At 42.6% G+C, this 72089-nt stretch overlaps 1 protein-coding gene across 5 annotated transcripts; it reads right to left on the reverse strand.

Moving 5' to 3' along the window:
- Positions 1 to 948: 948 nt before the first annotated feature.
- On the reverse strand, positions 949 to 25788 carry LOC310864382 (ATP-binding cassette sub-family G member 4-like). 5 transcript variants are annotated; one of them, XM_083773064.1, is made up of 17 exons: positions 25607 to 25788; positions 25111 to 25157; positions 24020 to 24094; positions 19562 to 19774; positions 14819 to 14936; positions 11245 to 11377; positions 8746 to 8796; positions 8306 to 8451; positions 7807 to 7930; positions 7411 to 7525; positions 6389 to 6531; positions 4652 to 4750; positions 4094 to 4262; positions 2917 to 3017; positions 2597 to 2755; positions 2058 to 2176; positions 949 to 1838 (listed from the first exon to the last, which is right to left on the reverse strand). In XM_083773064.1, the coding sequence occupies exons 1-17, from the start codon at positions 25726 to 25728 to the stop codon at positions 1607 to 1609; spliced, it is 2166 nt and encodes a 721-aa protein (XP_083629190.1). In that variant the 5' UTR covers positions 25729 to 25788; the 3' UTR covers positions 949 to 1606. The 5 variants fall into 5 exon arrangements, with proteins under 5 accessions (XP_083629190.1, XP_083629193.1, XP_083629191.1 ...); XM_083773067.1 differs by having other exon boundaries at positions 25111 to 25161; XM_083773065.1 differs by lacking the exon at positions 24020 to 24094.
- Between the last annotated feature and the right edge of the window lie 46301 nt (positions 25789 to 72089).

Below are 72089 nucleotides of genomic sequence, written 5' to 3' on the forward strand. Positions count from 1 at the left end.
TATTTGTGGGGAACGTACATGCAGTCCAGATGTATGAGGTGTCCAGCAATTCAAAATAACATCAGCTCTTTTGATTGTTGCAGCGTGAAGGCACAGTTGGACTAGTGACATAACAGCATTGATAGCAACACAGTTGGCTGTGGTTCATATCTCATATGCTATGCAGTCTGTTATGTATATTCTCTGTTCTGTGACACAAAAGTAATCAATCTGACTGTGCTAATATGCATACAGTACCATAAATAAAATAATACAGGAAGTAGGCTGTATAAAACATTATCAAGACAGTATTTCAACTAAGTAAAAATGTGGGTAAGCATTACAATTTGATCATAGAAGTAGAAAACATACCCATCTGAAGGTAATCACCAACCAGGGAAAAGCTTACTTTATAAATATAAACATACGGTAAACATAAAAAAAAGGCTTTCAAAGTTATACGTATATACAATATAATGCTTCTGTGATTATCAGTAGTCATTCTCTCATCATTCTCTCAAGCACAGTATACCTTCTCTACCAAAACAGCATCATGTCCTCAATAATGATCACGGAAATAGATAAGTGGGATTCAATTGAATCCAGTGGATGCGTAAAGAGACAGATGCTCTGTCTATGGAATAAACATGCATGCCTCCATGAGTCATATTTGGAAGTCAGAATGGTGGGCCGCAAGGTAAACACCTTTGAGCTATTCAAGTGGGCCCTGATCCTGAAAAGGTTGGGAACCACTGGATAAACTATGGCCTACCTGAAAGCCTGTCGGCCCACAAGTTGCCACAACTGTTAGTAATGAAGTCTAGTTGTCTGAGGTAAGAAACGGTGTTCATAAGATGGCTGCACAGCAAGATACATTTACATGCCCACCAATAATCTAATCTGTAATCATGTTTACAACTTGATTCAGTTAAAAGCATAACTCTGTTAACTCCTAGATATCAGATGACAGTTTTGAGGTGAAATTTAAGGACATGTTTGTTCAATCTGATAACAGTGTAGAGACAAATGCTATTTGAAAAACCCCCCCTCTGGTTCTCAACAGATTTAGAACGCCAATCTACTTCTTGGTCTAACTGCTGTCAGTTTCCCATAGGTTTTAATTAAAGCTCAGATTGGCTGATAGTATGCATAGTTTAATCAGGCACAGTCTGTCAGACAGTAGCAAGTCAGCCAAAGCTCTGCCTCTAAAAATCTTGCAGTCATCTAATTCCTCCTACTGAACCCTGTTACATCAACATTCTTGACAAAGAATATCAAAAGAATTGGGAGAACATTTCAGCACTTTTCATATGATATCCAAGTCTCAAAATCACCCATCTCTATCATTACTGTGACATACATCCATGTAAACCTGTGTAACCGGGGGATATGAAGTTAGTAATCAAACTATTACCTGAATCTGGTTATACAGCTAAACCAGATAGATTCCATGGTCCATGGTCCTTGGCTGTGGAGCAAGTCAGATTGTTGCTAGATTCCTTTAGCACCACTGCATAGTAGTATGACACTGAACAAACAGGATGAACTTGAACATGAAAAGAGCTTGTTTTCTGTGCACAGAAAAGAGTCCCAATGAATGAAGTGAGGGAGAGCCTTGTGTTTTAACCTATCTTTCAGCCTTGATCTTGTAGCGGAGGACGAGGTAGGTAGCCAGACGCAGAATGACAAAGAAGATTCCCAGAACAATAAAATCCATGTAGATTACGCCATCCTCTACATCCAGAAGCTGAAGAACCTCCACAGGCTGTTGGAACCTGCACACCTTGTCCGGCTCCGGACAGTCCAACTCAGTGCGGTTCATCCCATATATGGACAGGATCACTCCTTCAAAGCTATACCTGAATACAATAGACTCTTGTAAGTTTCTTTTAGATTCATAGAGGAAGATATAAAATGGAAAAAAAAAGAAGACAATAAATGCACCAATCAAAAGAAAGGATAGCATTTGGAAACTTGTATGCCACCTTCTGCAAACCTGTACCAATATGCACAGATCCTATTAGTAATGTTGTCTCACTTCTGAGAGACAAGGAGGTCAGACAAGGAGAGAAACTAACCTGACATAGGACACATAGGAGATCCATTGCAGGTAACCGGGGATGGTGTCAAAGTTGACAAAGAATCCAGAGAAGAGAAGAACTGGGATAGCAGTGACGGGACCCACAAAGGTCGCCACCTGTGAGCAGACACAACATATCTGATGTTATCTGTTCTTTATACTAACATATAAGCAATAGGCAACATTTCTATTTTATTTTACGGGAGCACAATCATTTAAAAAGGGGAGTTTACAAGATGGAAAGGGGGGAAAAAAACAATCACTTGGACCAAAATTCTCCACTATGACAGATATGTTTTAATATGAAAATGTGATATCAAAAACTTGCTTATTGTCACATTCAATCGCGTAAGGAAAAATTATTCATCCAAATCCTCTATCATTCCATTTTAACTTGCGTTACACTGTTTAACTTCGTAATTAAGGATGTCAAGAGAAAATATGACAATATCAAGTAGTACATGTATTGAATGTTGAAGTGAACACTTCTACGTGTTCTAGACCAGGCTGATAGTCACATGGAGCACAGTGCAGTACCTGTAGCGAGGTGGAGGCTGCCCCAACCAGCAGCCCCAGGGACTGGGCTACGAGGGCAGTGCAGGTGGAGAGAGCTACGAAGAGCAAGAAGCGGTTAGCTTCAGGAGGCTGCTCACTCATCCAGTACACTATGCTGCAGTACATGATGGGACAGATCACCTGGAAAACACAACGCTCCTTTACTATATTATACAAACGTTTTCAGTTCAAGGCCCAAAAGATACATTTGGCCTAAACTTACACACAATATATCATGAATGAATGGGTTTGCGACAAAGTATAACACTGTAAATATCATGTTCTGTTGTTCTCAGACTGACCTGGAATGGAATATCAGCCATGGTCTTGGCCAGGTAGTAAGCCTTCAGGCTGTACCAGTAGTTGAGATGTTCCCTCAGGAACACAGACATCTCCAGAGGAACTAAGGGTGGATCGAACATGGAATATGGTTTCCAAGATACTTCAATAAATTGCAAGTGGTTTGTTTAATGTATACTGCCGTGCACTTGTCTGTCAGACTCCCTTATCTTCGATAGTCTCATTAGTCTGTGAGAATAGCACTACTACAGTCATCAATATAACAATTTACTGAGTGACTCTGAAAGAGTGCCAGTAGTCTAACTTAGTACCTCCACTCCCCCGCCCCACCACTTTTTATACTTTTTAAAATATTTAACTTTCAAAAAACATAATTGCAGTTATGGCCAAATGTATGACATAGTTGATAGTTAATTAGTTATTGATGTTTTCATGTCAAGCATACACAGTCAAACAGACTAGCCGAGCTCAGTTATGAGAAATCATGCAAAGTGCAGAAAAATAGATGCAAAAAGGAACTTCTTGCATGACAGAAACAGAAGACGCAGATCTTTGGCCACAGTTAGCCAGGCAAACCATGGTGGAGTGCAGCGTGCAACAAAGACATTACACCATAGAGGAACAGTCAAACAGATGAAACATATGGGGCACAGGCAGTGAGAAACGCAATAGGCCATGCAGGCACAAATTATAACGTCGCTGTCCGGCAGAAACCAGCTATGTTTTAGTTTTTTCTTAAATCAATGTTATTGAACACCCTTTATGTCTGTGTGTTGGTTAAAAAAATATTGAACCAATGAAAAGTATTAAAAGGTGCTTCTGACAAAACCAGATAACTCCATTGGACCCTCAAGGCCTCAAACTATTTTATAGAGCAGCTAACTCAACCCTCTCCCGCTCTCTTTATATATTTGACAATATATAAAGTCACACTCACAATAGTGACAATACCAACTTTTATGAGGCAGTATTGATTTGCTTGAAAAATAAAAGGTTTTCTTTGATTTCCTGAAAAATCTATATTTTTCATTTCCTGAAAAATGTCAGTCAGTCAGTCAATTAGTCAAACATGCCTAAAGAAAATCTAATATACCAAAGCAGGTATTGGGTTAACATCAAATGTAGAAGGTGTTCTAATATTAGAAGGATTATTGTATTGTCTGGGTTGAAAAGACTCACAAGTCAGCACAGTTGGCATGAGCGCTCCAAACATGATGAAGAGAGATGAGAAGAAAAGAAAGCCAGTGTTGTTGAAGACCTTGCTGGCATCATTGCCGATGTTCAGGTAAAGCAGTCCTATCAACACACCTATGGAGATGTGTGACATTAGTCTGAGATGTGTCAATACCTGAGAATGTAAAGGAAAAAGACAAGATTACTCATGAGTTAAAGTTACCAGTATTCCAGGACAGGATGGGACTGCACGGGGGTTAACGTAAAATTCATGCATGTGTACGGGTTAAGACCAATTTGTCTCTTTTTTGCCTACTGAGTGGAAAAGAAATACTTTCTGGCCTTGACAGCCCATACATCCAAACAGAAAAATCTGATTGCTTTAAACAACGTGAAACGACATTAAACTCACTTTGCCACTCGATTTTCCATTCACTTTATGCATGCGCATACATACGCTCTATTATTATTATTAGGGCATGCCTCCTACATGCTTGGCATTAAAGCTTGTTTTATGAAGTGATTATTATGAATCCCACAATTGTCCAAGTGATTTAGTCACACCTGATCTCGGCATATTGTTATGAGTGTTCTCTTGAAGAGGATACAGAACTGTGTCCCGGTGCTTGTGGCAAATGTATGTCTCTCTACATGGCCGGAGTCCTGGAGAAATGGAAAGAGGTTAAATTAATGTCAGTCAAAGATTAGAAGAGATAAGTTAAAGATATGATACGACACGACACGACATGACAACACAAAACTGTATTGCTCCCTGAGGGGAACCCTGGTGGTTTGGCAGACAAGCAAGTTATACTGTAGTAGCTAAAGATAAAGTATGATCAAAGAAATAATTAGACCGCCTCCCCTAAGTGAATTCATAACAAGGAAGCCTGATCAGCACTAGGGCAACCGCTAGAGGGGACTGCGAAGTGCCGTACCGGCAAACCGCTTTTGGTTAAAACATTGTTTCAGTTCAGGGCTGTTTCCATCCTTTAAGTACAATCTAAAAAAATGGTTACTCGACAACCAAACCCTGTATTGTCCTACATATTACTTGAATCCTGTATTATTTGAAAGCAATACTGCACCTTATGCACAGTTACTTTAGCTATAAATCCACATCACTCTTAAAAAACACTGCTAAATTATATAGATGCACTTTACACCTTTGTACCTTTGTGTGTGTATGTATGTTTTTAATGCTTTGTTTCCTAATGTAAGGTACTGTTTGCTTGTTTTGTTTTATGTTTTTATGTGGGGACTGCGGATGAGATTTATTTTGCTAAATTCGGTTTATTACTTGCGCAAGCAGAGCGCGCAAGTAATATTTTCGCCCGGTCTGTATGCACCGTCCCAGCCAACCCGCCACTTTTGATGCGTATGCAAATAAAACAGCAAATTGTGCCTGATTTGCTGGGACCAGATTACATTCATGACCATATGTCTTACGTCATCATTGAGAGCTAGTCATACATATACTATGTAATTTGTAAAATAAAATAGCAAATTGTGCCTGATTTGCTGGGACCAGAGTACATGGTGTGTATATGTATAACTAGCTCTCAATGATGATGTAAGAAATATGGTCATGTATGTAATCTGGTCCCAGCAAATCAGGCACAATTTGCTGTTTTATTTGCATACGCATCAAAAGTGGCGGGTTGGCTGGGACGGTTTTTGGCGCAAAGTAACCACAGTATACCACTAATCAACTTACAAATTACATAATACATATGTATGACTAGCTCTCAATGATGATGTAAGAAATATGGTCATGTATGTAATCTGGTCCCAGCAAATCAGGCACAATTTGCTGTTTTATTTGCATACGCATCAAAAGTGGCGGGTTGGCTGGGACGGTTTTGGGCGCAAAGTAACCACAGTATACCGCTAATCAACTTACAAATTACATATACATAACATATGTATGACTAGCTCTCAATGATGACGTAAGAAATATGGTCATGTATGTAATCTGGTCCCAGCAAATTAGGCACAATTTGCTGTTTTATTTTCATACGCATCAGTTACATTGCATTTATTTATTTTTGTCCATTAATATGCATAGTCCTGTCTAAATAAACAAATAAAGTAATGTAAAGACACAGCAGGTACAGTAGTGATAACGATAATACATTAGGTATAGTACTTTTGAAGATGTCATATTTAAAGCAGCAATGAATAATCTATAGAAAATCTACATATCCAGTTATTGTAACGTTAGATACCACAGGTGTTTGTACACACGTCACCTGTACATATCCACGGTGTGTATTGATGAGTGTATTGATGAGGACCCACCTTCGGGCTGTTTATCACACAGACTGAATCGTCTTTCTGCTCGCAGAGCTTCTTCTTCTCATCCAAGCCACACATTCCTCCCTGGACCGCCTCAAACAGCACTGGGTTCATGTCGCCATACTCTCCTGATGCCACCTCGATGACTGAAGAGATGGATACACCACAGATATGAGAAGTGTGTGAGAACACTTTTTTGTTGTCAGCCCTCCTCAACACTCTTTTTGTTGTAATGTAGTGCAGTGTAAAACGATATGAGTCGGTTACCTGAAGCTCAGGGGCTAATAATGAACAATATCCAGTGCATCTTCTTTAGTTTAAACCCCTACTATTTTAGCCCATTTACCTTGCATTACATTAATGTATAGTTGCGAACGCAGTGAGCCACTTACTATGACAGCAAGGGCTGAATGTCTGTGTGTGTGTGTGTGTGTGTGTGTGTGTGTGTCACGCTGTTACACCACCCGCCCGCCACCAGAGGGCGCAGCTGTAGCACACACACACACACACACACACAGGGCGCAGCTGTAGCACACACACACACACACACAACCACACACACACGAGCTGCGTTCGCTTCCCGCGTTTGCGCGTCTTACTTGTCTATAGTGAATACTATTACCATATCATAGTTTTTAGATTTGTATTGCCTTTCTCCTACTACTGTACATTTTCCAGCCCTTAATCTTCCCCAATTTAGTCCCCTCACATAACTTTCAATGGCAAAACATTGTGTGTTGAGATTAATTCTATCAGTCAGATCCTCTCCCAGCTGAACATGCACCCCAATCAACCAGCAGTTGTCACTAGTGCAGCAACAAGGATCCAATCCCATATAGACATTCCCCCCCTGAACACTGGAAACTGTATTTGTTGGGAGTACCCAACCCGTGTTTTATCTCTACACCATTTCAGCATAATATTAAAATCTTAGGCTGCCTATAATGATTGTCAAAGTTTGTCATTGTGTTTTAATGCAGTTGATTTGAAAAGTCTAGAGAAAAGATAGATTTGTATTGACATACTGAAGTCTGCTGGGTTGTGGTATGTAGGACAGTGCAGACCCAGGGTCTTCAGGTAGGGGATGAGGTATGGCACTGAGCCTTTGTAGATGCACTGACCCTGGCTCAGGATGTACAGCTGTGGAAAGACAATAATCAAAGTGAAGAGAAACCTTATTGTCTGTCTGACTAAATAAACAAATGAAAGAGCTTCCAACACATATTCCCACCATATTTACTATACTGTAAATGCATGCATGCACTTCCATTCTGAATTATGCTTAGTTGCACACCAGTGTCATGCACCAAACATAGCATTTTGCTTTTTGAGTATAGCTCAGCCTTTTGGTTAGATTGGCAATGGTTACAGACTTTTACATGGCACATTGACTGAATTTACAGCAGCATTGAGGTGTGTACCTTGTTAAACATCTCAAACAGCCTGGCACTGGGTTGGTGGATGGTGCAGATGATCGTTCTTCCTCCCAGAGCCAGAGATCGCATGAGAGAGACCACTTGACAAGATGATGCGCTATCCAGACCACTGGACGGACGGACGGATGGGCAGACAGACGGACAGACAGACAGACAGACAGACAGACAGACAGACAGACAGATATTTTCTTGTTTAGCCTAATGACCTGACATCTACCTGAGCATTGTTTGTTTGACAGTCATATATGTGTACAAGTCACGAGACTATGTTAAAAACACCTCATGTGAATGAAATAAATAAGTCTTTTGAGTGGAAAATATATAAATGACTTAAATTCAATGCCCAACAAGTAAGATTAAAGGACAGCCACCCCTTCCCGAGCAGTGGCACACCCCACAGCCAACAGTAGTGTTGTAACAAACTTTCTTTTTTCCATCACTGCAATTTATATATATTTTCTAATCTCAGTAACATGAGGCTCACCTGGTGGGCTCGTCAAAGAACATGACTGGAGGGTTGTTAACCAGTTCCAGAGCGATGGCCAGCCGTTTACACTGTCCTCCTGACAGGGATCCGGTGCGGGTATGAGCACAATCCAGGAGCCCCAGAGCAGTCAGAATCTCATCCACCTACAAGGAAAACACATTCATTTGGCTTTTTTATTTTTTGCAAAGGAACGTACATCTTAAAGGACGACTTCGCCAATTTTCAACCAATCTTCATATAATTGGTCCTCACTAAGGCAGATGATAATATGGTACCATTGTCTTCCTGTTGAGGCTTTGAAATACTGATTGCTAAAATCTTGAACAGCAATAGCAAAAGACAAAGACATTTAGCATCATCCATTGACTGCAGAGCAGGTATTATTGCAGTGCTTTCAAAGAAATATACAAACGTACAGTAAATGTCTTAAAGCTCACCAGTTTTTTCTTCACTTCCATCGTTTCATTGAGCTTCAAGTTGGCTGAAACCTGCAGCAATGAAAAATGGTATCATATTACAATCTTGTGTATGAAAGTGTTTTCAGAAACTGCTGCAACCACTAGGTGTCAGTCTTCCCCAAATAATGGCTTCTATCCTGAAGCAAGCAATTGCTCAACTTCAGTACTTCACATAAGGTCACATGAGGTTAGAGTTTGCGCATAGGCTATAGCTGTGTGCTTATAGATTGTCTATGTTTGCAGCACAAAACTATGGCTTATTAATGGGTTGTGCTTCAGTTGAACCTACATTATATCAACTGAACTTCACTGACTGTGATGTGGAGGTAGGGTGACCATATTTTGAAACACCCAAACTGTCTGGGACCCTTAACAGGTCACTTCCGCCCGCCCCGGAAGTCAAGATGTAACTAGTCCAATTAATTAAGCAATATTACACAAGAAGGGATGGCTTAACATCATTAATGGACACCTGCGATGCTGCAGGAACTCGCCCGCAGTTCCAAAAGGCAGCGCAGAAGTGCATTAGCGACATTAAAGCACCCCCTCGTGTGTAATATTGCAATTATACACAGTTACTCTTAAAACTAAGATAATCGCTAATCATATTTTTTTTATGACAGATGTAGCCACAACAACCACAAATGTCCCAAGAAACTCGCTAGCCTATAGCAACCCAGTCTGCTGCGCTCTGGGAGAACAGAGCAGCTGAATTCTTTGTTTTGATTAGGTGTGTCATGCTCGTTTGAAGCACGCCTAGAAGGCTGTTTCAACCAATCAGATTGCTTCCTCGAAACAATGTGGTATAACAACATAGAACGCTTCATCGCGCCGTTGATTAGAAAGGAATAATCCAATCCTTTTAGCACATAAACAGACACAAACAAGTTGATTCTGACAATATATAATAACTAGAACTGCACTCTGTCGAGTGCATACTGTACTTGCTTGTTGCACACTAGTAGGCCATAAATGGCCAACTAGTGCGCAAGCAGAGCGCGCAAGTCCTTTCGACCGCTGTAAACTGTCAAATCTCAGTATCTCTGTGAAGGATACTGTCCCGCCATTTGATGTTTATGCAAGAAAACAGCAAATCTGTGCCTGGTTTGCTGGGACCAAATGACCACAAATGACCATATTTCTTACGTCATTAAGAGCTAGTCATACATATACACACCACGTACTCTGGTCCCAGCAGATCAGGCTATTTTATTTTTACTGATTATGTATATAGTATATGTATGACTAGCTCTAAATGATGACGTAAGAAATATATATAGTATATATATAGTATATAGGCATATACTATATACGTATACATATACTCTATACTCTATACTGTATAAAGTGTGTAGTTGTAAGTTGATTAGCGGTATACTGTGGTTACTTTGCGCCAAAAACCGTGACAGCTGTTCCGCCATTTGATGTTTATGCAAGAAAACAGCTAATCTGTGCCTGGTTTGCTGGGACCAAATGACCACAAATGACCATATTTCTTACGTCATCATTAAGAGCTAGTCATACATATACACACCACGTACTCTGGTCCCAGCAGATCAGGCACAATTTGCTATTTTATTTTTACTGATTATGTATATAGTATACGTATGACTAGCTCTAAATGATGACGTAAGAGATATGGTCATTTGTGGTCATTTGGTCCCAGCAAAACAGGCACAGATTTGATGTTTTTCTGCATAAACATTGAATGGCGGAACAGCTGTCACGACGGAGGAGACCGGGCGAAAACATTACTTGCGCGCTCTGCTTGCGCAAGTAATAATACACTACAAAAACATCCACAGGAGTAGTTTCAAAGTAAAATGTAGGTAGATTTTAGTATTTGAAGATCCGGATCCGCGGATCCAGTCGGTGACTTCTTCCTCCTTCCTTCTTCCAGAGAAAATGCCTAAATCTACATGCCTAACTCTACAGGACGTTTACATTGAACTCTAAGCTAGTACTGACTGCACCTTTCAATGGAACAGAACATGATAAACATCTATGTAAACACTCAAAACAAGGACAAGGTCCCCAGCTAAATGATGGAAGCAAATGGACCATTATAGATTTACGCTCTCAAGAGTTACATTATTGCTAAACATCTGCATTATTTAATTTACATGAACAATTACTATTTACAATTAGAGAATGAAGAAGAATTGTTATTTTGATCAATGTTTGCCTGTTATCTCTCCTAATGGAGACATCAATACAGCATGGAATTGTGTACAAAATCTTATGCAATGATAACAAAATTATTCTAAATTTTGGCTAAATCTCATCAAATGGTGGTCCGTGGCTCAATTGCCAAATAAATAGGGAACCTTGATATGAAAAAGGTTGAAAACCATTGATTTAAGTCGTTAAGAGATATTTGTGGGGGTTGGAGACATACAGCATGAAATAGGGGCAATCCTGGTTAACCTGGGGTTCAGGCCATGTATGTGGACGACGTGGATGAAAGCTTGAGCTCACCATCATGGCCTCCCGTGCAGTGAAGTGTGGTAGCAGCATGTCCTCCTGCATGATGTAACAAGACATCTTCCTGAAGGTCCTAAGGTCTCTGGGCTTCCCGTTCACAAGGACTTGGCCCTTCATTCCTGTTTCCCTGTAGAGAACACACACACGCACGCACACACACACACACACACACACACACACACACACACAAGAATGCTAATTTAAATAAGGGTTTATTTTGGAGTTCTTGTATTAATAAGAGAGCTCAGAAATGAGCAAATGAGCAAATCTATCATGAACGTAAAACAGAAATAATGCATATTAAATATAGCGTGATCACCCCCGAAACTAGGACCCATAACCACTTACGCCAGCATCCATATTCTGGGAAAAAACAGAAGACACTACTAGTATATAGCCCTGAGTGACCCCTCCATCTCAAGGCTGCATGCTCCCCTACAAACAAAGGGAGAGTTGTTTTTTTCACCTTGCGCTCAGGTGTTCAAATGGGGATTAGTGAGCATGAAACATATTTGATTACTATTCTTGTTCTAGGGATCTAGGCAGAGCAGCTGTTATATTTTAAAGTTTCACACAGATTTAGACATAAGATTGTTGGGGAAGAATTTAGATTAAAAAAAAAAAATGGAAGCCAATTGTTGCTATTCGGAATGGAATATGAGCTATCTGATACGTCTTGTTCACATGACAACAGTGATAATGTGCACCGATTTGTGTGAGGTTTGGACAAAATCTGTAGGAGTGGTAGGCAACAATGTGAGATGGTGGCGCTATCTCAGGCCAATTTGACTTCTGGGAGTCTGTGTGCAAAGTTTCAGGCTGATTAGTCCGTGAGATTAGCTGTTTACAGACAGACGGACGGATGTCGGACGAATAGACAGACAGATGGACGGACGGACAAATAGACAGACATCCCTCAAAGTAAACACACATGTATGCATGCATGCATACAGTACACTCACTCATGTGCGCACTCAATCATGCGCAAACACTCGACTCACACAGACACACACACACACACACACACACACACACACACACACACACACACACACACACACACACACTCGAGTTTTAGCTGCGTTTTCCACCGTTTCACCGAAAACGCGTCCAGTCTGCAAGGACCTTTTCATTTTTCGTGCAGACGAAATGAAAGCCTGGGTATTGAGGCTAGCAAGGACCTAACAGGGGCTAGAACTATGTGGCCAGACCTTTCGGTAGGCGGAGATCTCTGATCATCTTGTTACACAACACTAGGCTCAGTGTAACCCTATAACCTTAATCACAACCACACCTAACAACCCTAATCCAATTCAGGTTTTCTAACATACACCTTGCACTGGTCTGTTTCAGCATGGGTATGTCTGTCCGTCCAATATTTTCTGTGTGTGTGTGTGTGTGTGTGTGTGTGTGTGTGTGTGTGTGTGTGTGTGTGTGTGTGTGTGTGTGTGTGTGTGTGTGTGTGTGTGTGTGTGTGTGTGTGATCTGATGTTCTATACTTCTGTAAGATGCCTGTAACGATATCCCAGCTGCATGTCAACTTAATATTTTAATGTCCCTTTATAGTTGCAGTATGACACTCACTGAGTCTACCTACGTGATCGTTTATTGTTCTCTAATTTAGCCTACACAATTATAAAGGACTGAGCTAAACCAAACATGTGTATGGTGCTGAATATTGGTTCCGTTCGCTCCCCTCTCTCTCTCTCTCTCTCTCTCTCTCTCAAATTGCTGTCATTGAGGAGGCTAGATAGATACTATTATAGTGACACCAGACAGCTGACTATGCTTAATGGTTGATCAGAGTGGATGTCGGTGAGACTGTTCATGTTCATAACACTGATAAAAAAAATTGCCGCAGAACGACAAGCGTAGGGGACGATCCTTGATAATTTCATTGTAGATTTATAAGCAACCTAAATCCTACCATTGACTAAAGCCTACTACACTATGGCTTGGCAAGAGTTGGCATTGAACATGAACTTGGATTTTAGACCTGCAATGCTTCTGGGAGGACCGTGGCGTGAGTAATAATGGGCCACAGAACATTATGCCTGAAATGTTGCACAGAAGTATATAATATTGTTAGAGTATATTCTCTCTCTTTCTCTCTGTTGAAAAGCTGGCCGGTAAGCCGGGCCGGGCCGGGTGGCCGGGTCGGGTCGTGTAGTTGTTGGCGTGGCGGGTGGCGGCGGGTTGGGCTACCGTGGCTAATGTAATGTATACGATGTACAGTATACTGTATACATTGTTCTGTGTCATGTGGCATAGAAATGAGCTATGAATAAACCTGCACTGTGAAGTGTGAATAGCCATAATGAACAATGTGAGTCATTCTCTCCACAACATCCTGGCAGGCCGGAAAAGCAGTCGCAAGGATCTGTTCCGTTCGATGCCCTGCAAGATCAAACGCTTTAACAACACTTTTCTCCCAACAGCAATTAGGCTCTTCAACTCCATGTGCAGCCATTAGGCCTATGAACTGGACTAATCCTTCTACCAGTAAGACGCCTGAGGGCACGCATCCGCCTGGGTGACAGCAGACTGCTGGGCGAGCGCTGGCGTTTTGGAATCAGATCTTAATTTTCTGACCTGTTAAGAACTCTAGTTTTTGCTGGCTGCCGGGCACGGCTGCACTAATAACTTTGGGTCAGGCCTGTCAAATGAAGGATCAACATTATGGTCAGAACAGTTCAGCTCCATATATGGAGATCTAAGGGTTTGAAGTTTGAGGTCAGATGTAGAGTTCCTGGCCAATATTGATGACATCAGGGATCTCCATATATGGGCTTAATATTGATGACATATGGATCTCCATCTCTGATGATGTCACGTGCTTCATCCCTGATGATGTCACTTGATGTCACGTGCTTCATCCCTGATGATGTCACGTGATGTCACATGCTCCATCCCTGATAATGTCACATGATGTCACGTGCTCTCTCACCCTGAACAACCAACCAACCAACACACACACACTGACGGGAAATGCACGATTCCATAGTTTACTGCGACATTCGGTCGCAATAAACCAATCAACCTCTGTCTGTCTGTCCCTCCTTCTGTCTGAACGCCTTTTCTCCTCTGGGTTCAGGTATATTGATCTGAAGTTGTACATGCCCATTACATCATACCATGTGCAGACACTGAGGTATTATATTTTTCACTTTCCCACAATGTAAGCTGCTTATTAACGTTTTTATGTCAACCCCGGAGAATCGGTCGCCATGGTTACACCCCGCAAGCTATGGGACGATCAGGGTTTACTGCTGCTGGCCACGCAGCAGGACACTCGATGCGCTACTTGACTGGTGTGTGCGTGCGTGCGTGCGTGCGTGCGTGCGTGCGTGCGTGCGTGTGTGCATGCGTGCGTGTGTGTAATTGTGTATATTTGTTTAAACAAGAATTAAATATTAATGAAAACGTCCATAACCAGTTGACATCATCATGGTTTACAAACTATTACATGACATGAATATGAAAGCCAAGTTACAATACACGTTGCCCTGTGTCTGGCCGGAACAACAAGACTTCATCATGGTGAACCAGCAGAGATCTTAGCTCTTACCTGTACCCAGCCAGTATGTTCATCAAGGTGGACTTCCCTGCCCCAGAAGGGCCCATGATTCCAACAAGCTCCCTGTTGCAGAACTTTCCAGAAAGACACTTCAGCAAGGCTTTGTAACCTGAAATCATAATCATATAATAATTTTAAACTCCAAAAGTGAGACACAGCAGGAGCTATGCATCATTGTCGAAACAATTCACACTTCAATTTAGCATTTAGCACATGCTCTCCAGACTTACAGTGCAAGATCATGAACTCTAGTCAACCAGCAGGGCAAGTGGTAAAGTAAATAGAGTAACAGATTAGAGTACATACTGTACAATGGATCGAGCTCCAAAAGTTTAAAATGTATTCTCCACCATAGTATGTGACGTTTCAAGCAAAAATAGATCTTCCTCAGACAATGAAAATAGCAAAATATCGTTTCTGTCGGGTTGCTGGCAGCATTTCTAACTTATTTTGTAAATTAATGACCAAGTGCAATATTGATCATACTACAGCGTAACACGAGAGCATCAAAAATTGCAGATCCACAAGCTCAAAACGTGGCACGAAGTAACGCATTTCGAGGTTGTAGATCTGCTACTTTTGCTACTTTTGAATTTTAATCCTGAAAAGTGACAGTCTTGAGGTTTCCACCCAACAAGGCAGTATACTGTACATGCTGTGCTGAGTCAGCTGAGCAGTGACCTAGCTGGCACCAATGACACCATCAATGAACTAATTTGCCTATGATGATTTGACAATATTCTATACCAGTATTTAAAGCACAAAACCCCATATACCATCCATAAAATTAATACAAAATGTCTCATGTTTATGCAAATATAAAGTGACAAAGTGAGTGTGGACTATATTAAATGAATTATTAAATTAAACCCTGACTTCCCATCGCAGACACTAACCACAAAGCCACAGCTGAGCTGATTGTTCCCGAGTAGGCTGATAATAATGTCTCACAGGCCACTCATGTGTCACAAATTACAATCCACTTGTGGTGAAACGTCTGGACAGCACTATTGTATGAAAGCAGGCATCATCACTTCCATTTTAAAAACATTTTAAAGCATGTTTATTTTCTTTCTCCCAACCATTTACTGCGTCAATACTGATATACGGTACTGTGTGAAACCTTAGCTTAAGTCGTGTCCTGAAGGGATATTGTCTGTATCGATGATTCGATAGACTGGGGTGTTGATGCTTTCAGACATAGCTTGTTGACAAGCATCATGCACACCAGGCTCTGACTTGCCCTGTGCACTTTGTTGCTGTTACGCTCAGTAAGAAGATGACTTTAAAGTGTGCTGGTGTAACACTGTGACAACTGACAGGCATGATGTAAATCTCTCACCATGCAATCTCACACTGTTCATCATCATCATCAACAATCCAATTCACTTTCTCCTTCTTGAAAGAAACAGAGAATGCAACAGTGCAGAGAGAGTTGCAACACAGACAACTAAAGTTCGGAAGGAAGAGAACCATGTCTGTCAAGATTACTCCTCCCCACGCAGCAATCACGGGTTCTATTTAAACCCAAATCCAAATACCCAGAAGCTTAATTACTTGACAAGCTTTTGGCAAACAGCATAAAGGCCAAAGATCTCAAGTGAAGAATGACCTGATTGGACATAATATCTAAAACGGTTCGTTTTCACAGGGTTACAGACGAAGAGCAGTTCAGATCAGGACGCAGGACGGTTTGTATGATACAGTGTTAGATTAGATTAGAACTATGATTAGACCAAGGAACATCGGAAACATTCTAAGACAATCCCTCTTTTTAAGAAGGGAAATAGGTCTGACCCCGGAAACTACAAACCCATCTCCATACTCAGTGTCACTTCCAAGGTACTGGAAAAAGTAATCCACAAACAACTTTATGGGCACATCAGTGACTACAAACTACTGTATTATACTTTTTTTTAACAAACATTTAGCCTTAGGCCTAAACTCTTCCAGCTTAAATCGGTTAATCTCATATCTTTCGGATAGGGAACAAATCACAGACTTTCAAGCCATGCAGGCCATCTCTCAAAGGCTCTGCCTGCGTCTTGTGGCGTCCCGCAAGCTAGTGTCTTAGCCCTGCTGTTGTTTTAAAATTTTATAAACGAATTCCAAGCTGCTTGTTCTGTTAATTTGTTCCTGTATGCGGACCACTCAGACATCCTAGATTGTCAATGAATTCAACACTGCATTATTCTAAGCCAGGAAAGTGCACTTTCTTAATTCAGCTAGTCTTCGTTTATTGGAAAACTCACTGGTTTTATATTGTTTCGATTCTGCAATTGGCTCATGGTATGGTGATTAACTAACAAAAGCCCTAAAAGAGAAGTTGCAGGTTTCTCAAAATAAGCTGGTCAGGGTTGTCTTGGGGCTGTCTGCGAGGGACCACGTTGGAAAACAGCATTTCCAGCACTTGGTTTGGCTGAATTTGGCTTCCTCTGGCAGCCAGGTCAGTTCAACTACAGCTGAACCTGGTACGCAAAATCTACACCAACAGCTCCCCATGTGTACCTTTGCAGCTTTTTCAGAAGCATAGTAAAGTTCACTCCCACCTAACCAGAGCCAGCATTGCAGATCTGACCATGCAGTAAGCTGGAACTTGCTACTCCCAATGATAAAGAGCATCAGCAGCCATCTCCTTTTAAAAGGACTAAGTGTTTTATTTATTGCTGTATTTTGATGTAATGTATTGTTTGTCTCAGATCAAGGACCACAATGGAAATGTGTTTGTATCCTTGATGTTTCTCTGATGAACATGCAACATGTGTTTTTCTTGTATGACATCTAAGAAAATCAAATCAGATCAGATCCAATTCAACGCCATGTGGAATTTTAAATGTGGGCCCTAATTTTGTATTGGCCCTTGCATTAAACCTGTGACTAATGTTTAATCAATGCTTATGTATTGATGAACTAAACTGTCTCATGCTGCACTGCAAGAAATTGTACCAGACCCCCATCTGAGAATTGAAGTGCTCCTCTTCAATTAAATGAAACAGTTCATTATTTTCATGATATCTACTTTATAAGAGCTTGGCGAGTACATCATTACCTATAAAAATGCGAGATCGTTACAGAGTTAATCAGAAGTTACTGTTTCAATACAACGTTTTCTTTGTTTTAAATGCAAGACCATTGACCAATAAGGCCCTGCTTCTTGTACGATTGCTGAGTTTGTGAAAGTACAAAGTGTTCCTCCCATCAGCTCCCTGTACTGATGAAAGCAGCAGATAGCCAAGGAAAGAACAACACTACATTATGCAGGGTGTTATCTCTTCTTAGGACCAAGTCAAACGCCTGTTTGACTTGGAACAGTTTAAGGAACTGCCAATGATTATATTGTGCATAAAAGATGAACACTTCAGCTGGATAATCGGACAGTGGACACATGCATGGTAACAATTGCTTTTGTAATTATTCTGTCCTTGCTTATGTTCTGGGGAATTTCAATAGAAGCAGTTACTCTGTACCCAGAGAGACACAGAGGCAGTGATGTCAGACTTCAGTGCTCTATTGTTTTCGCATATAGACGCTCAACAAAGCCAGATAGACAGCGATTCGAACCCCTGGACCTGTGGTGGGCAGGTATGGTACATTACCCCCAAATCACTAGGTGATTTATATATCAATACCCATATTATCTATCTATAAATGCACCAAGTCTCTGCGTACGTGTGTATACGTACATCTGTAATCCACGTAACTTCAAATTTGGCACACGCGTTCCACACCACCACAGGGAATGCAGTGTTCCACACCACCACAGGCACACGCGTTCCACACCACCACAGGCACACGCGTTCCACACCACCACAGGCACACGCGTTCCACACCACCACAGGGAGTGCAGTGTTCCACACCACCACGGGGAGTGCAGTGTTCCACACCACCACAGGGAGTGCAGTGTTCCACACCACCACAGGGAGTGCAGTGTTCCACACCACCACAGGGAGTGCAGTGTTCCACACCACCACAGGGAGTGCAGTGTTCCACACCACCACAGGGAGTGCAGTGCCCGGTGTCCAGTCCGTCAGATACACAGCCCAAATTAGCCAACCACACCTGATCACCCTAGATCTCCATATATGGAGCTGGCCTGTTCTGACATCACAATGTTGTTCTGACATCTGCATAGACTCCATATTTGGACATGACTAACAAAGTCCATATATGGGCAGAAAAGGGACACAGACATAATGGGTGGGGAATCCATTTCCAACTTGCATTGTTCCAAGTAGGCCAGTGCCCAATGGGCACCGCTCTAGTCCACCTAATACACAGTAGGCGTATGTTGCAAAGTGATGCAGACTTGTCCTGTACTACAATATGATGACAGTATAAAGATACTGAAAAGTGCACCACTGGATTATAAAGTGTCCATATTTCAAGGTACAGTATTACGTGCAGGGGATAGGCACAGACCTATTCATTGAGCAGTTCACCTATAATACGTTTGGGCTGTATTTTATTCCTTTTCCTTTTCCTTTCATTTTTCTCTCATTCAGTTCAAATGCTCCTGTTTGGTCTGCTGCCTTGAGATGAAGAGTTTTTTTAGATTACATAAAGTGTGATGTGATGTTTAATAAGCTGCTTGGTACTGGTCCCATATCACCTTTTATACACAAACAACCATAGAGTGACATTCTCAACATTCAACCTCCAAACGCCAATATTTCCACAAAGCACTTCAATACAATTCACAATATCAGCGTGCATGTGCGCATAACTATGGGTTACCTTTCTTCTTCCAGCAAGGTCCCTCTCTGATGGTATAGGAGAGATCGGTGAACTCCAGGTCCACGGCTGAGCGCTTGGGAAGGTGGGAGAAACGCTGAGCCTCTGTGATGTGGTTCTCCACCTTCTTTAAATGACCTCCCCCGTTAGACAGAAGAGCCTCCTCCATGGGGATAACCACAGACTCCGCATCAGGTGTCTGATCAGCCATGCCAACTGTTAGGAGGGAATGAATGCATGGTATGGTCACATCATTGTATATCTCTCTGCTAAAAAATAAGGCACGCTGATCTGTAACTTAATTTGTTAATGTAGTCTCTGTGGAACTTTAGAATCATTTTATTGGCCTAGCTAGTACATTTGCATATTTCACTCCTTAGAACAGAAAGACAGATACTAGCAGACTCATTTATGGCCTGGGTACCTGAGGGCATAATCACCATGCCATGCAGGTCAAATGTAAAATGCTAATGTTTAAGGGATAGAAAAGGGAGGCTCCAGTTAGTGTTTTATAGTGCAGATATACAGTATAATGGGGGCTGTGGTTGGGGGTTCGTGCATGCATATGTGCATGCGTCTGTCACGGTGTCATGCACAGTATGACCACTCCAGTCAAAGCTGTCATAAACCACACATGGAATCAACAAGGTCTGGTAGGTCCAACAAGTTGAGAAGTCTAGCAGTGAAAGAGGTGATATGTGACTTTGATGAGAACTTGTATTAATGCTTCCTGGGAAATCTTTTTTATTGGGCCACATCAGACAGAATCTACTCCCATTGTCCTGGCAGGACACTAAGCAGCAAAACTATGTGATCTATTCTATCCTGTGATCGTGAGGTGATTATTGGCTTGTTATAATGCCTGAAATGGAGATATGTCTGATCCACTTTGTTTTTCACAGACAGACGACCACACAAAAAACCAAGGTTCCCAAGTCTGTATAGGTGGTACAGTAATTTTCCCTTTTGGAGACAGAAGGCTCATTTAATTACTCATGCGGTTTTAATCTCCCCCCGGAGGGATTAAAGTCAACTTTATTTTCCAGCCTTGATCTACTGGACCAGGAGGGTCCAAGCTGCAGTCCCAGGTCCGCTACCAAGCACCAAGCTGAGACAATGTATGGGAATAGATTGCTCTTCACTTGTTCTCTGTATCACAGCTCCACATCACACCAAGGCACATTCCTCTATGGCCAGGGGACGGGGAAGAAGTCAGAGAGAAAGGTCTGAACACGTTATGTATTCTAAGAAAGAGTCATCGGGACAAGAGGCTGAGAAGCACTCTCTCTCACGCAGGACAGAGAGAACTCACTGACCTGGCATCATACCACTTCAGATTACTTATTAGTAATACGCGTCTTACAGTAACATCTGATTCCAAGAATTTCAGGCCACAAGTACAGTAGGATTACAAGTCAATTAGCATCAAGCAGCAGGATTGAAACGGCAAAGAGGGGTTATAAAGGTAATTCAACTTCACTGCAGACCTGTGGATGAAACCTTTTTATGCCAGTTGTCAATGGTTTAAATTAAATATCATTCTAGCAAATATCCAGCCTCAAATTACATTCACAATATTACAGAAATCTCTTTCATCAAGGCTTTGTAGACACTGCGAGAGTAGCCTACTGTACTCAAAGCATGTACCCTGCTATCGAACTGGGATACACCTCACTGAACAGCTCACTGCCTCAGCATTCACATAAAATACATGAGAATATCATATATTTCACATGATGTATATTTGAACATTAAAATAAATCAGACCCGTGTGAACTGAGTGGTGCAACTCTGGATGAGCAGGACATGTGCAGAATTTTGTACAAAATGGGCCACTCCTGAAAACTTTGGAAGGCAATCTTAGCCAATCAGTGTAGAATCTGAGAAATCCAACACTCGTTTTGATCACATGACTACAGAGATCATGTGTACCGATTTGCGTGAGATTTGGATGAAATCTGTGCGACTAACATAAACAATGTGTTTTCCAGAAATCGGCCTCATGGTGGCGCTATAACCGGCAGATGTGGAGGGATGCAGGGAAAATGTTTTTCCATGGCCTCTAGGGAGTGCCCATACATAAGTTGTATAAAGATGATGCAGTTATAGCTAAAAACAGGAATTGGCCTGTTATAGCGCCACCGTGAGGCTGATGTGGAAAGATATTAGTGGCATGTCATCCTCGGCCTAGTGGAAATGTGTGTGCATAATTTCACGGAAATTGCACACTGCGTTTGTGATTTGTGGCATTTTGTTCGAAACGGACCAATCATGTGAGCTTTGGAAGCCAATCTTAGCCAATCAGGATGGAAGATGGGAAATGGTGCAGATTCGTGTTCACTGTATTGTAAATTGGTAAATTATTGTTTAGAATACCATATATGGAGGAAGTTAATCCTTTAGTTGAGGTGATAAGAGTGCAAAACATGTGATCCTCCAGGGGGGATTTTTCCGGAATATTGGGAAATCTATAGATTTTGCTTGAATCCAATGTCTAATTTGAAGATATTTAAAGAGGTCATGGTTACGTAAATTAAACTTGGCTGATAATTGTTGAAAGTTTGATACTACATTGTTGCTGTATAAATCAGAGCATACCTATTTACACGCACCTCGACAGTGGGTGCAGGGCCAATCTGAAGGAACTTGATAAAAAGTGATGAAATGTTTGCATCTGTATAGGCCTACTGACCTGACGAAGATCTGTGAAGATCGAAACGTTGTCGATTCAATAAAGTAATTCTTTACCAAAAGAATGGTGTGCGGGCCCTACCTCCTTCCATAATTGCTGTATAAATCACCCACAGTCCTGATTCCATTATTAACCCATCTCTGCAATACACCATCAGCTATGGGATAAGGAATATTAGGGTTTTCCCATAATGGAGTCTTTCTCATTAGAGATGTATCTATCCCCAATAATTTATGAGATTCCTGCCATGCTTCAAAAGTGCTCAAGATAATAGGATTTTTAGTAAGCAAAGAGAGGTTCTTCTTCGTATCCCAAAAAAGGTACGATTTTCAGGGGAGTTAGGCCCAGGTCTAGTTGTTCTATACGTAGCCACCTAACCTCACCAATCTCAGGGTGCAACCATATCCATAATGGTGCAGATTCGTGTTGATCACATGACTATGGAGATAGTGTATACCGAATTGTGTGATGTATGGATAAAATGTACGAGTAATCTACAGAAATGTGTTTTGCCTAAATCGGCCTGATGGTGGCGCTATAACAGGTCATTGAGGAATATTTGGGGCAGAGGTTCATCGTTGGCATCCAGGGAGTGTGTGTGCAAAGTTTGGCATGGATGGGGCCAACGGTCCCGTTGATTAGCTGGTAACGGACGGACGGAAGGAAGGACGGACACACGCACACGCACACGCACACGCACACACACACGGACGGAGTGCAAAACATACTCTCTCCCCATGCCTTCGGCCTGGTGGAGACAATGTGATAATTAAAGTCCCTAACAATGAGTTAGTCAAACAAGGAACTCTCAAAGCAATTATCTCTAAATGATATGTAAACTCCAATACCACTGGGAGATTTGGAGAGTGAAAAAGTACAAACACACACAAAGCCATCCTCATCGTTAGTCAAACAGCTGCATAGTGATAACATCACAAACCAGGCACTTTTGTCTAGACTGTTAATGTGAACCGTATTGACTGATCGTCATGATTATAATGATCACTCAAATGTGTATATAATGTTTCTCTTCCTAACCCCCCCCCCCCCGCGCCTCTTCTATTCTCTTTCTGAAAATGAAATTGTTGAGCACTTTGAAATTGTCCTCACTCAAACGCCAAACCACAAGCATCATATATGCTCACAAGCATCATGTGATCATCACAACTGAATACACATGATAATACCCAGTCCACCACCTGAGAATGATGCAGTTTAAACAAAGTTACCTGCATTGCAGACTCGATTCAAATAAGTAGCCTACATTTAAATCCAAGCGCTGCAAAACATGATTAACCATGTTCCTCTGCACAGATCTATCTATGGCCTGAGGCCAAACTAAATTGCCGATTGTAGGCACAAGTGAAGCCGTTCACAAAACAAACCAAAGAACAGGGATTGTAGATCAGAGATAGATACATTATTTGCGTGGAAGGTGTTAATATCTTCAGGAAGGGGACCGTCGCTTAAAGGTGCAGTATGTGGTTTTCTTTAGTTAAAATAAGTGTTAAATACCTCTATATTCTATAGTGTTTGTTCAGTAACAGGGGTTTTGCCATCTCTCCCGCTCATTAGAAAACAGAAAGGAATTCCATTTTATCCAATCAGGAGAGAGAACTCATAGGATAATAGGATACAGGATAAACAAGTGACATTGGAAGTGATGGCACAAAACATTTGCAGACAAAATTGAACCTCAAACATATTAATATAAAATTTAAACTGATAAATGGGTACTCTCTCCTGACTAGCTGAAATTGGCAACCCACCTGAAAATGTATTTTCTGTTTGTTGAAGAAATGGGGAGGAGGAGACCCCTGTGACAATCCTTATTGTGGGAAAGGCTTTCACAGAAAATAGCAGATCAACAAGCATGAAACACGTCGTTTTCAACCCAAAACAGAAAATACACTCGTATTGAGCCCTGAGGGACTCCAGTTACCAGGGCGTTTAAGTGGTTAAATAGCACATAAACACAGTTTTGTCTGTAACCATCAGGGCATCTTGAGAGTTTAGACTCACTTTTGGGTCCTGACTCAATGTTTCAGTCACGCTGCTCAGACAGCAAGGTCTGACTTCTTAAACTTTACATAACTCGGGATCTGCTCTGTAAATTACATTCCCACCAGATCAAACCCCAACAAAGTAGGTTAACACGCTAGTCTCCAATGACATGTAACAATAAGACCTAATACTTACTGTACTGAAGCAGAGGAGGAAAAAAAAACCTCAAAGCGCACACACAACCTTAGACCTACAGAACTGCTATTACCAGGCAGAGGGTGAATTTCACAATACTTTAATGAGCCACATGAAAGAATAGAAGTGAACAAATACAAGATAACTAAGCATTAAGTTTGCAAAAGTATTAATAAAATAAAATGTATTAGTTATTTTTCATAAGAAGTATTTTGAGAAGAGCCAGAGCAATTGTGCAATTTCTGACGAGTCTTGTGTTTTAGGAACCATTGTAGGAGTCAAACATATCTGCTGTATATAAATGTTGTACACTGAATGAGAACAATGAAACTAATTGTTCAAGAGTGATTAGAAATGGGTTCTAACATGTAAAACGAGGAATGGGCCCAGTTTTAGTTCCCAGTAAAGTGCCCATCCCTCTCTTTAACAATAGTGAACCAACTAAATATCCTATGGCTTTCCTGGAGCGGCCCATGCTTCAGAAAACAACAGTGAATCTGTTTACAGATTTATTTCACCATGTCACAACATTCACTCTACTTTAGAGAATTCATAAGTTGACTGTCATAAAATTGACTGAAATCAATAATCACAATAGCCTGATCAAATTAGCAGGCAAGGCTATTTATAGTTTTGAAGGGAAAAAGTTGAAGAAACTTACCCAAAACTGAACTTGCTGTCAGTATGGAATGTATTTGGTCTCTTGTCCTGTCTTAAGAACACAGCCATTATAATTCATTCATAGTGTTTTGAAATTGTCAGATTTAGATTTACATTTAATAAACAAATTATCTAGCCCATCTATAGCCTAACTTTCATAAAAAAATCAAATCAGCATTGTATTTTGTTTTAATATTAAATAATAAACTCCAGTTCAATACATTCATCCCTATGGACTAAATTGGACAGGAATGGCAGTAGCTTGCAGTGCACACAATGCACAGTCACGCAACACATAAATATATGTAGACTGTATCATTCATTGCTTCCATTGACAGTCAGAAATATAGTTTTAGCTAGCAGTCCTATACAGAAATAGCTACAGAGCCTATAAACAGCTCTATATTTTGGTGAAGAAAAACCTAAGAGGCTATTTAACTTTCCGGGTGCCACCACCTCCTCCCAGAAGATAATTAATATTAATGTTGTGATCTTACATTTGATTTGTAGCTCTCCAATAAGTTGCGCGGTCCCTCGGAGGCAACAGTCGAGACGTTATCCTGACATGTAAAGTGCAACACGCACCAGGCAGGTCCTTGTCTTGAAAACTGCACAGCATCCACTGAGCAACATCGCATCGGACAGGGCGTAACGTAACAGGGGGCTGCTTATCTTGCTAGCTGTTATTGCCTACCACCATATTCTGTGTGATGTGACTCCAGAGGTGGCAGGGCTTTTTTGTGAAAAGATGTTAACGCCCCTCACTTTTTCGAATCTTATAGTATAGGCCTACCGGCTACCTGTGCTTTTGAGACTCAATCCTGTCGCGCATCTTATAGGCTTAAACCTACCTGAGTGACATTTGCCGAAGGCTTTGTTTTAACCTGTAACACACTTTTGTATAATTAGCAGTATAAAGTAAACTGTTTGTTAGGCCACCTGGACCTGGTGCATTCCTCCCAAACTTTTGGGGGGATGCGACAAACACGGTGACGGCAACAACATGCTAGAACAAGTCGACATGATCCGCATTTCTCTGAGACACAATCAGCTGTGAGCAGACAGACCCGACACGTTCAGACTGGAAGATGTCGCGAAAATACAACACACGCACGCACGCGCGCGCACACACACACACACACACACACACGCACACGCACACGCACACACACACACACACACACACACACACACACACACACACACACACACACACACTCGTGACGTCACAGAAGAGGAATTCAAAGGACACACCTTGTCCAGTGAGTCTTTAGTGGAACAATTTAACAAAGCTGTATTTGTAGAAAGTCTTGCTGATGTATCTATGGCAGCCTGCCCTGTGTCACACCACCAAGCCGGCATGCCTGTGGCAGCTAGATCCTTGGTTATCTCTCTGAAATCTTCAGTGCGAACACATCTTAGGACAACTGAAAGGAAGTGGTGAAAATCTGACCAATTAGATGACCTGTCCCACAAGATCAGTCCTATAACGCATGTCTTCCTTCCATTCTGTCCTGGAACTATGTCATACACCAGAGTGACCACTGGAACTGGAACTATGTCATACACCAGAGTGACCACTGGAACTGGAACTATGTCATACACCAGAGTGACCACCTGTCCTCTAATCAAGACAAAACAATTCAAAAAATTGAGTACTATAGACGAATAACAGTTTAAGTCCACACTAATCCATAATGTATAAATTATGGATAAGGGGTCTAGGCCTCAATAGTCTATAGTACTCAATTGTCCAATCCACCCAGGAAAAATGACAGAGTTACCGTGTGGGGGTCCCGGAAACATCCAGACCCCCAGGAACGTGCCCAGGGGGCCGGCTCGATTCCGGCGAACCTTCCCGTGTCCGAAACGGTCGAGAAATGACAGAGTTATCGTGTTGCAGCTTTCTGTGCTCATTCCCTGAAGTAGGCAACTTGTTGCCGAAACGTTGGGGGAAAAGTTGATGGCATCAAGCTGTGCGGCCTCTCTCCAGTCTTTTCTCAGTCATAGCTTTCTGTGCTCGGACATACACATGGGGACAGACACAGGGACATACATACACACATAGCTGCGTAATGGAGCGGAGGCACTGCTCAAAAAGTTGTGAGCTTGTAGATCGGCAAATACGCTATTCGGTGTACAACAAAGTAAATAGAATAGAGAGAGAGAGAGTGTGTGTGATGTAGGCCTATGTGTGTGTTCCAGAATGGGACCACCAGTAGTGTTGTAAGTCTATGTGAAAGATGAAAGTATGTTACAGAATCTCCCAAAGTGCTCCATTGAAGAGTATTATTATTATACATTTTTTGTTGTTGTGCCTTTTCTGCCTTTATTGATAGTATCAAGTGCAGATGGACAGGAAAGAGAGAAGGACATACAGCAAAGGTCGTCATGAACAGGACTCGAACACGCAACGCACTGACAGGCCGGCCTGTGCCTGGACCACTTGGCCAGTGGGCACCCCAAGAGTATTCCATTATGTTCAAGATTTGTTATTAACTTATTGTTAGTTTTTGCGACTGATGACAACATGGAACATGTAATGGGGTAGAAGTGATAATGTGGAAGCAGAGATCAAGTCAATTCTACTGTTGCATACCGATTCATCAATGAGTTTAGGAAGGAGTAGAGAGACCCCTTGTGGCAAGAGTCACAAGACAAAAGAGAAGATACACAGGCTGTTTGTTTCAAAGGAAGCAGAGGTGCAAACTAAAGGATCCAAAGACAAATCTTCACATTACGATGAGCAACTCTGAGAAACATACTAGAATATGATGTAATACCAATATGCAATAAGTTTCTAGCAGCATACCTTTTATTCGTAGGGCTTTATCTGAGGGCACCATGAAACTGTAGGCTAGATTACAATGCAAGTATTTGTCACTGTTAATCATTTAGAAGATTAAACAGTCTGCCTGGCTCATAAATATTGACCACCTGCAGTGTCATTGAGTTACCTTGATATAGGGCCAACTGATTAGATAATGTGCTAAAATGTGTCAAGTATATTTGCATTCCCTCTCTGTATATATAGAAAGGACATTTAAACTGATGCTAATATTGCAACCACACAGAAGACATTGTTCTGTTGTTAAAATGTAGTTGCTTAAATTTTATACAGTCAGCACTTTTACAGTATGTAAGCATTGCCATTACAAATCTGATGTAAACGCATGAGCACAGAGAGGTATACCTCTATACTACAGAGGACGAGGTAGTAGGCGGTGCGTATATTGGAACCAAACCACACAGTGCTGCTCTCTGACTCTGCTCTCCCTCCAGCTGATCTGCTGTTGATTCCTGGCATTCTCACTGAAAGTATGTATGCCTCAGGATTTCTTACAAAGTAATTCATGTTTTTAGTTGCTGCTGGGCAGTCTTTTGTTGTAATTCCTTGTGTCTGCGAGTGTATGTAAAATAAATAACCCCATCCTTTTGTTGTGCAATTGGTTTACATATTATTTTCTCTTGCGTTTTTTATGACTGTTGAATCGTCATTTTCAGATGTAGTCCTTACCCTATTGATCTTCTGGTGATTAATAGCCTAGGGACCTAGACTAGAGAACACCCCCAATTGGACTCACAGCAAAAGAGGCGGCTGAGAGGCATTCCACTGGGAGCCATGAAGAGACTGGAGATGTCCAATGATGACACTAAAACACATTAAGACCATTGAACCCTGAACTTCAGACATTGGTGTTCATAATGACCATTTCAATAGTTAGTGTAAGAATGGCATATTGTTTGAGACAGGAAAGAGAGGATAGAGAAGGTGGGATAATAATACCCATCACCCCTCAGGCTCCACACCTATATGCTACAATGGCTAGTAGTGACTTTCTCTGAATGTTATGTTGTTGTTTCAAGAGCTGATAACAGCCACACCTCCAACATGGCTGCTGACCTAAGAACTAACAAGAAGTTGTGTCTATGAAAACACAGAGGTCTATTTACGGTGAGGATTCCATGGGGTATGTCTGTCTGTCTGTCTGTCTGTCTGTCTGTCTGTCTGTCTGTCTGTCCACGGTTACCTCACAAATCTTTACATTATTATATTACATACTGTAGTGATAACTTAGTGGGATAAAGAGTGGGAACAAATATCACTTGTTCTTTTTGCTGGGATACAGTATGCCAGTTTTTAGCGTGCTGCTAAGAAAGAAAGAAAGAAAGAAAGAAAGAAAGAGTTTATTGTATGTAGATTCTCAGTTATTCCCTTGTGACTAAACTGAAAAAGCAAAATTTGAATCATGAAAAGAAAGAAAGAAAGAAAGAAAGGTTATCTCAGTATGCTAAACAAGTCAGTGTGCTATAACCAGTTTATTCAACAATGTTATATAGCCCATCAAACATAAAGAACAGCAGAAGTCTAATTCTAATAAAATGTCTAACTAATAAGAACTTTGTCAAATTGTGCCACAGTGCCCCACCACTTTGGAGATACTGTAGGATGTGCCTCCTGCCCTCCTCTGATTTATATTACATACAGTACAAACTAAAACCAATTAAGAGAGTGACTGTATCCTTGGGCACATTCATTTATAATAAACACTGGGTGGATGAGGTAATAATAGAACATCCACTGGGGTTATTATAGGTCATTTTAGCACAGTGCATAGAGTTATCAGGACAAGTAAATACCATTGCTATAATTCTATTAATGAAGCATTTTATTTCCAATTTTCAAATGTTCTTAATTAAACAAAATGTAAACACTGTATTTCAGTCCTTCTCCCGTTGTTTATTCCCTGTTCAGTTTAATCATTTTTAGTCTTTTTGTTTGATTTTGTTTCAATATTGTATCAGTATCCACTTTTCATCTAAGTGGATATTGTATTGCATTTGTATTGCACCACATTTTAATATTAGATGTGCAATGTAAATAATCTTTCACTGATTGATTGATCTCACCTAGAGAACACCCTATGCAGGTCAATATCATCTATACGCCACGGACTGTCACTGGTCCTGAGATATTAAGAAAACAAGTCATAACATTTGCTGTACAGTTAAAGTACATGGTTTTAGAAACAACTGAACTGCTCAGAAGTCAAACTGCTTGTAAACTGTGCCCTATAAACATTTGATTCTAGATGTAATCTATATGAATAATTAGGCTGATCACAGCTACATATTTCAGTTATGGAAGGATTCATCACAGGTTATTATAGTTATTAGTATTAAACCAGGCATAGGTGTTTATAGGTGTGATAATAAACTTTATTTATAAAGCGCTTTTCGAAAACAATGTTTACAAAGTGCTTTACAGTGTCAAGGGATAACCAACAACAATCAAATGAAAATAGACAGAATAAGACAATAATAGAACCAAAGCATATACATACATGGACATGAGAAAATGAGCAACAATCTAGACTAGAGGTAGATCATTCCAGAGTCTGGGTGCCCGGGCAGCAAACGCCCGGTTGCCCATATGACTATAGGCGAGTCGAGGGAACTTCCAAGAGGGCCAGACCTGAGGATCTAAGGGTGCGTGCTGGCCTGTATGATTTCAGCATATCTGAGATATAACTGGGAGCCAGGCCTCGCAGGGCTTTAAAAGTAATCAATACAATTTTAAAATCAGCTCTAAAAGTCACTGGCAGCCAGTGGAGAGCAGCCAGAATTGGTGTAATGTGGTCCTGCCTCCGAGACCGAGTATTGTGAATTGCAGTAGTCTAAGCGAGATGAAATAAAAACATGATGAGACATGACCGTGGTGCATTCAGAAGCACACATTAATTAAAAGAATTATTATAATTGTATGTATTATAATTACACTTTAATTTAAACTTTCTTTTTATAGTTTTATTCTTGTTTTTATCTTTTATTTTTGCCATCCTGTTGTATGCCAGACTAAATGGATTCATGTATTTATTGCTGTCTTTTTCAGCATTTTCTGCTTAAAAGCGTTTTATTTGTTTTATTTTTTATTTTTAAGTGTTATACAAATTGAGCATATTGTTGCATTTTTGATGTATGGCTTTAGGGATTTTAAACACTCAACCATTCTGATCAGCTATTATACTGTAGTTTACAGTATATCCCATTTACAGCCACTAGAGGGCCTATGTGTTTCAAATATTGAAGGGTGAGTTTCTCTTGTGGACACTAGCAGACAGCATGGCTTTAAATCAAGTAACAATAATCATAATCATAATTATAATCATAATAATATCTCAAATTTATTTAGCGCTTTTCTGAGTACCCTGCAGACACTTTACAAGACAAGGCAAGAGGAAGCAACAACAATAGTGCAGTATGTTGGTACAGGCTACTAATAACTCAGTATTCCCTGTTAGAAACACTAAAGACCTTCAACTTTGAGAATCCAACCTCACGAACATATCAAACATATTCTTTTGGGGCTTGAACCTGTATTAGCACTGACCGATCCGCACTTAGAGTATATATCTAATAACAAACGGCAGTACATATGGTTTGAACAGGGAATCAATGTTTACAATACGTTGATGCTGTTTAATGTCAGTCTGGTGGTCTACACACACCGTACCATAGTAACACTACATGACTCCACGTTTCATCCTCTGTCTACTTCTCCCACCAGCAGTCAGTCCATCACTACTACTGGGCCTCACCCCCCAGAACCCACTTCACCCCTGCCCACCTTGACAGGCCTTAGGGTTGACGACAGAGTACAGCATCTTGCAATGGGTCTGGTGGTCCACAAGATTCGATACACCACCAAGATACGCCTAAATACTAGTTCCTTACTGTCAATGAAGTCCACACCCACAACACCAGAGGGAGTTCAACAAACCATGTGCAACCCAGATTCGGCACAAACAAGGAACTAAATTCCTTTCGCTCCTGTGCCACAAAAATGTGGAACGCCATACCAACAGACATGCGAATCCCTTGACTCCTTCAAAACTGCTCTCAAAGGTCACCTACGGACGGCTGCAATTCGAAACTGGCCCCGTCAAATCTGAATCCCCCACCCGCCCCTTCTCCCCCTCACTGTATATGGTTTTCCCACCCCCCCACTTTACCTCCTCTATGATGATTTCCTGTTTTTGGCTAGATAGAAGTGTATATTTTTTACGTCTCTAAATGTTATGATGAATTGAACATGGTGGGCCCTATTGTAAACACGTGTAATGCTTTATGGTGTCGTCCACAGTTAACAGTTTTGTATTGAGTTGTGCTGTACTGTAATTCTGTAATACTTGTAATACTGTAATACTTCAATCAATCAATCCCTCCCTCCCTGCGTCCATGTCTCTTCCCTCTGTCCATCCTCAGGACAGGGGCCAGTTGTTCCAGCATGGACCAGATGCAGCTCTTATCAGCTAACAGTGCCATGCAGCTACAGATTCAATACTGAGCGGCTCAGGCAAACAGGATGCCTCCTGGGTGGGGGTGGTTAGTGGCTGGTGGGGGGCAGCAGATGGGGACGGATGGCGCGCGCGCGTGTGTGTGTGTGTGTGTGTGTGTGTGTGTGTGTGTGTGTGTGTGTGTGTGTGTGTGTGTGTGTGTGTGTGTGGGGGGGGGGGGGTATAGATAAACAGGCTACTCTGTCATGGTCAGGAAGTTAGCACAGTATCATGACACAGAACACCCATCACACGCAGTACCTTTTTTCCTCTTCTTGTTCTTTTTCTTTAACACTGATTATTACTAGTCTGAATGTCCTGTCAGTACAGCTCCGGTCGGTCGAAGCTGACAGCCAAACACGCTCCCTTCTCCTGCCCCTCTCAGGGGCCTCAGGTTGCCGAGGAACAAGGACCCTTTTTGGCCGAAGGCTCAGAGACTTAGCAGAGCCAACATGCCTCTGTCTGTCCCACATACAGCCACCAGGGGGCAGGATTGGTACTGCAGCGGTTCATTTGTTGTAATTATTATTTAATTTAAGTTTTCTGTTTTACAGCCTATAGAGCCAGATCCAAACAATGGATCTAAGGCTCTATGGGGCAGATGAAAGACATTATTTTTTATTATATATTATTATTATTATTATTATTATTGTTTTTGATTTGTATGCATCATACTTTCTTCCAAATATTATATATATATATATATATATATATATATATATATATATATCGTTTTTTTTTTTTTTTTTTTTTTACATGTAGTTAGTATTTAATTAACTGAATCTCATGGTTAACACCAGATTTCGTCTGCATCAGAGAATCCATGATTCATCACACACACACACACACACACACACACACACACACACACACACACACACACACACACACACACACAAACAATAACAGTCACCCATCTCACTCTCCAGCAGGTGGAAGAGATAGAGAGAGAGAGAGAGAGAGAGAGAGAGAGAGAGAGAGAGAGAGAGAGAGAGAGAGAGAGAGAGAGAGAGAGAGAGAGAGAGAGAGAGAGAGAGAGAGAGAGAGAGATATTAGAAGAAGAGACCAATCAGACAGGTACTGCAGTAGCTGGTCTTGGTCAGAATCTGTACTCACTTTCAGATCTTCAGATTTTCAGATCACTCTATGCTAAAGAAAAGCTCAGGCCTGGGTCTGGATGTTCTATGTTATGTGTGAGTCGCTTGCTTAAAATAATCCAATTTATCCAAATAGTTTATTTTGTCTTAAAGCATTTTAAAAGTCTAGCCAAAAATAATCCCTGGAGAAAAAAGTGATTTACAAACCAAAAAACCCAAATGAGGATCCATTATTATTAACACATCTCATTAACACATCTCATCTCATTAACCAACCTTGGGCAAGGCAATTGACGGAGACCTACCTCCCTTCAGTGAGATAAGCTCGGCAGTGCACCACGGGTTCGAGTCCCATTCATGACGGTCTTTGCTGCATGTCTCTCCCCGTTTCCTTGGCAGGTGCTGCTGGTTTAGCCTGATGAAACCACTCAATTCAATTCAATTCAAAGGGCTTTATTGGCATGAGAAAACATACGTTTACATTGCCAAAGCAGAAAGCACAATACAACAATACAGCAATACAATCAAAACAAAAATGATGTACATTTGAAAGTCAGAATCTTCATTAGATCAATTTCTATGTACCAAGATCACTGGATGCAGGTATAGTGCAGGAATATACACAATGATTGGTCTTTAGGTTGTATTCCGTTTGATATCCTTCTCCTATCACAGCAACTCACAAATGTTGCTGCTGTGTTTGCACATTGTTGTACGTGCGTGCGTGCGTGCGCACACACACAACATTCATCACACGCATGAGTGTGCACACACACACACACACACACACACACACACACACACACACACACACACACACACACACACACACACACACACACACACACACACACACACACACACACACACACACACACACACACACACAAACAACCGTCACTCTCCCCCAGCATACAAACCAATTTCCATCTTGACCTTTCCAATAAATGACCACTTCAACCCCAAATACAGACACCATATTAATTGTGTCTGGATGGCTATCGCTGTCCTGGCTATAGTGATTTTATTGGATGAACAAACATAGAGCTGTTTGTGGCCAATAGCAGAGATTGATGATATTTCTCTCCTTAGCGACAAGACACCCATGATGTTACTTCTGCTAGCTAATTTCTGAGGAAAAACCAGTAAACATGTCCACTGTATGACTCAAGCATTGGTATTGGTAGGCTAATATGAATAATAGTATGTTAAATCAATCCGTATTTCCAATTAAAAACATCTTAAATTGTTTGTCCACCCCAAATCCTTCCTAGCCTATATTAAAATAGGCTTAAAGGGGAATGCCACTCATTTTCAACATTGAACTACAGTATGTCAGTGTACTCCAAGATCACTGAACAAGTTCTAGACCTCCAGTTCTAGGCTAAAGAGAAGGGCGGGACTTTTTGAGGGCCTCCTATGCCCAGTTTAGCAATGATTTGATTGGCTGATCACCCCATAGCGATGATTTGATTGTGAATTTGTGATTGGCCGGAATGACAGAAAAGTGAGGACACCAATTGTGATTGGCCTGAATGTGATGATGTGTGATGATAAGAGCGCCCCTCAAATCACACAAGTGTGATTTATATTTTATTATTATTTCCATATTAACCAGTAAGACGCCCTGAGGGCGAGAAGTGACCGGGCTGAAACAACAGGTCTGGGAATGCCCATACCTTTTTTACGGTCGGTTAGGGCGTAAAATGTCAGGACAGGTGGGCCCTCGGGCCAGCCTAGTTAAGGCACAGTTAGGGCCCAGGTAGGGCCTGTTGAGAACTCTAGTTTTCGTTGGCTACAGGTAGTACCGGGCACGGCTGCGCTAATAACTTTGGGGTGGGCCCGTCTAGAGTTTGAATGGATAAAGGTATCAGTCAAAAGGGAGACATCGAAGAGGAAGGATGGGTGGGGAAGGATCAACATATGGAATGTCAGAACAGGTCAGCTCCATGGAGATCTAAGGGTTTGAGGTTTGAGGTTAGATGTAGAGTTGCTGGCCGGCTCCATATATGCAGATCTAGGTGATGATCCAGTCTTCTCCATGTATGGCTATCCAGGGTTTGATGAGTTCAGTGTCGTGATCTTCATATATGGAGGCGGCCATATGGAACGTGTCACAAGGCGTGATGGACTGATGGCCATATTTGGACGATGGACGGACTGACAGGTTTAGCAGGTTTTCATAGTAATCTGCGACCTATTACAATGACATAGTTCAATGTTGAAAATGAGTGGTATTCCCCTTTAAGGGAAGACCGACCTACCGGCGGATCGCTGACTTCACGCTCATGTCTCCATGACTCAGCCATAACCATAAGCAGTTCCCAATGCAGCGACATCCAAATATGGAGTGTGTTGCTAACCTCAATGTGCTGTGATGGCATCAGGCTCAAACAAATCACTCAGCACCTAAAGGGACAAGGCTGCAGGCCTGACACATACAGAGATCTCCATATATGGGAATATCTGTAGGTTCGGCAGTGTGACATATGTGTCTGAATATATGTGCTCTATTCACAACAAAAGAATTACATGACCGGGATGCCCGCTGGCCTAGTGGTCCAGGTGCATGCCACATATAGGCTTCGGCCTGCGTTGCGTGTCGAGTCCCGTTCATGACGACCTTTGCTGCATGTCTCTCCCTCTTTCCTGTCCATCTTCACTTGGTACTATCAATAAAAGGGATAAAAGCTAAAAAATAAAAAGTACATGACCTATGTATGTTGAGCTTACCCATTATGCCTGCGGTTAATTGTTTTCATTATAGTATAAGAGAAGGAAAAAATATATCTAATATTTCATGCAAGTTACAAAATAAAGTGTAAATTACTTTATGCTTCCATTGTGATCAGATCTGTAACATCAGACCATCAACTATGTCTTAGACTTAGTAAATAAATGAATAATAATAAATAATCTGAACATTGTTAACCCTTATCCTAACCCTATGCTAATGAAGTTCTATTTCTGGGCTCTTGTCAAGATGGTGTAATTTCCACCTACTCAATGGCAACCACACCAGCATCGGAGGTAAAACTGTCTGGTTTATTGATCTGTTCTGACCCCAACAATGATCAAATGATATCTGCACAGTTACAGGGTGCTACACAAAGGAGCAAAACCCAGACAAAACCATAAAATGAAAGTAGCAATAAACAGCAATAAACAGATCATATAATCTCATCCACAACATGTGATGTAAGTAACCATCACTTGTGCTATGTTGTGAACATGTTTCTTTAGATGTTTAGAGATGCTATTGCTTTGTGAAATAAAATAAAAATAGGATGACAATTTGCTGCAGAATGTAAAGTATGTCATTATGTCAGCATATCTGGAGAGACTCACAGTATAGCTTAGGGTTAGGCCAATACCAGCATGCCCAGCTCTACCAAAGAGCCACGCCTCCGTCGGTGCTCCCGCAGACCAGAGGATATACACACGGTTGACACACTCCCCAGTCAAGTCATCTGTTTGATGTAGCAGCATACGTTTGATCTGCGCGTGTGTGTATGTCTGTGTGCACTCGCCTGTGTTGTGTGTGTACAGTACAGTATGTGAGTGTGCTGTGACTGTGTGTGTGTGTGTGTGTGTGTGTGTGTGTGTGTGTGTGTGTGTGTGTGTGTGTGTGTGGATATTCACTCCTTTACATTACCCCCCCCCCACACACACACACACACACACGCTCCCCCAGCCACCCACTATAGTACCACTACCACCACCCTCCTACTCTCAGAACAAGGTCCGCCACAGGCCATGAAAAGACACATTTGTTCTAAACCTTGTAGCATGGTTCCCCGCACCATTGTTCTGGAAAAGCCTACTGTTAATATCCGTTGCAAATCTGCTTACTTTCAGATTCCATCAATATGGGTGGGGTGGACAAAGAGATGGCTATATGGGACCATCCGAGACCCGGCCAGTGACCGGACACAAACGGAGGGGCAGCACTGCCTCTTGACTCTGGGGAGGGGGAGGGGGAGGGGGGGAATGACAAAGGAAGCAGTGTACGCTGCCTGCTGATTGATTAGACTGATGGCGAACTCATGGTGGGACGTGCAAGTGTGTGTGTTTGGGGGGGGTCATTGGTTGCGGGGGCGGGGGGGGGGGGGGGTTGGGGGAGATCAGGTCCACATCAATCTGAGAACCCATCGTCCAAAAATAAAGGAATACCAGGCCCTCTTCTCCTTTGAATTGATGCTAGTCAGTCCGTCGAGAGAGAGAGAGAGAGAGAGAGAGAGAGAGAGAGAGAGAGAGAGAGAGAGAGAGAGACTAAGTCCACATTGACCCAGTCAGACAGAGGTAGTCTACCACCAGTTCACACAGTATATTTATTTGACCATCTAAAGACAGTGTCCTGGGTCTATTTCACAGCATTTGGCGTTGCACTGGCAATCAGGAGGTTTGCGATGATTATTTGTGGGATGATTTGCTTTTGGGCTTGGCTTGGGGTTTATATTGGTATGAGTCAGCAGACAACCTTGCATACCCAGCACATATCACAGTGTCTAGCTCGAGACTGAAAAATGTCTATGTTTGGGATAATTTGCTTTCATTTACACAAAGTTAGTTTTTTGAGGCCTAGGCTGATGTACAAAAATGTAATGTAAAACATGTCAATCAAATAAAGTCTCCATTCATGTGTTACAAATACAATATATATATATATAATATAATATGGGATTGTTGATACTTGTTGATAACTTATTATAGACAGCAAAGTTGTAAAACTCTAAGTACTGAACCCTCGTCTGGTTTGACAGACAGGTGGGGTGGTGTGTGACAATCCGGTTGACCTTGGTACGGCGGCAGTGGCGACGGGCCCGGGAGAACAATAACGTGACACGAGACAGTATCACGCTAAAGGTTCACAAAGTTTATTACACACATACAGGAAATATATAGAGCTGGATCCTAATGATGTGACAACCACTTGAGACATAACGACCGCTAACTGCAGCAAGCTGACCTTGCTGTCTGAGATGTCTCCAGGAGAACTATAAAGTATGCTACAGTTCAGGCAGTACACAATACATAACAAGTACACTGTCATGGGCGATCACATTACAACAAGCTATAACAAGCAATGGATACAAATTGAGGTCATTTACATGGTTTTCCTGACTGATGCCAGCTTTGCAAGCAAATTTCAGCATTGACAGGTTTAACCAACAAGTCACAATAGAGGCACATTGTATGTGTACTACTGAATGAGACAATTAACACCTTGAACCTTACTGGCTGTGAGTGGGTTTTGCTCAGGGCTTTCAATAAACCTTTAATCTAAATTATTTCCAGCAATGTATATTATTAACATTAGTCTGTGTTATATGAGTGCTCCTTGTGAACATTCGATCTCAGATTGTGTACATTAATTGCTAATTTGCTAACTAACTAGTTGCAATCTATTTCTACAATTCAAACCTCAATAATTTACCTGTGCCAACAATAGCCATGTAGACATGAAGTGTTGGAATTATTACACGCCAAGAAATGCCCTATAATATTTATTTTTCTGTTTTTTGTTTTGGGGGGGATTTGAACTGTTAAGTGCACACTTGCTTTATCATGGAAGAGCACTCAATGACCACGGGTGAGCCAATAGCTCAGGGAAATGACCAGTTGCTGTGCTATGGAAAGCATGTATAACGTATATTCTGAAGGTAAAAGTGAAATCTATGATAAGGTTTGGGCCCTTTTACTCAACCTTTACGAGACCACAACCTGTTAGGTGTGTAGTCTTTTTGTTGTTTTGTTTCTGCTTCTGTGTAAAATGTCTAAAGATTGTGTAGTTTGTCTTGTCATTTTGTTTAAAAACATATTGTTTTAAATAATAATGTAACTGTTGCCTATTGCCAGTTATTGCCAATTATGATGTAGTTAGTGTGGTTGCCCTAAGGGGAAACCAGACTATATAGTAATTGCCTGTCTTTAATTATTTATTTATTCTGTATAAACTTTTTGTGGTCCCTGTGACATCATATGGGTCAGTACATTACGTCATACTGTACTTAATGCAAGCCTCAAAGTTTAAAATTGTCCGTGCAACCACACTTGCAATTTCCCAGAATTGCACCTTTCTAGTTGGGCAATCATGTTGTCTGTAAGCTGACCTGGCTCTGTCTGAGTCCATCATGCGTGTCTGCATGCAGGCTCTACTTGTGTCTGGTGTCTATGGGTTTAATGAGGGAACTTCTCCCCAGTGATGAACTCTCGTCCCTTTAATTTTAGACACAATCACAGTCCAGTCTGACCTGTCTCACTGCCAATCTCCCTGTGGTTTATGAAAACACAACAGAATGCTCGCTCAGTCCAAGTCCAATCATCCACAGGCTACGCCAGCCAAAGTCCCCCCCTCCGCACACGCACGCACACGCACACACACACACACACACACACACACACACACACACACACACACACACACACACACACACACACACACACACACACACACACACACACACACACACACACACACACACACACACACACACACACACACACACACACACACACACACACACCCCCTCACCCTCTGTCTCCCCTTGGCCTCCTTTGCAGTGCCCCTCACCCTACCTTTTCCCCATGCCTGAGTTTCAGCCAAACCCGGTGCACGTCACCCTGTCGTGATCGTGGGTTTCCATTTCCATGGCCACCATTCTCTATAGTTCTCCTCCCAGGCACCTCATCCTCACGAAACCATCCAACCCCCCACCGAGCATACAATTTGCCCTCAATTTGTACTCCTGCGTGGCTCCTGGCATCCCAAACCCCTTCCTATAGAAGCATCCAAAGCCCTTCCTATAGATTATAGAAGCATCCAAACCCCTTCCTATAGAAGCATCCAAACCCCTTCCTATAGAAGCATCCAAAGCCCTTCCTATAGAAGCATCCAAACCCCTTCCTATAGAAGCATCCAAACCCCTTCCTATAGAAGCATCCAAAGCCCTTCCTATAGAAGCATCCAAAGCCCTTCCTATAGAAGCATCCAAAGCCTTCCTATAGAAGCATCCAAACCCCTTCCTATAGAAGCATCCAAAGCCCTTCCTATAGAAGCATCCAAAGCCCTTCCTATAGAAGCATCCAAAGCCCTTCCTATAGAAGCATCCAAAGCCCTTCCTATAGAAGCATCCAAACCCCTTCCTATAGAAGCATCCAAAGCCCTTCCTATAGAAGCATCCAAAGCCCTTCCTATAGAAGCATCCAAAGCCCTTCCTATAGAAGCATCCAAAGCCCTTCCTATAGAAGCATCCAAACCCCTTCCTATAGAAGCATCCAAAGCCCTTCCTATAGAAGCATCCAAAGCCCTTCCTATAGAAGCATCCAAACCCCTTCCTATAGAAGCATCCAAAGCCCTTCCTATAGAAGCATCCAAAGCCTTCCTATAGAAGCATCCAAAGCCTTCCTATAGAAGCATCCAAAGCCCTTCCTATAGAAGCATCCAAACCCCTTCCTATAGAAGCATCCAAAGCCCTTCCTATAGAAGCATCCAAAGCCCTTCCTATAGAAGCATCCAAAGCCCTTCCTATAGAAGCATCCAAAGCCCTTCCTATAGAAGCATCCAAACCCCTTCCTATAGAAGCATCCAAAGCCCTTCCTATAGAAGCATCCAAAGCCCTTCCTATAGAAGCATCCAAAGCCCTTCCTATAGAAGCATCCAAAGCCCTTCCTATAGAAGCATCCAAAGCCCTTCCTATAGAAGCATCCAAAGCCCTTCCTATAGAAGCATCCAAAGCCCTTCCGCCATGCAGCACAGAGAACCTTCTGACTGGGAGGGGAGGATGTAGGGCAGGCTATACAAACTCATCCACTGCCAATGACTTATTTAACTTCTTTTTCATGAAATCCCCCACTGCCAAGGATGTTTTTAACTTCTTTTAAAAGGGGCATTAATTGATAACATTATAATCACGAATGACCACAAATCTCGTTCTAAATCTCGTTCTAAATCTCGTGTTAACTCTGTCATTTCTCAACCGTTTCGGACACGGAAGGGCTCGCCGGAACCGGCGCGTTCCTGGGGGGTCTGGATGTTCCATAGTTGCACCACTCAGTTCACACAAGTGTGATTTTTTCAATATGTTTTGAAAATAACAGATCTACTGTGGATCGGCCATTTTCAAATACCCAACGTATATAGGTTTTAAAGTGTTTAAACCGCTGCTATAGATTTGGCTGGGACTCCTGTATGAACATTTATCTATTCATCCTGCTGTCCCTAACGGGCTCATCTGAGGAGGGTGAGAGAGAGAGAGAGAACAAGAGAGGGAGAGAAAGAGAGAGAGAGAGAGAGAGAGAGAGAGAGAGAGAGAGAGATAGAGAGTGCACGTTGTGGCACATGAACACCCGCCAGCTTCCGTTACCTCACAGGAACTCAGATAGACAGACAGGCGTGCACATATGCGTGCGTGCGTGCGTGCGTGCGTATTGGAGCAGTGTGTCCACAGTGGACTGGGTCTTACATACTTGCCCCAATTGGTATAGGGTGAAACAGAATGTGACTTATTGGTGAAGAAGAGACAGACAGAGAGAACGTATAATTAAGGCTAATTGCAATACTCTGCTGACACAGGAGATTGCAAATCTGCTGCTGCAATAATGTCCATTTGTGAGATTTCTGATTTTGGTCTCTTCCATTTTATTGAGAGTAGACTTGTGCATACCAAATATGTGTCTGAATCATTATTCCTTTCATTGTAAACCTCAGTTTTCTCCTCAGGGATGAAAACGTAAACTTATGATTTATGTGCGGTGATAGTCGCCTATATAGCCTACAACCCTACCTGTACCTCAGTGACTATTGCCTACATATACTGTACTGTTTATATTTATGTCCTAAATTATAATGAATCCCATGCAGGGCATTCCAGGCAAGTGCCCTCTGAACCATCAGGTCCTGTTCCATTGAAGCCGTCCAGGCCTCGTGATATTTGAAGTCCTCGACTGCCTCAAGCACCCCGTTTGCAGTGGCAATGGTTTTGTCCTCTGTGTAAATTGTCGATACTTTTGTTTTTTTGGCGATCTTCTTGCACTCCATTTCTAATGCCAGTAATAGTTCCCTTTCTTTCTCTGCTGTATCCGAGACTATAGGGCAATGATCATTTGCTTGGTCATGGTCAGTAATCGTGATCAATAATCTAATCATGATGGGGAGCCTTGACTTCCTTGGGACCATATGAACCCCAGTGCCAGCTCCCTCAGCTAATTTCCTTCGATGGGTTTCCAGAATTCAGAGTCAAAGACATGGTTCGCTTAGTTCTTGTAGTGGAAAAGAGCCATCCTGCAAACATTTTACAAAAGTGCCACTGGCGCTTTTCTTTGAATTACTTCAGTCAAAAAGTAAATATCTGTGTGATCTCACTTGAATTTATCATCAATGCAACAATTAACCCATCATATCTGATTATTATGAGACACTGCATCTTAATTGCTGAATTTTATATCAAATGTGTATCAAATTGAGGACTCAATCAGGCAGTATTGGAAAGTATGGAAAAAATATATACAGTATGTAGGCTTCCAAATCAACACATTTGTAGTTTAAATTACAGTGAATGCCAATTAAATCACTTAAATACAGACAATGGGAACCAGTTTGCAGAACACATAAGCCATTCAATATGCATGTACAGAAAGAGCAGAAAGTTGAGCAGAAAGTACAGAAAGTGTCAGAAACACTGACATCTTACAAATTCACAATAGTCAGAAATGGGAGATGCAGCTGTCATTTATGGGTGCTTCAATGCGCACACACACACACACACACACACACACACACACACACACACACACACACACACACACACACACACACACACACACACACACACACACACACACACACACACACACACACACACACACACACACACACACACACACACACACACCATTTTCTGGAATCCATCCATCCCAAGAAGTATTCTTTTCGTTTCTTTCTACCCACCCTTAGGTGGCTTTACACTTAGAAAGACTGGCTAATAATATATTTTAATATTCCATGTTTGAAGGAGTTACACCTGCTGCCAATTATGTCCTTGAGCAAGACTCTTCCTGCCAACTGTACTGTATGTACATTGCAACTCACTCTGGCTAGAGCACGGGAGCATGTAGCTAAAGTGGAAAATTGAGTAAAAGGTAAAAATGCTGCCACAGCGTGTGGTCTTTTGGTGGGTAATGTTGGATTGTAAGGCAAGAGTAGAGTGTGGTGAAGAGAATGGGGAAAGAAAGAGAGAAATTAAGAGAGAGCTGGGAGAAACAGGGCAAAGTATGTGGTCTAAAGAGGAGAAGAGAGACAGAGAGAGAGAGAGAGAGAGAGAGAGAGAGAGAGAGAGAAGGGGTGACAACAAAGGAGAGGATTGGAGAGAGAAGAGGGGGGGGGGGGGGTCTGTGGGGAATGGAGTCAAGCTGCCGTCTGGTTTAATGTACCAGCAGTGTGATTGGCCAGGACTGCCGCTCGGCATACCTGATACCAGCTTTCTCTGCTCTAATCGTCCTCTTCCTGTAGCAGAGCTGGGACAACGCTCCTTTCTCCTTTTATCTACCCTGCTCTGCTCCCCGCTCAGATCAGGTTGCTAAAAGAAAAACACAGACTACCACCACTCTCTCTCCCCTCCTCTGCTCTCCTCTCTCCCCACCTCTCGCACTCTCTCTTTCTCTCACTCTCTCTCTCACTGCCGCACCCCCCACGCCGTCTAAGCCCCACCCCATCCCCTCTCTCTGTCTCTGTGATGTTTGGTTTCCATTCAGTGAAAATCCCCCATGATTCCATACTCTCCCTGGGAGCTGACACAAGATGGCTGCGGGCTGGGGGAGAAGTACAGGTTCTGAGTAGAGGCCTTCTAAACGACTATAGGGACACTTTGGAATCGGAATATTCATTGTACATGAATAAAAAACTGATTAAAAAAAAAAAAAAGATTTGTTTTCTGGCATTCTGGCAAGAAGGAACATTTGACAATGGATCGAGAAAAATGAGTCTTGCTGAACCCATGCTGCTAAATCCTTCTCTTCTCTTCTCTTCTCTTCTCTTCTCTTCTCTTCTCTTCTCTTCTCTTCTCTTCTCTTCTCTTCTCTTCTCTTCTCTTCTCTTCTCTTCTCTTCTCTTCTCTTCTCTTCTCTTCTCTTCTCTTCTCTTCTCTTCTCTTCTCTTCTCTTCTCTTCTCTTCTCTTCTCTTCTCTTCTCTCTGTTAAGGCACTAGAAGGACATGAGGCAGGGGGGCCAGGTGTTGCTGTGAGTGGATTCTCAATGTCACTGGGCTCAGCAGGGAAGACAAAGGCAGCATTGAGTGTGCAGGCAGGGAGCAGGGGAACAGAGCAGGATTCTCTTACAGAGCAGTCTGTGTCTGTGCCAAGTCCTCCCTTCAGACGCACAAGAGACACTGTGTTCTGTCGTTTTCCACTCCCAGCTTTGTCTCTTTCTCTCCTCCTCTCCTCCTCTCTCTTCACTTCTTCCCCTTTTTTTCCTCTTCTCGCTGCCCCCCTCGTTCTTTCGTTGTTGTCAATTCTAACAGGTAGGCCCGCAACAGAGCCATGTGGAGGGCCGCAGATGACAGGCCCAGATATGGGATGTTGTAGAAGAACAGACTGGGCCATTTGAGACGGTTCCCATAGCCTTCAGGGACAGCGGCTAGGTGGAGAGAGTGGAAGGAACTTGTGAGAAACACTGTGCAGCCGAACTGCACTTTAATGTCCCCGCCAGAGGGCAACAGGTCCACTGTCAGGTACATGGACACAACTTTCTAAGAGCTGTCATGAGGAGGAAGTGGGTGAACGGACACTGACAGCCTGTTTTATATTTGTATATGTCAAGCTGACATGCACGCTTCACAATGACTAGCCTATGAAAGGGAAAGTTCAGTGATATATTCAAGACACTTTGACAGGAAAGGAGATGCTGGTTTACCGCATGGCCTTCTAGCTCATAGCATAGTGTAGCATTTTTAATAGGGGTGCAATCAACCAATTTGATTTAACTGATTATTTAAAAAAAACATCAAGAATTGATAGAGAATTTGATAAAATAAAGTATTTTTAATCAATTCCTATTTTGGGCATGTCATTAAATGTGAAACGATTCAACAAAGTAAAAATAATTAAGACATCGTGAAAAGAGATATGTTGGGGCTTGTGAGCTTGTAGATCTGCTATTTCTATAAGACATGTATGTGTCAATTTGCTTTCTCTGTAAATGATGTTCTCGTTTGGACAAAGCTGAAAAGGTCAGATCTGGTTACATGCAGTTAAACTAGGTGAAAAATATCAGATTTGTGCTGATAGTGTAAAATGAGGCCAAAGACACCTGAATAAGAACTTTTCCAGGTGTCTCCAGAAAGGAAGTGGAATAAAACGGCTCAAACCTCTAGTAATTCAAAATTATGTTGCTATATGTTATTCACTCATGAATTTGATTACATTTTAGCTTACATTATGATTTACAAATGTTAATTTACTCTATTAATTAAGCAGAGACATATTACATAGTAGCAAGGTTACCAGACCCCCCCCCCCTCTCTCTCTATTGGATGTGATCTGGTTTGTGGATGAAAACAGAGAAAGATGACACTGACATGCTAATGAGAACCTCACCCTGTGACACCCTGCTTATCCCCCCCATCTCTCTCTTAATTGCGACCGTAAGTCGCAGATTACTATGAAAACCTCCCAGGGACGTTGCTGACGATTCGGTTGCCCTACTCACATATATTTGTGCTGCCCACCCTCCCGACGAGAGCGCTACTGTGAGTGTGTCTGCACTCACCGATCGGCCCAGTGGTGGTTGGGACATTTCATGCAAAACAGGCCCATCCCTCACACTTTGAAAACCAATTGCAGTCATTCGGAAAGGAATCTTTATAATCTGACAGAGTGACAGATACGTCTTGATCATGACATGAGATATGGTGTACCAACGTGAGTGTGGTTTGGACAAAATTGAGTAAAAGCAAAAAAGGTGTGCAACATGGCAATAATGTGAATCAACCTGTTATAGCGACACCATAAGGCCGATTTGAAAAATTGAGGGTGATAATTCTTCTTTGGCCTAATAGAGGGACTGTAAGTGTAAAGTTTCACGGCACTTGGACACTGCGTTTGATTTGTGGCATTTTGTTCAAAACGTGCCTCTCATGGAATATGAAAATGGAATGTGTATGGATTTGCATGACATTTGTACAAAATCTGTACAGGTGTTATACAAAATTATACTAAAAAGATTTCAAAACAATCTGCCTCATGGTGGCGCTATAACAGGCCCATGTGATGAGGTTCTTCTTGGCCTCCGGAGAGTGCACGTGCAAAGTTAGTTAGTTGGATGGACAGGCATAAATCATGCCCTCTGGGCATGGATTTTACCCCCCAGACCCCAGTAAATTAATACAACACAGACTCTTCTGTTCACATGTTCTACCTACAGCATAGACAGGTAAGTGCTAATCGCCAAAAGTCCCAGGGATTAAAACATATTAAATATTGGTCCAATTACTAATGTGTCTCTATGCAGGAGTCTTTCATATCAAAAAGGATCCTTGGTTTTAAAAGCACAAAACGAAGTCGACGGGCCTGTACAGACAGCAGAGCGTAGCCGCTCCACAAAGCTGCTTGATGCTGAGGTAAAATTCCAAATCTCTATAACCCCTGAGCGGCAGAGATGAGGAGTGGCGTTTGGCAGAGCGTCTAAGCGCTCTGGGTGGCAAGGCCGCCTCTGTTGATCACATGCACAACAGCAACAGCCAGATTGGTATGGCTGGCATGCCATCCGCATTTCCATTACAGGCTGATATTTAGTCTCACCCTGCAGGGGCGCTTCGTTCGTGCACAACTGTTGTGTCATCGTCGAGACAACAGAGGTCTCACACACGCGTGCACGCACACACAAATGCACGCGCACACGCACACGCACCCACACACACACACACACACACACACACACACACACACACACACACACACACACACACACACACACACACACACACACACACACACACACACACACACACACACACAGGTATACTGTATCTGCAGAATGGAGCTCTCTGCTGACACTGAACATAAAGAAATCACAATAAATTATGTGTGACTAAAATTGCATTTGGGTGGAAATGAGTGTGTGCAAGTGTGTGCATAAACATCCCCATTTATGTCCGTGGTTAATGTGTGTCACTGTGTGCGCACGTGTGTGTGTGTGTGCGCACTGCGCACGCATGTGTCTGCCCGTGTGTGTGTCTAAGATAATTAACCGTTAACAGAAGCGTGTAATTCCTTCCATTGTGTGTGTATGAGCAGTCTGCAGGGGTCCGGAGGAGCGGAAATTGCGATTCAGTTTCACATTAGCCCACAGACCCCAATTCATTCATTCATTCATTCATTGCATAGACCCCCATTCATTCATTCATTGCATAGACCATATACCCCCATTCATTCATTCATTCATTCATTCATTGCAGACCATAGACCCACATTCATTGCATAGCCCATAGACCCCCATTCATTCATTCATTGCATAGCCCATAGACCCCCATTCATTCATTCCATTACATAGTCCATAGACCCCCATTCATTCATTGCAGACCCCCATTCATTAATTCCATTACTTAGCCCATAGACCCCCATTCATTCATTCATTCATTGCATATACCATATGCCCTCATTCATTCATTCCATTACATAGTCCATAGACACCATTAATTAATTCATTGCATAGTCCATAGACCCCCATTAATTAATTAATTAATTAATTCCATTACATAGACCATAGGCCCCCATTCATTCATTTCATTACATAGCCCATAGACCCCCATTCATTCATTCATTACATAGAACCATAGACCTCCATTCATTCATTCATTACATAGCCCATAGACCCCCATTCATTCATTACATAGCCCATAGACCCCCATTCATTCATTCATTACATAGCCCATAGACACCCATTCAGTATGCTGATTACAGCTACATTCCTTCTCTGTGAATATTTATAGCTTCTAATTTCATTTCACTTGGCTTTTCAAGCAGCACTCAAGGCCCAGGCCGTAGCGTAACGGTCTGGGCACCGGACTGGTGATCCAGTCGCGGTGTGCCGCGGGTTCGACTCCCGAACCCGACACGGCCTTTACCGCATGTCATCCCCCCATCTCTCTCCCGTTTCCTGTCAGCCTACTATCTGTCCCTTAAAAAATCAATAAAAGGCGTAAGCCGCAAAAAAAATATCTAAAAAAAAAAAAAAAAAAAAAAAAGCAGCACTCATCTGACAATGTAATGGTCAATATTATTTGCCTGCCACTGTGCCAGCCCCGTAAACCAGGAGTACACGCACGCATGCACGCACGCACGCACGCACACACGCACACACCAACTTGAGAGCAGAATAACCACCTCCCATTAAGTGTAGAACCAGCAGTGGTACTCAGTGGTTGATGCCACATTAATTCTGAGGGTATTTTTTTAATAGACATTCCACGCCGATTTGTGGCCTCAGATTTCACGCTGCAACATTAACATGAACTGACACATTGGATTAGAAGCAGACAGCTGGAATGCCCGGGCCCTTTGTGCTGTGTGGACCTCCGCCAAGGGCCTTCACTCTGAGGCCGAGAGTCTTCACTCTGAGGCCAAGGGCCTCCACTCCTCTGAGGCCGAGAGTCTTCACTCTGAGGCCAAGGGCCTCCACTCCTCTGAGGCTGAGAGTCTTCACTCTGAGGCCAAGGGCCTCCACTCCTCTGAGGCCGAGAGTCTACACTCTGAGGCCAAGGGCCTCCACTCCTCTGAGGCCGAGAGTCTACACTCTGAGGCCAAGGGCCTCCACTCCTCTGAGGCTGAGAGTCTTCACTCTGAGGCCAAGGGCCTCCACTCCTCTGAGGCCGAGAGTCTTCACTCTGAGGCCAAGGGCCTCCACTCCTCTGAGGCTGAGAGTCTTCACTCTGAGGCCAAGGGCCTCCACTCCTCTGAGGCCGAGAGTCTACACTCTGAGGCCAAGGGCCTCCACTCCTCTGAGGCTGAGAGTCTTCACTCTGAGGCCAAGGGCCTCCACTCCTCTGAGGCCGAGAGTCTACACTCTGAGGCCAAGGGCCTCCACTCCTCTGAGGCAGAGAGTCTACACTCTGAGGCCAAGGGCCTCCACTCCTCTGAGGCCGAGAGTCTACACTCTGAGGCCAAGGGCCTCCACTCCTCTGAGGCCGAGAGTCTACACTCTGAGGCCAAGAGTCTTCACTCTGAGGCCAAGGGCCTCCACTCCTCTGAGGCTGAGAGTCTACACTCTGAGGCCAAGAGTCTTCACTCTGAGGCCAAGAGTCTTCACTCTGAGGCAGAGAGTCTTCACTCTGAGGCCAAGAGTCTTCACTCTGAGGCAGAGAGTCTTCACTCTGAGGCCAAGGGCCTCCACTCTGTGGCCAAGGGAGACCTGGGAAAAGAAACAACTACAACAAATGTATAACTGATCTAACCATTGGCATGGCCCAGCCTGGCTTGACCAGGTTCATTTGAGCTAGTATCACACAAAAAACTGAAGTGTGGCGTGGCAGGTGTGTATTTCATCCCTACCACTGTAAAGTACCAAAACACTTTCACAGTGGTTTCTATCTTATACTATACTGTACCGGTATACAGTGAGTGTATGGAGAGTGTGGAAAAGAGGTGAAGAAACGAGTGCAGGTTGGAATGGGTGGAGAAAAGTGTCAGGTGTGATGTGTCACAGCAAAGTATCAGCAAGAATGAAAGGGAAAGGTGTACAAGACTGTGGTGAGACCATGCTGAGCAATCACTAGCAATTACATGTTTTTCTATCAGAATACAGGGCTATTTAACACTTATTTTAAGTAACAAGGACTGCACCTTTAACAAACTTGTGCAGACATATATTTCATCTGAGGAATATTCAGAACAGAATTGGAACAATTTTGAGTTAACATGTCAAGCAAAAAACATTTAACAAGCTCCAAATTACACATAACACTGATGCTAGGCTTCTGACTAAAATCAGGAGAAGACAACTTAATATTACACCTTTCACTTTATACACTGGTTGTTTTCGGATTCATTTTAAGATTTTGCTGGTTACTTTACTTCATGACTTGGCCTCTATAATGACATATTTTAGTTATTACAAGCCTGTGTGCATGCAGCCTGAGGTCCTCACTCAGGGGTCAAAATACTTTTTTTGCCACGGACATATATTATGAGTGGACAATAATATTACCAGAAACATATAAATAGCTAGCCCCGAATGACCATAACAGGTCTGTAATTCGGAGAGTGTACAAATGGACCCCTGGTTCCATTTGAACATTCTCAGAGTAAAGGCAGTTCCTGTAAATAAAACATTTGAGAACCACTAGTACTGGTTGGACTCCTAATGTGCCATAGACGGTGTCATAGTAAATAAGTGTCATACATATTCTAAAGAAAACCTGGAGACTTGACATTCAGTAATTGGGTCTTATGATCAAAATAAGAACATTATGGTGGGAAAAAAAAGAAAATCTAATTTTCATATTATTATTGTTGAGCATCTCCATGGTAACGGGTGAATGTGTAGTCACACCTCATTACAGCAGTGTGGTGTTTGTATGGACGGACAGTTCCGGAATGGATTCAACCCATGCTAATGACCTTCAGATGCCATCGGCTCATTGCACTCAGAATTACACACACACGCACGCACACGCACACACACACACACACACACACACACACACACACACACACACACGGTCATCGTCAGCCTGCGTAATAATGATGAGAACTGTCACGGGCAAGTGGTAGACGACTTTCTATCCTGGTGTGACAACGCCTTCTTGCAGCTTAATGTCTCTAAAACAAAAGAGCTAGGCATAGATTTTAGACGTTCCCCACAATGGACAGCCAGTAGTTATTGTAAGATAATTGTCTCACAAATGAATAGCCTAGTAGACATTATCTTTAAGAAACAGGTGCTTAACGAATCCCTGCGTATCCGATCGAATGCTGCTCACCCACTACACGGAAAGTACAACCTTCTCCCATCGGGCCTTCGCTTGCGAGCCCCTTGTGCCACAAAAAACAGGCACAAACATTCCTTTGTCCCCGTCTCTATTTGCACACTGAATGCTGCTGTGGGTAGATCAAGGAGATATGATAAGCACTTTTTACTGTATTGGTCTCGTGCCTAATGTCTATGCACACACTTTCTATGGCCAACGTGCACCTATCGCATAGCACTTTAACGCCTGCACTTTAATGGTTATGTGCACATTTGACTTTGGTATCTATCTATGTGAACTGTTTATGTTTTATCTGTACTGTTTCATTGTTTAATGTACTGTCTATGCTGCAACCCAATTTGATACTAAATAAACTTGAACCTTGAACATGCGCGCACACACACACACACACACACACACACACACACACACACACACACACACACACACACACACACACACACACACGAGTGAGATGGGAGTGACAGTTTTATGGCTTCAAATAGTTTCCCCCGGAGATCTGTCTGAGCAGATAATATAATCACTCTAAAAGTACTGTATCCATTCAACCCACTAAGGTGTGTGTGTGTGTGTGTGTGTGTGTGTGTGTGTGGGGGGGGGGGGGGGGGGGGAGGGGTGCGTGCATACATTTTAGGCGTTGCATTATAAAAAAAGGAATTGCATAATTTGGTCGATAATATATATGGGTATAGCTTTGTCTGTCTGTTTTTAATTTAATCTTCAATTTTAAAACAAAAACTTGAATCATCAAAAAATCATGAATCATAAATCAAAATGGCACAATAATTGCAAACACACACAGGGGTCCCGAGGAGCGGAAACAGTGATTCAGTATTTCAGTTTCACATTAGCCCATAGACCCCCAATAATTCATTTCATTTACTTGGCTTTTCAAGTACCGGTACTCATCTTTTTCTATTTTTTATACATTTTTATCCCATGATTTTGCAACCCATTTTTTCACCCAGTGTCAATTATCAAATGTAATCCTGGGCGCTACACTTCCTCTGCCAACCTGGGGGGGGGGGGGGGCAGCGGACTGGCCTCATGCTTCCTTCTATGCATGAGGAGTCCAAGCTGCTTCCCCGGCCGGACATAGCATGTGTATTGGAAGGAACACGTTATTTCGACCAGTTCCTCTCCCCTCCATCAGGCGCCCCGGCTGGCCAGGGGGAGGTAGTTTAGAGACCAGGATTAGGCTGCATGTTTTTTGTGAGGGTACCTACCCTATAGGGGACACGGGGAGAACATGCAAACTCCACACAGAAAGGCCCTTTCGCCAACCCCGCCTCGGGTATGTCCCCAGCGGGAATCGAACCCAGGTCAAGTACTCATCTGACAATGCATGGTCAATATTATTTTGCCTGCCAGCCCCGTAAAGACAAACACGCACGCACACAAAACACTTAAGATTAAGTAATCTGTCTCATTTACGAAGAAGCGTTGGCTAGTGTAGCAATAACAATCATCTTGTCATCTAACTCTATACGATGGTACCTACAGTAGTACATACAGTAGTGTTTTAATTGATTGATTGAATACTTTATTGAACTTTTACAGGCGTGTTAGAAACACGCCAAATGGATGACACAAAAAAATCAGAGTCTTGTTTCCATTGTGGTCCATTATTAAACAGTCAACACTCAAACAACGTGACAAAACAAGAGAGCAACAAAAACATATATCAAAAAATAGAGATTAAAGTAATTACTGTACTGTACTGTATGGTGTAAAGAACAGATTTACAAGCTAACAGCTCTTTGCAGTGTGGCACGTTGAAAATCTCTCTCTGTCACAAGTGACACCAACATAAAACAGTGTATAAATTAGGCTTTACCCCCCAAAAGGAATGGAAAAGGAGGGGGAGGAAAGAGAGAGACGAAAGTCTACCGCTATATAATATATATGTAGTATGCTGTGCCGAAGTATTGGGGGGGGGGGAAATGCATGCCGTCTGCTAATCATTTCATCCATTGATCACACTCAAGTGTATAGCCTAGATACGTGCTCATGTCAGGCAGGGAATAATTATGGTATACCATCTGAAAAACCCCTAGGCTAGGAAAGTTTACTGTATGAATAGAAAACAGGGTGGGAGGGATGTATGAGGCTGTTCTGAACTACAGTATGACATACATATAGAATTAAGATGCAAACTCAGCTATTCACTGTGTCACAGCTGTCTCACTAACACTAATACGCTCCGTACATTCACAGTGCTCAGATATTTCACCCATTGAGGCCCATTCTAAAAACGCCTTCTAAGATGAAGGAAGATATGAAGGACCACCCTAAAGACTTTGCATTGGTTCTGCAGTGGTTATTTTTTAAATCTCTGAATTGTTTCCACCCTGTTATAGCAACAACATTACATTTAGATGTGAACCTACGAATATGTGTTGGTACTTGGTAGGTAGAGATATCAGATCGTCTGCCTACGCAACACTAGCAGACTGCTATACCATATTGCAGGGTGCCCAAAAGGTAGATCGTGATCTACCAGTAGATCTCAAAGGCTGTGCAGGTAGATCACATGACATGCCCATATAATATTTAATTTAAATATAAAACAAATGAATTACGGTGACTTGATTGATTGATGAGTGTTGGTGTCTGGTGGCATTACAAATTAAATACAAAAAACCTAACCTATTCCATTTCTCCCCTTCTATTTCCCATTCAAATGCATTTGTCTTATATGTAATGCCAGCTCCGCTATTCCAAAGCCCCCCTCAGGTACATATTTAAACTATTTTCAGCGATAATACATTTTTCCGGTTGGTAGATCTTGTTCAGCTGGACATTTTGAAAGTAGCTCTCAAGTCAAAAAAGTGTGGGCACCCCTGCATATTGGATGTAAAAATGCATTAATATTGATCTATTATCTTTTAAGGATGTATCTCATCTTGCTGATAATTGTAAACTATACGTGTTATACGATGCCATATAGTACAGTGTTTCTGTAGCTGTATAGGAAATTGGCAGCAAGAGGCAATCCAGTTTGCACACACACACACACACACACACACACACACACACACACACACACACACACACACACACACACACACACACACACACACACACACACACACACACACACACACACACACACACACACACACACACACACACACACTCTCTACACTACACTCTACACTCTACACTCGTGAATTAATTTCCCTCGGGGTGAATGGCCTTGCTTGCCAGAAACACACACAACTAGCCTACAGTATACAGTGCATGTGCACACACACCTACATGTGCGCGCGCACGCACGCACGCACGCGCCAAAACCAGCAGGATAACTCCTGGCAGGTTGTGGTTTGAGAAACCTGTTGCTAGGCAGATTCAACTTCACTATAGTATTTCCAGTGAGGAAGCATAGCCAGACAAGTATTCCAAATCTCCGAATGCTATATTCTGTAGCACTGGTTCCCAAACAGAGGGTCACGGACACATTTTTAAGGGTCACGACTCGAGTAAAAATTCCATTTTCTTTTACTACATTTAAAGAATGATATACTTCTATATACTTCTATAATAAATCTAAGAAATCCCATAAATAAATGTATAAAAAAAATCCGGGCCCAAATAAAGTTTTAGGTATTTTATTGACCTCTCAGCTGGAGATCTCTGGCTGTGTGCCTATGTGTGAAGAGTGCAACCTTGCTGTTAGAAGTGGCCAAACTGACTGTGAAGGGCCTTTCTCGGCCCCACCCCTCTCCCCTTGTTTATATTGTGTTTAGTTTCCAAGATGGCCGCAGCACCAGGAGGGGGTGGGGCGGAGGTGAGCAGGTGGGGTCGACATATGCCCTTACTGGGCTGCTTTCACACATTCAAGACACCTGTCTTGTGTCTGTGTTTAATGGCCGCTCCAATGCATTTCCAATTGCCCATATGGTTTAACCAAACATTTTGTTTAATGGGAGAGGGGGGGGCAGAACACATCCATCAAAGCTGTGGTCAGACACAAGACTCAAGTGTCTTCAATGCAGGCAGCCCAGTAAGGGCATATGTCGCCCCCGCCCGCTCACCTCCTGGTGCTGTGGCCATCTTGGAAACTAAACACAATATAAACAAGGGGAGAGGGGTGGGGCCAAGGGGCCAGTGAGGCACTCCAACGTTGAAGCGCTGGGCCCTAGTGGTAAGAGGAAGGACTGCAGGCGGACCCGTGGATTCATGACGAGGAAACCCCGTGCAGCTGGGCTTTAACATTGAGTGCTCGGTTGCACTTCCGCATTGGACCTCCAAAATTTGGAGGTCCAATGCGGAAATGCGCCCAAAAAGGCGGAAATAGACGGTCCCTCCGGGTGCTTCAAAACGCCACTGATCAACTTCCACTGACATGAATAGCGGGGGGTGCGGAGCTTCGCGGCAGATCAGTCTCTATCCCTTTAATACTCTATGGGTGGGGCCGAGAAAGGCCCTTCGGCTGGAAAGTGCAGGTGAAAGGAGTTGGCCTCATTAGGCCCTTCACTGGCAGAGCCTGACCAGAGCCTTTTGTGGTGGTTCTGGAGAACTGTGGGTCCGACCGACTCTATACCGGGCACTGCACTCCCTGCGGGGGTGTGCATTACACACACGCACACACACGCACGCAGACAGAGACGTGGCGCATTTATAGCCTACACGTACACTGTGCGCACGTACGCACTCGCACACGCACGTAGCTTTTTTATCGGGCAGTGTTGTTCTTCGAAGCATGAAACAGCACACAACCTCAGAGTTAGAAAAACAAATAAACAATGTCTAAAAGAGGCTTCAGATGAAAGCACTCTGCTAGCAGGAAGTTGTGTTCGGCTCTGGATGGAGCAGGCAAAACTCTTCAATACAGCTCTCTGCCACTGACTGAGCAAACACTGAAGACAGCAAACAGAGCCAACCCAGTGATGAGCTTTGTGTTGAGTATATGTCAGATCTAAGCTTCTCCCAACTGCACTTGACAGTAAAAAACACAAGCTGAATATATTAGAGATGCAGATGCAACAACTCCAACTCCACCAAAAGGATGGCATTTTCTCCCATGCAGTATTTGAATAATTATAGTGTCACATCTTATGTGTTATTAACCATGAATCGAAAGGAACTGGTTTTATATGACTAACCACTTAAACTTAATGTTTTTCACACTTTTAGAGCATATCCGTGGTCATCCGTGGCATATTTTCGATGCGAGGACGCCTAAACCTGTAGGCGTACAAGGCTATCACCACACCGCTAAGCTTGCCTGGTCTGCCTATACCTCGTATTGGCGTTGCCTTACTCATAAAGAGTTCCTGGCTCCGCCCCTTTTTGTACACAAACTCCACGCGGATGTAATGTTGGATACTAACGTAGTAACGTTCCATTGCCTGAAGGGATGCTACGATCTGACTGGTTCAGAAACACAGAGGCTTCCGTTTCAGTCTGAAACTTCTAAATAAAATGCCCGAAAAAGCCATTGCATCCTGACTTTAAACCATAGACTGTAAATTCTTTACGTCCCCACGTCCTACGATTTTGCACTTCCTCTGCAAACCTGGGGGGGCAACGGACTGATCTCCTGCTACCTATGCATGAGGAGTCCAACCTGCCGAGGGGGGAGTTCCCACGGCCGGACGTATAGCACGTGAAAGGAACAGGTTATTCCGACCAGTTCCTTTCCCCTCCATCAGGCGCCCCGGCTGGCCAGGGGGAGGTAGTTTAGAGACCAGGATTGTTTTTTTGTGAGGGTATACCTAGGGAACACGGGGAGAACATGCAAACTCCACACATATCCCATGAGGCTATTTTAAAACACACTTTTTGCTACAACTCCTGCAAATTCTGTCCAGAACTCACACAAATCGGTATATATATTATCTCTGAAGATATGTGATCAAGATGTAGAGTCGAATTTTACAGATTCCATGCGAAATGGCTGTGACTGCCTTCCACATTTTGTGGAACCTGGGTCTGCAACGCAGCCTATGGTTTGGATCTGCGCTCTGAGGACCATCAGAGCCCAAAATACAGATTGCGTATTCATTGATTATTTTATTAAATTATCAATAAGCAATCTTTTTTTTACTACTCGATTAAATCAAGTGATTCCCTGACACTATCCATGACATCACAAGGAGCCCTCTGCTCCACATTGAGTAAAACCTCCCTGGGAGCCACCTGGCTCCATTCATTCATTCATTCATTCATTCATCCATTCATTCATTCATTCATTCATTCAGTAGCGGTTGCTGTGTTTCATGAGAGGCCCTGAATGACAGGCTGAATGCAGCCCTCCCTGAAAGGCATAATAGGATTTTTTCCCCTCTCCAAAACCTGTGTGGAAGCCCAGAGCACAGCTGCAGTGCTGCGGGAGTATACCCAAAACGCACACACACGCATGCATGCATGCACGCACGCACACATGCATGCACGCAAGCACGTGTGCACAAAAAGTTGTCCTACATCTCTTTCACTGCAGCTCTCACTGAAAGGAGTTAAGGATACATATGTGCTATTCTCGTAATCTATTTCACCTGTATACAAAAAAATGGTTCTGAAGAAAATGGTTTATACTGTTACTGTATGTCATATGTTTCTAAATATACCAAAACATACCAAAAGATATCTAGGGTATTTTCTAGTAGGGTATGCAATGAATTTGTATATATAATGTTGACTTCATGCTCTTTTAGTTTTGTACATTCTGATTTCTTCCTGATTCCTGTGCTTTTTTTTTCTCTCTCTCTTTTTACCGCTTTTTTTTTATTGTTTATTGATTGTTTTATTGAGTTTGTAACTGTGTTTCTTCTTATTCTTTCCATTGATGTAAAAGTAGTGCACATTCCAAGCCACAGACAGGCAGGTGGGCAGAATGACAGGCCACAGACAGGCAGGTGGGCAGAATGACAGGCCACAGACAGGCAGGTGGGCAGAATGACAGGCCACAGACAGGCAGGTGGGCAGAATGACAAGCCACAGACAGGCAGGTGGACAGAATGACAAGCCACAGACAGGCAGGTGGGCAGAATGACAAGCCACAGACAGGCAGGTGGACAGAATGACAAGCCACAGACAGGCAGGTGGACAGAATGACAAGCCGTCAGACAGGCAGGTGGACAGAATGACAAGCCACAGACAGGCAGGTGGACAGAATGACAAGCCACAGACAGGCAGGTGGGCAGAATGACAAGCCACAGACAGGCAGGTGGACAGAATGACAAGCCGTCAGACAGGCAGGTGGACAGAATGACAAGCCACAGACAGGCAGGTGGACAGAATGACAAGCCACAGACAGGCAGGTGGGCAGAATGACAAGCCACAGACAGGCAGGTGGACAGAATGACAAGCCGTCAGACAGGCAGGTGGACAGAATGACAAGCCACAGACAGGCAGGTGGACAGAATGACAAGCCGTCAGACAGGCAGGTGGACAGAATGACAAGCCGTCAGACAGGCAGGTGGACAGAATGACAAGCCACAGACAGGCAGGTGGGCAGACTGACAAGCCACAGACAGGCAGGTGGACAGAATGAGGAAGGGATGATATACAGGACCCCACATGATTGGTCATCAATAGGTCCACACCTATCTATTAGGTTCTTTGCGATTTATAACTCAATAAATGTTTTGATTAATCAAATAATTGAGGAGCGCAGTTCCTAATATTTTCAATATTTAAACATTTTAAATAAAAATATATATGCAATATGCAACAGTTAAATATAATCAATTAACTGTTGCAACCCTGGTCACCGACTCCTGCTGAAGGAGCTCGGCGCAAACGGACAGTGCGCAGAGCGACGTGTTCATGCACTCAGTCTGAAGGTCGCGCCCGCCCTGGAGGTTCTGAGGGGGGCGCGGGGCGGGGCAGGGCGGGGGATTGGCTGAAAGTTTGAATTCCAAGAACCGAGGGGAAGGAGCCCATTTGAAGTGCGGGAGGGGTGGGTGTGTGTGTGTGTGTGTGTGTGGGGGGGGTTCGGGGAAACCCCCTGCTGGTGGCTGTGAATGGAGAGCGCATACCTTGATGACTGGACTGCCTTTTGTGCAGCGGGCCGAGGGAAAAGGAGAAAGAAAACAGAAAGAACAGGGGTTGAAGGAGGAGGGATGGAGAGGAAGGAGGGAGTGTTCTTAAACGTAGGGTGATGGCGGCGTGATTTCCTCTATGTTCCCCTCCTGTATGAGAGACTTGGTGCCATGACATTGTTAGATTCTTATTTCTTAGCCACTTGAAGCCTCCAAATAAAGGTGATTTTCCTCTGTACTTGGGTGTACTCTGTCCCTATACAGTACATCAAATCCCTTTGCCAAAAATAGCCCATCTACAATATTGCAACGCATTGCAACATGTGATGCCCTGCAGGTTTTATACTTATTCTTATTAATTGAGCCTATATTTAGATTTGATACTGCACATTTCATATTATGATGGGATGTTTGTGTTTGCAGTGAAGGTGAGCATCAGAATACAGGAATATCTCATCCCACAGACGGCTCCTATATGTACGTTATGTCCACATGCATGTACACGCACGCACGCACGCACGCACGCACGCACGCACGCACACACCTACCTCAAATGCATTGTTTGGTCCTGTGGGAACCGACCTCCTATAAGAAAGAGAGAGAAATAGAGAGAGAGAGAGAGAGAGAGAGAGAGAGAGAGAGGAGGGGGGTTCTAATCATATGTCGTCCGTCCATTCCTCCCTCTCTTCCAGACATAATAGCAGTGTTGCAGAGGGAGGGGTGGGACAGTGAGAGAAAGTTGGCCACCCTTCACTGCTCCTCTCCTCTAAAGCCTCCAGCTCTGCAGCTCACACACTTTTTCTTTCGGCGGATTCTTTTGAAACAGGATAAGGGGAAGGGGGCGAGATCAAAGGCCACACACAGAATCACGCACAGAATCACACACAGAAACACAAACACACACACACACACACACACACACACACACACACAAAGGATAGGAACATGCAGGCATATGCATGAAGGCACAGCGCGTGTGCACACACACACACACACACACACACACACTCTGAGCTATATTGCTCCACAGGTGTTGGAACTCAACTTGTAATGTAATTGATTGTTCGTTTGGGGACATACAGTGTGTGTGTGTGTGTGTGTGTGTGTGTGTGTGTGCGTGCACATACATGCGTGTGTGTGTGTTTGCGCACGCACGTGAGTATGTGTGTGTGCGCGTGCGTGCGTATGTGCTTGTGTGTGTATCAGAATTCTTTTTCATGTTTTATCACTTCTGTTCTCGAAATACACCTCCATTTTCATTGAGTGTGCACTTATCTCTCCTCACAGTGAGACTTACCCAGCCCCGCCTTCATCACACCCAAACAGCCGTCTGACAGTCGGAGAAAGAAACTAAATGTGGCCTCACACATCCTGAGGCACCATATGCTACCTTGCAACGTGTCTCCCTCTCTTGGCAGCCCCACTCCTTTTAAGAGCCCTCCAAATGGCTGTCATGTATATATGAGAATATTGTTATATCATTTCAATTTCATTTAAATTACTGTATGTGCTCCCGATGGCTGTATGTCACAAACATCTGTTAGACATACCGGATGAATAAACAATCAGTCAGGTGTGACTTTTGTGACAAAACTTTAGTCAGGTGACAGTCAGTCAATTTAAATTAAATTAAATTCAAAGGGCTTTATTGGCATGAGAAAACATATGTTTACATTGCCAAAGCAAAATGTGCACGGAACAATATAATCAAAACAAAATGTATGTACAATTGAAAGTCAGAATCTCCAATAATAATTTTCTACCGAGATCGATCTGTCTGTCTGTCTGTCCGTAATTATCAACCCCCGTGCGTGTGTATGGAGGCTGATTTAGACGTGCTAATCACAATGCAGTGAGAGGTTGACAGACACAGAACATCACAGGGCTGTAGGTGTGAGTGTGTTTATCTAATGGGAAGCTCACCACACACACACACACACACACACACACACACACACACACACACACACACACACACACACACACACACACACACACACACACACACACACACACACACACACACACACACACACACACACACACACACACACACACACACACACACACACACACACACACACACACACACACACACACACACACACACACACACACACACACTCCATGTTAAGTGAGTGAATGAGAAAGTATTAGAACCAGAGCAGAGTCGTGTGAAATGAGACCTGCTTCTGGTTTTCACCAAGAACATGCAGAATTGCAGATTGTCTAAGAGTCTATATGCATCAGTAAGCATTAGCCTAAGATTTAGACTCTCGTAGACGTATATATCGATTCTGACATCATCACACTCTACGAGAGTCTAAGCGACCTTGGGGTATAAGGGGAAAAAGGATGCATGGGACCCCTGTTGGACCATCAAGAAAGCATATGAGTTTAATTGGTAGTTCACTTTGAGATGGTTGCAGCTCATTATGCAGCTCACTTTTCCCCAGGAAAGTGTTTCTATAAACATCATAAAAATAAGATCTGGTTGCAAAAGGGGTGAAGTGGCCCTTTAAGTAAACTGTACATTTTGTTTCTGTTCCCTGTTCCAATAATGATCCATACATCTTGGCAAAATTGGCATTTAATAAAGGCCAGTCTTATATAAATATAAGGCCTATAATTTTCAAGAATCTAAAAACATGAAAGTTTTGGCTGAAGCTAGAATTCAGGTTCAAAGCTGCAGGTTAAAGGTTAAAGGTTCAACAAAGGTTCATGTTTTAGCTTGTTATTAGAGAAAGTAAAAGATGAGTGTAATTTTTTGTTTCATTTGCGGCTTTCTTTCGTTTTAGGGATTTTAATATAATCTTTGGCGATAATATTAATCAAATCTTTGGTGTTTTCTATGATTAATTGGTTCAGGCTGGGAGAGGGTGTGCGTTACGTAATGATTATTGGCACGACATGCAGCCCTTTCACCACAGTGTAGCTGTAGCCTATAACATCACGGAAGAGAAGACTCACTTACCATCTTCTACGTTGCTTAATATGCCCCCCTCTGCGATTTGGAAAATATCCCATTTTGCATTGTTCTGCACAACATGTAAACATTGAAGCACATGGACCTCCCACAGACAACAGAAACAGACAGCGATGATGTCACTCCTCGGGCTGATCTCAAATGTAAAATGGGTGGCCAACCAAGATCTATTAGTTAGTTAGAGTTTGGCTATAGCTTTGGAAGAGATTCAAACTTGGTGGGAATGGTCAGTGTAGTGACCCCTGACAGTAGACTGCCCCAATGAGATGTTTACATTTTGGGTTGAAAATGTGAAAGTACATGGTCACTATCAAGGGTAGAATTCTATGGTGGATATTAGTAATAATGGTATATGAAGGCATAACAAGCGTTAATTTCAAAAGGTCAAATATGATTAAACAACTGCTTGTCGTTTAATCACATTTGAGCTCTTGAAACTTTCAGTATGATAACTAGAAAGATTGCAATCAGTATATATATATATATATATATATATATATATATATATATATATATATATATATTATATTATGTATCTGAATAGTGCCAGATAAAGTCAACTTTCTATATGCAGAGTACTGTGTATATTGGTGTCGTTTTTTAATTCAGTTTTTCTGAACCAAGTTCATTGAGGTTTTTCATTGACACCTTCTATTGTCTCCAGTCTAAAGGCTCAGTATACATCCAAGTGGTGGTTAAGGGACTCCTGCTAAGTGCAGATGAATCATGGTACTGAATTAACCAGGGATTGACTTAATGGGCATTTCTAATCCTGACGCTATCAATCACAGCAGCATCTGTTGTCTTTGACGCTTTGTGAGATTTCTGTGAGAAGCTGTTCTAATAATAATGTAATGAGACAAGGTTTTGTTTGTTTAGCAGAGCTTTGAAATAGCTTCATTGTTAAATATTGTTAAATTAAGATAATATTAAAGGCATAATAATATAAGTCAGCAAAACGCTGGGGATGGTGATGCCGTAGCATGCCGCAGCAGATGATGGAACACTCCATTTTACACCCTGCAGTGCCTGTTAAACAACAATATACTCTGTTGGCTCCCGTCGGTAAATAAAGACACCATGCTAACCAGAGGAAATGGTGTTAGCACACGGGAAGAATCATCTCATTCAAGCAGACAGCTATACAACCATAAACTACATGCACGGTAACAACCCCTAGCTATATGGCAGAGGGACTACAGGAAGTCACTGCGTTCCCAGTATAAATAGCCTGTATGGGGCATGTGTGTCGACAGATTAAACCATCTTTGAAGTCTGCCATACATCAGTTGAAAACTCCCTTCCCCGCTCTTTAAGCTAATAAGCTTAAATCTTCCAGCACTCAAAGCCGTTTCTCCATGAAGCGAAAAAAAAGAAAAAAAGAGCAAAGAAGCAAAGAGCCCTTTTTAATCCCAGCTTTGATGATACATTATGTGCTGTGGGGGAAGAACAGTCAAAGTTGTGCCCCCTGAAACTTAAGTGCCAAGGAGGCCGTCGGGGTTGAACAGATGGACGGACGGCAGAAAGACGGCCCTCACGATGCAGCGTTGATTTTGATTGATTGATTGATTGATTGAAGTATTTATTAACAGTTTGCAGAATTACAGTACATTTCAAGCGCAACTCAATACAAAAACTGTTAACTGTGAGTGGACGACCCAATAAAGCACTACACTTGTTTACAAGAGGGTCCACCTTGTTCAATTCATCATAACATTTAGAGACGTATAAATATACACTTCTATATAGCCAAAAAACAGGAAATCATCATAAAGGAGGTAAAGAGGGAAAAGAAAACATATACAGTGAGGGGGGAAATGGGTGGGTGGGGGATTCAGATTTTACGGGAGCCAGTTTCAAATTCACTCGGGTCCATTGGGCCGTGGCTCAGTCAGTTTAGAGCTGGCCCAGTCTAACTTCGAAGAGAGGGGGCGAAAAACAAGAAAAACAACTAAAGATAGCCTACTTTGGCAGCCCTTGCGCATGCAAATGTCTGTTTTAATAGTAGCAAACTACAGCATGTAAGCTGCCTTTGTTTGAAATGGTTCCCCATTAGCACGTCGGCAAAATCTTTCACATCTATCGCACCCTGCCAGATGCAGAAAAACGTGTTCACGCCTTTATCTCCTCAAGGCTTGACTACTGTCTGCAACGCTCTTCTCAAAGGGATCCCTAGCAAGAGCATCCAGAGGCTCCAGTACATCCAGAACAGGGCTGTTCTGGATGTTCCCAGAACAGCCCTGTTCCCTTCACTGGCTTCCCGTCTCCTTCAAGATAGAATAGAAGGTCGGCCTCCTCACCCATCAGTGCATCCACAGCAACGCCCCTTCCTATCTGAAGGAACTCATTGAACCCAACCTCCACCCGCTCCCTCCGCTCTGGAAATTCAAGCACACTCAAAACCACAAAAACAAAACTCTGCACCATGGGGGACCGGGCCTTTTAAGTGCGTTATAAATAAAATGTATTATTATTATTAAAACCAATTGCTTTTAGCTTGTTAACCAGTATGGTTCACAGGGTCCTTTTGCAGGTCCAGCATGCCCATGCCGCAGTATTTGCCAGCATTCACCTCGTGTTTGATGTGGTCACTCAAATAGAGGAGGCATGTGTCAGTGGAGTGGGATGTTCTGAAGCCGGATTGGAATTCGTACATTCATTTCTTTGTGGCAAGATACTTTTCAACCTGTTCATAGGTCTAATTTTCTCCCTTTCTTGCACAGGGGGGGTATTTTGGCCAGTTTGAAGTCTTGGGGGACCTGTCACTGTTTGATGGATAAGTTTATTATGTGGGTGATGATTGGGTGATGGGTGATGACTAAAACTATGGCGAAAAATGTTCGTCGACTACCTTTTTTCACTGACGAAAACTAAAAACTAAGCCATGATGACTAAAACTATGACTAAATAAAAATAATACTGACAATTTCAAATAAACAAATAAAAAATAGAGTAAAATGTTAGGGAGGGACTAGAAGAGATCATTTTGTTTGGTTGCGCTCGGGTGTATACGCTCACACCGCATCATAAAATGTGCTTTCAAAATCAACACTGGCACGATGACAACAGTGCTGACGAGTCAGGGGGACTGGGCGCTCTAACCCTTGCTCATATTTGGAGGCGTCCGGATGTTCCCTCTGGGAATGGGATGACAACGATAACACACAAACATGAGAGTAAACTTGATGTGACCCCACTTTCTGCATGTGTAGCACTGAACAGCTCAGCTATGGGATTAAGCTTTGAAGAGACTCAGCATGCAGAGAGCTGCGGTAGAGGGGAGAGAGAGAGAGAGAGAGAGAGGGAGAGAGAGGGAGAGAGAGAGAGAGAGGAGACAGCAAAGAGAGATAAGGGAGGGAGGGAGCGCAAGACAGATATAAGAGTGAGTGAAAGAGAGAGAGCAAGAATTGGAGAGATTGAGAAAGAGAAAAGAGAGCGAAAGAGGTAGAGAGAGAGTTGGGGCGTGAGTAGGGAGAGCAAAGGAGAAAGAGAAGCGATGGGGTGAGAAAGGAGATGAGAGGGGAGTCTAAAATGGAGAGAAAGCCTGTGTGTGTGTGTGTGTGTGTGTGTGTGTGTGTGTGTGTGTGTGTGTGTGTGTGTGTGTGTGTGTGTGTGTGTGTGTGTGTGTGTGTGTGTGTGTGTGCGCGCGCGTGAAGTCATTTTCTTGCAGAAGAAAAACATAATGTGGAGTACGTAGAACTGCTTCTGGTTTCTATGGCAACAGCAGGCCATTATCTCAGACTATCAGTGAGAGAGAGAGAGAGAGAGAGAGACAAACAGACAGCAGGACGGCGAAGACAGGAAAAAAGTACAACACTAAACCAGTTATGACTGAAGACTGTATAATATGACTGACTGACACACACATAAACGTGTGTGTGTGCGCGTGTGTCTCTCTCTCTCTCACACACACAGCAGGCTACATGCATGTGTGCACAGATGCACGCACACACGGCACACACGCACGCACGCACCTGAGTAGACGATAAAATGCCCCAATTAAAAAAGAAATCACACTCGTGTGAAGTGAGGGGCGCTCTTATCATCATCACATTCCCTGCTCAGCTAATCATCACATTCTGTGGTACCCACAGACACACAAAGCTGGGCATAGGAGGCAAAAAATGTGAAATATCACTTAAAGTATAATATATGAATGGCATACAAAATCATGGGCTGAACGAACAGAATAGAAGATATTAAAATAGAACAGAACAGAATTAAATAGAATAGAGAACATAACCTATATGAGGGTATGCGCATGACATCATCATCATACCCTGAAGTTATGTGGGAACACCTACTGAGTGGAAAAAAAATACTTTATGGCCTTGACAGCCCATACGTCCAAACAGAAAAGTCCTATCTGATTGCATTACGTTAAACTCACTCGATTTGCCACACACTTTATGCATGCGCATATACCCTGTATAGATTGGTGGACTGTGCTACTTCCAAAGGGTTTAAACATACTGTAATGGCATGTGTTAGTACAGTATATTTACAGTGTAATGACACATTGGTTCAGTGTATTATTGCAGTGTGAGGCTGACAGTGGCAGAGCACATAGACCAAGGTGGAAATGATTATAGAACAGGAAGCGTTTTGAAATGGATAGGTCTGCTCTCACAGAGGATATCGCCACTGATGAGCTGAAACCTTGTATCTCCATATTTCAACTAAATTAATGCTCTACTTTGTCATATTACGTATCATACAAAATGTTTTTTTATTATTATTTGTTTTACCCATAATAATTGGTCTTTGACCCACAAATGGGTCCCAACCCACTGTTTGGGAAACAGTGCTCTTGTTATTGTTTATTGGATATTCATAAAACCCACAGACACACTTAACCATGCACTTTCAGCCTTTCATCCCTATTTGTGGAATGTCGGTGAACATAATTAGCAAAAAAATAATAATAATAACGAAAAACAAAATAAGAGTCACATTTCTAAAATATGACTTATAAAATATGACATTCATGTAGTAAAAAAACATCAAAAAGGTTTCTGCCCGACAGCAAGGATACATTATTAAATACAGGAAATGTGGACAAGATGAAAGCAACAAAGTGTTATTTGAGGTGTGAATGAAGGCAGCCTTATAACTCTTCCGTTCCTCCGCCTTTTTGTCCCCCCCCCCCCCCCCCCCCCTCTCTCTCTCTCTCTCTCTGTGTGTGCTGGCCCAGCAGCTCTCAGTCTCCAGGTGGTACACTCAACAGTCCAGCTAGCAGCTCACTGCTGCGTGCACCTCAAGGTCAATGGGTTGCTTCTGGCAGGAGCAGCACCAGTGAATGGGCGTCATTACAGTTTCATTACTGCTGAAATGAAAACTGTGTTTAACATCCAGGAGGAGCCATGGAACTATTACACATGTTGTTGTTTCTGTGTGTGTGCGTGCGTGCTGTGTGTGTGAGAGACAGGGAGAGGGGGATTGGGATACAGGACCTGCATGTTATAAGGCATATATAAGTCCAATGTAGTTATTTATTTCATTGTAATTCTGAACTGGTGTATGTTTGAAAGGAATACGTGGCAGGACCTGACACAGCATTAATGAGACCAATAGGACAGACTGGCAAAGATGATGGCCACTCTGCTGCGGCTGATTATATTAGCCCGGATTTATACTTAGCCGATCTACAAGATCACAATGCGCCGTGGTGCGATGCATTGTGAGCTTGTAGACTGGCTATTCTTAAGAATGACACATCCTCACGCAATGTAACTAAGTATAAAATGAGGCACATGCAGGCAACAGCACTGTTAGAGTCTATGGAGAGCAATGTTTACATAATGCCTATATTCATGTTTTAATGTAAAATATCTCCCTAAATAAAGACAGCAATATTGTTGAGTTAGACATCTTCTAGCCTCTGTACCCAGACGTTCGCAGACATCTTCATAACCATAACCTGAATTAGTTTTAAATTAAAGCCTGATTCTGTGTCTCTCTCTATCCCTCCCTCCCTCTCTCTCAGCCTTGTCCTCACATGGCTTTTGGCCGATGTTCTGCAGCAGAGAGCAGTTGGTACGTGCGCCAAATCTCAGCTCATGGATTTACATAGATACAGAAAAAGAGAGCGAGTGAGAGAGAGAGCGCACGAGGAGTGGGGGGGGGGGGGGGGGGGGGGTGGCTGATGTACAAGTACCTAAAATAAAATAGAAATTCAAACTACTTTTTTGTGTGTGTGAGTCACATTTATTCTGATGATGACCATTGGCACTACACAGAAATTCGATTCCCTTTGTATACTGTAGTGTTACTATAACAATAGAAAGAGGTGTATAACTAAAAGAGATAGGTGAACTTAAAAAAGAAAGAAAAAATATATATACATGTATACATTTCTAAAGTTTCAATTTCATCGCAGGATTTTGTAACCCATTTTTTACCCTGTGCGAATTGCCTAAGCTGTAATACATTGGCTCTAACCTCCCTCTGCCAACCTGGGGAGAGCCCTGAACTGAGCTCATGCTTCCTTCAATGCATGAGTGAGTAGGTATTATAGAGAGTAGATCAGGATTACTGCATGTTTTTTGTGAGGGTACCTACCCTAGGAGACACAGGGAAAACATGCAAAAAAAAAAAGTGAGGAATGAAAGATGATTTTGATGATTATATTGATTGAGTTCTGTGGAGCTTGCTGGGGGAGTGTGTTGTTATGTCTCCACCAGGCCAAGGCATGGGGAGAGAGTATGTTTTGCACTCTTTCCGTGGGTCCGTGAGTCCGTGTGTGTGTGTGTGTGTGTCCATCCGTCCGTCCGTCCGTCCGTCTGTTATCAGCTAATCTCTGGCACCGGTAAGCTCACCTAAAAGACTGCATTCTTCCTGTGTTCCGTCTGCTACTGTGTGTGTTCCTGGTTGTTATGCAATGTCTGCTCCCACCACCACCCCAGCACCACCGGTGGGCTCTGCTATATTATCTGTTCCCCATATGGGGGGTTGTTATTCTATATCTATCTCCTCCCTGCTCTTATGCTTAATGATGGTTTTGTGCCGAGCAGGGCGAAAGATTTAGCAGAGCCGAACGCCAAGATAAAATATTATATGCACACTCATTCTATAATAAATATTTCTTCAATCAATTTGTGAGTTATCTGGCTGATTTAAAAACTAATTTAAATGAAAGGAGAAAGGGTTCTCTGTTTATGAAGAATTCAGCAGAAAAATAACGAGACAGTAAAAGACAGTATTTTCAAGCCTCTTGGACTTTTTTTCATTTTACAAATTACTAAATGTCTTAATTCATCATATAATGGGCAGTAAAACAAAACATGAATTTCATTTTCAATTTCTTCCAAATCACACACATTCTGTCCTCCTCAGGAGTACCAATGAATCTACCCGTTTCTAAAGCTAATGGTAAGGTCCCAGAATGCAACTGTGCACAAAAAGATCTTTGACTTTTTTAATTTTGTGTAACGGTTCAGGGCCATAATTATTTTTAATAAGACAATATGTTCTTAGTTTTGGTTTGTACAACACCAACAGCCCAACTCTCTTTATATTTAAGGAACATATAATTCTGTATTTCATGAATATTACAGCATCATTTATTTAAATGAATAAATTATGACTTTAGGCCCAGGGATAACCATTAGAAATATCCCAGTTAAAAATATTTTTGGTTAGTCTGTCATCGGGCATATTAACAAGTCTATTCCAAAGTCTCTACATCTCACCTATGTGTCTGATATTTACGGGCATTCATCCCATATCTCCGCTAATAGCCAAAATTGGCATAAGCTTATGGACTCCAAGAAATGACCGTATAGCTCTATTTTGAATTGTGTTACAACTTTCATGGTCAGGAAAACCCCATACACCAGAGGCATAATCTGAAACTGGGCATACACAAGATTGATATAATTGTGTATGTATAATATCCTAAATCCTTACAGGCTTTCACCTTATTCAGTACTGAGCCCAGAGCTCTACCAGCTGAATCAAAAAGAACCTGTGTGCCTTCCTTGAAATTAATATGCTCATCTAAAGTGAGGCCAAGATATTTATACATCTTTGTGTATATTAATACATTGTCCCAAACATAAATGTAAATACTCCTTTCTACCTAAAATGAACAATTTGTGTGTTGTTTACCACTTTACCATTATTTACACCAATCTGCAACAATATTGAGCATATTTTGCAGATCCTTTTCATAATCGGCAAGTAAAATTATGTCACCTGCATGCAAAAGTACAATCATATCCGCTACTTCAACCCCCAATCTCAACCCCCATCTCCTTGTTTCACACCAAAGTGTATAGGAAACCATCCTGTTACCTGAACACAAGCAATGGGGGCATGATACAGAGCCTTAAGGCCTTTATTATACGTGTCTAAAGTACAAGGTCTTATTACTTAACTTAAGATCTGGAGGCGTGGGCAATGCTGTTTGGCCACTCAGAATAGCCAAATGGCATTGATCACGCCTCCAGGTCTTAAGTTAAGTAATAAGACCTGGTACTTAAGACACGCATAATAAAGGCCTTAATGGACGCATAAAACGTGCCATTTACGTACACCTGATGTTACAAATAACCCCAGAGCACCCAAGCATCCACAGTCTCCACAAAGACACAATTCAATGCAGAAACTTCAACTCAAAAAGGACACTCAGCTTAACTTTGCTTTTGTTGACCCTGACTCATCGAGTGACCTTTTCCTGACTTGGTCTCATTAACATTTAACCTTGCAAAAAATTACAAAAAGCAAGACATGTTCAAAAACACAGAGGAATCCTACTTGAGATCAGTTGTGTACTTGTAGCAATCGCAAAACAATGCAGGGAGTAGTGCGGAGAGCCAAGTACATGTCTTCTCCTCCATCCAGGACATAATGTGACTTCCCACCCCCACCTGTTTCAGATGCTGCCAAGGGGAAAGTGGCTTTATAGCCTCAGAGGCAGAGTCACTGTTCAGTAGAATAGATTGCTGAATAGCTTAATTCTTCCCCAGTAAGCATTTCAGCAAACAGGCCAGGCAAAAATAAGCTTGGGAATAACCCCACCCCACCCTCCCCCAACACTTAAACCCAATTCTTAGCACCCTCAGGGCCCTATACTAGTTATGCCATGTTAAATAAACAAGCTCACAATGCATCACAATGAAATGCATTGAGCTTGTAGATTACGAGCTCACGCCTAACGCCACGCGTCTATGTGGCAGGGCGATCTGAGTGACACACACACACACACACACACACACACACACACACACACACACACACACACACACACACACACACACACACACACACATCTTTGGCCACTGACAGTGTTTTTTCTCTGCTGGGCAGGTTGTGTTGTCATGGTGTGGACCCAAGTGCAGAACAGGGAGGCGCAGAGAAGTCTAGAATGCTAGAGGGTTTATTCCAAAATCCAGGATACAAGGCAACATCACACTTAACATACAGCAATGATCAGACAAAGAACTCAACAAACCAGGGCTATAAATACACACAAGGAAAACAGGGCACAGGTGAACATACACAAAATCAAGACAGGTTTGGCTAAGAGACTAACAAGACACAGGTGGAGCAAACTAATATCACAGGTGAGACAAGACAGGTAACCATAAC

The sequence above is a fragment of the Protomyctophum parallelum genome, assembly GCF_964188405.1.
Source record: "Protomyctophum parallelum genome assembly, chromosome: 9".
NCBI classification, from domain to species: domain Eukaryota; kingdom Metazoa; phylum Chordata; class Actinopteri; order Myctophiformes; family Myctophidae; genus Protomyctophum; species Protomyctophum parallelum.

Coding starts and splice junctions, on each gene's coding strand:
- LOC310864382 (XM_083773064.1), bottom strand. CDS start 25,728: ATGCTGTGCAGTTTTCAAGACAAGGACCTGCCTGGTGCGTGTTGCACT. Junction 7,931..8,305: donor TTCTTTGACGAGCCCACCAG/GTGAGCCTCATG, acceptor CCGTCCGTCCAG/TGGTCTGGATAGCGCATCAT. Junction 3,018..4,093: donor CATGCCAACTGTGCTGACTT/GTGAGTCTTTTC, acceptor ATCCACCCTTAG/TTCCTCTGGAGATGTCTGTG.